General features: G+C 39.5%; 7 protein-coding genes across 10 annotated transcripts; 2 read left to right on the top strand and 5 right to left on the bottom strand.

Annotated features, from left to right (window-relative positions):
* Window positions 1-21,599: 21,599 nt before the first annotated feature.
* Window positions 21,600-24,560, bottom strand: LOC110932240. The gene has a single exon (XM_022175592.1). The coding sequence runs from the start codon at window positions 24,558-24,560 to the stop codon at window positions 21,600-21,602; it is 2,961 nt and encodes a 986-aa protein (XP_022031284.1).
* A 27-nt stretch (window positions 24,561-24,587) lies between these two features.
* LOC110932239 lies at window positions 24,588-26,123 on the bottom strand. The gene has a single exon (XM_022175591.1). The coding sequence runs from the start codon at window positions 26,121-26,123 to the stop codon at window positions 24,588-24,590; it is 1,536 nt and encodes a 511-aa protein (XP_022031283.1).
* Window positions 26,124-27,534: 1,411 nt separating this feature from the next.
* LOC110932238 (F-box protein At2g02240-like) lies at window positions 27,535-28,634 on the top strand. Its single transcript, XM_022175590.1, has 5 exons — window positions 27,535-27,546; window positions 27,601-27,789; window positions 27,898-27,998; window positions 28,151-28,454; window positions 28,530-28,634. The coding sequence occupies exons 1-5, from the start codon at window positions 27,535-27,537 to the stop codon at window positions 28,632-28,634; spliced, it is 711 nt and encodes a 236-aa protein (XP_022031282.1).
* Window positions 28,635-31,798: 3,164 nt separating this feature from the next.
* LOC110930071 (cyclase-like protein 2) lies at window positions 31,799-35,253 on the bottom strand. Of its 3 annotated transcripts, none has more exons than XM_022173299.2 (6): window positions 34,739-35,253; window positions 34,559-34,603; window positions 33,088-33,160; window positions 32,873-32,970; window positions 32,665-32,735; window positions 31,799-32,078 (listed from the first exon to the last, which is right to left on the bottom strand). In XM_022173299.2, the coding sequence occupies exons 1-6, from the start codon at window positions 35,085-35,087 to the stop codon at window positions 31,953-31,955; spliced, it is 762 nt and encodes a 253-aa protein (XP_022028991.1). In that variant the 5' UTR covers window positions 35,088-35,253; the 3' UTR covers window positions 31,799-31,952. The 3 variants fall into 3 exon arrangements, with proteins under 3 accessions (XP_022028991.1, XP_022028989.1, XP_022028992.1); XM_022173297.2 differs by lacking the exon at window positions 31,799-32,078 and adding an exon at window positions 32,109-32,467; XM_022173300.2 differs by lacking the exon at window positions 31,799-32,078 and adding an exon at window positions 32,109-32,441.
* Window positions 35,254-38,111: 2,858 nt separating this feature from the next.
* On the bottom strand, window positions 38,112-41,035 carry LOC110930070 (enhancer of rudimentary homolog). Its single transcript, XM_022173295.2, has 4 exons — window positions 40,897-41,035; window positions 40,113-40,209; window positions 39,057-39,177; window positions 38,112-38,405 (listed from the first exon to the last, which is right to left on the bottom strand). The coding sequence occupies exons 1-4, from the start codon at window positions 40,999-41,001 to the stop codon at window positions 38,315-38,317; spliced, it is 414 nt and encodes a 137-aa protein (XP_022028987.1). The 5' UTR covers window positions 41,002-41,035; the 3' UTR covers window positions 38,112-38,314.
* A 4,315-nt stretch (window positions 41,036-45,350) lies between these two features.
* Window positions 45,351-52,451, top strand: LOC110930067 (protein RRC1). 2 transcript variants are annotated; one of them, XM_022173293.2, is made up of 19 exons: window positions 45,351-45,500; window positions 46,343-46,479; window positions 46,552-46,681; window positions 46,849-46,891; window positions 47,832-47,889; window positions 48,008-48,160; window positions 48,261-48,377; window positions 48,470-48,635; window positions 48,860-48,972; window positions 49,055-49,126; window positions 49,213-49,434; window positions 49,796-49,854; window positions 49,996-50,077; window positions 50,187-50,324; window positions 50,404-50,628; window positions 50,740-51,470; window positions 51,559-51,722; window positions 51,792-52,036; window positions 52,210-52,451. In XM_022173293.2, exons 2-18 carry the CDS (start codon window positions 46,405-46,407, stop codon window positions 52,001-52,003), a joined length of 2,760 nt encoding a protein of 919 aa, XP_022028985.1. In that variant the 5' UTR covers window positions 45,351-45,500; window positions 46,343-46,404; the 3' UTR covers window positions 52,004-52,036; window positions 52,210-52,451. The 2 variants fall into 2 exon arrangements, with proteins under 2 accessions (XP_022028985.1, XP_035843490.1); XM_035987597.1 differs by lacking the exon at window positions 46,849-46,891 and having other exon boundaries at window positions 45,426-45,500.
* A 2,165-nt stretch (window positions 52,452-54,616) lies between these two features.
* Window positions 54,617-59,662, bottom strand: LOC110930069 (tyrosine-protein kinase receptor TYRO3). The gene is made up of 5 exons (XM_022173294.2): window positions 58,440-59,662; window positions 57,832-57,944; window positions 57,394-57,724; window positions 56,079-56,182; window positions 54,617-55,307 (listed from the first exon to the last, which is right to left on the bottom strand). The coding sequence occupies exons 1-5, from the start codon at window positions 59,490-59,492 to the stop codon at window positions 54,869-54,871; spliced, it is 2,040 nt and encodes a 679-aa protein (XP_022028986.1). The 5' UTR covers window positions 59,493-59,662; the 3' UTR covers window positions 54,617-54,868.
* Window positions 59,663-71,139: the final 11,477 nt, after the last annotated feature.

Below are 71,139 nucleotides of genomic sequence, written 5' to 3'. Positions count from 1 at the left end.
ACTTATCCGGATTAACTTTGAAATGATGAGAAAATAAAATACTAAAAACCTCTTTCAAATCAACCAAATGAGACTCCCAATCCGGGCTGTGAATCAAGATGTCGTCAAAGAAAATAACCACTTTGTGTCGTAAAAGAGGGCGGAAAATATCGTTCATCACGGATGGAAAGGTAGCTGGAGCATTCATAAGACCGAAAGGCATGACCAAGTACTCATAGTGTCCATCATGAGTGCGAAAAGCCGTCATTTCAATGCTATCGGGCCGCATTCGAATCTGGTTGTAACCCGCCTTAAGGTCTAGTTTAGCAAAAAAAAAGTAGGATACTTGTGTGGAATGGTGGCGTTGTTTAATGCCCGATAATCAACACACATACGCCATGAGTTATCTTTCTTTCAAACCAAAATAACGGGGCTGGAAAATGCACTCTTACTAGGTCGAATCATCCCCATCCGTAACAGGTCTCGGACCTGGCGTTCGATTTCTGTTTTTTGAATGTGAAGATAGCGATAGGGACGAACACATATTGGGTCCGATCTTGATAACTGAATACTATGATCATGAGACCGGCTCGGAGGAAGAGACGAGGGCGGTTGAAAAATTTCGTCAAACTGCTGCAATAAAGACCGTAAAGTGGTTTGTTCCTGGTTGGAAAGAGCTGGAGAAATTGGAGGAAACGAAGAACCCATCACAATCCCTTCCAATGACAACCACTGATGTAAGGCCGACAGAGAGGATTGACCCTGTTGAACCCTCTGTAATTGCACAGACACCCCCTGATGTTCAAACCTCATCCAAGAGTGTGGCCAATCATGTACAACCTCCCCCAAGGAACTTAGCCATTCCAACCCCAGAATAAAATCCAACGAACCCGTATCGAACACTAACGCATTCACCGAAAAAGAACAGGGGCCAATAATGATTGGAAGAGCAACACACTTTTCATGAACGAAAACAAAATGGCCATCACCGAGTTTAATACTGATGTCACACCCTGGCTTTGCGGAAGCGTGGTTAATTTGGTGTGACTTCTTAATACCATAGCTTAATCATAACAAGCTATATGAATTAAAAATATGCAAGATCATCCATTAAAAGTAAAATAGTAAAACATTGTCTTAACGGGTTAACACCCAACAACCATAACTTGTCTAAACATTACAAATGCAAACTTAACATAAACATGATTCAAGGACTGTGACTTGTCCAGGAAAGAGTCACAAGCCTCAAACCCTGGATGACCTCGGGCCTAATGCAGCGGAAAACAAGCCATACCGTGCCAGATCGTTAATTTCCTGAAATACATGTAAGTTGAAAAATCAACAATAATGTTGAGCGAGTTCATGCGAAAGTGCGTAAACAAACCTTTATCTTTATCAAAAAACCTGGTATGTAGCAAATAAGGAAAAAAAGAGATCACCAATGGTTTGCAAGGCCATTGATATGTGTGAAGTGCAAGTAGGGATGACTCAAACCTAGCGGATTTATGCGTCGGGCACTAAGTCACCCCGAGGTCCGTTATGCTGGACCTGGGGCTGGGCTCGCTACACCCAGATAGATCTACCGCTCCTGTCCCTCGGTCCTACTACGAGGATTAATGGCCTCAAGTTGTGCCTACCCACTCACATGATCTGAGTAACAAACCTCCTTACGCTAACCATACCATGTATAAACATATTCATAATCATAGTAACATGTATTTCACCCCCGCAGTTTATAAAACTGAAAACAGTTAAGAGAAAAGGGGGACATGAACTCACAGTGAGTGCGTCACAACACCAAGTAATCCAAATATCCAACTGCTGCGCAACGACCTACATGTGCTAATTCTATTAGACGGATGGCCGTGCCTTAGCTTTATAGTTTAATTTTTCGGGAAACGGTTAGACAACCGTTCCGTGTATATACTTGGTAGTTAATTTCCTTCCCAAGGATGGGGGATTTAATACATGCGCGTTTATAATATTAAGTCTCACTTAATATATTTTATTTCTCATTCCAAAATATAATTATTTTTCTCAAAAATAATATATTTTCTCTTTACATAATACTTTCCAAAATAATACGTTGACAATATCCGCATTTGTGAATATTTCCGTATAAAGCGTAAGTTACGTTTTGGCGATTTAGTGGTAATAGTAATTACCGTTGTAACTTATATGTTCGTCGTGTAGGCGTTGGTATTATTTTGGGTTCGACAAAGTTAGTAAATATTATTTTTACTCTAAAAATAATATTTATACATTTTCACAAAATAATCATAAACAGTGTTGTGAAAAATATATTTATCGAATAAATATTCATCACGTTTAGTTTTTGTGAAAATCCCACCTCCGATTAATTAATAAATAAAGTCATGGCGAAATATAGTTTGAAAACATCTCAAAATAGTTTAACACTTGTAAATAATTCTAAGTGTTAGATTTTTAGAAAAATTTCGCCAGAGTTTCCCCTGTAACTGGAGGTGGCCACGCTTTCAAGCGTATCATTTTCTTTTACAAAATCACTTCAACAATTTCTTTTAAATTAACCAATCAATTTCCAACACTTCAAACTAGTTTCAACACATTAACTCGTAGACTAGTATGTAAAATCACATTATTACATGAACTTGTAGTTTTTCTAAAACTATTGTGTAGATCTCGTTACATTTAGTGGATCTGTGTATAAAATAGTTTAGTCTTGTAAAAACCCCGTTTTTAGAACAAATCACTCTTTACAACTTCCCGACAATTTTTGTAAAAATTGTTATTTTGTCGGATCTTTCGTTTCACAAGTGTTCATACACTTGTAGTTTATAAAAATCACCTTTGTAAACATGTTATCCAACTTATATAAAAACATGATTTTCTCGACACTTGGTTCTACGAATGTACCACTTATACATACGTAGATCGGCTTGTTTTAAATACCATTTTTCATGTCAAAACACTTTTACACAAGTTCATGTTTCCCGTGTGGTGGAGTTTCACCTTTTAACCCTTGTACAAAAGAAACAAGTGTATGTCAAGATTCGGGATCTTAACAAAGTCGGGTTAAACGATGATAAGAGCCACCACATCGTAGATCGGGTCTCTACAATCAACATATTCAAATACTACGACATTTACACAAGACGTGACCTTTTATCCAACGATTTTCATGTTTTAGTAGACTTTTTAGATTCAAAAGGTGGGTTACCGACTTTTAACCGTTAAAAATCCTTTTAACCACTTTAGATATGTTCAAGAACAAGTTTTAAATGTTATACCTCTAGCTCGGGGCTAGGGAAGAATCTAGTCGGAAATGACGTGGATAAAAGCAAATGCACGTGGTCCTCCAACTTCCGTTTGCTTCCGGCTTCCTTATGCGTGATCCCCGACACTAGTATATGCTTGGAATGGCAAGACACGAACTCGAAAATGGATGGATGGTGGTGGGTATGTTCGACCGAGAGGGAGGGGGCAAGAGGGAGAGAGAGTGATGTTGGTTTGTGTGTGAGTCTTGTGTGTGTGTATGTGTGGTATTTATAGAGAAATTTAGCTCCATCGTCCAACGGTTTCAAGCTCTAGATATCCACGAACTCAAATAAAATAATAAAAAGTTGTACTCCCCTTGTCCTTTCTAGTTGGCCGATCCCATTAGGGGGGGGGGGTATCCGGTTGGGTCTTGATCGTTCAGTTAGAGTTTAGTTACTTTAAGTCGGTTACTTTTAGGGATTAACCCCGTTAGTTGTTTAATGCGTTATAAAGCGGGTGTTAGGGTAATCAGGGACCCTAACTGGCTCAGAAAAAGGCTAATAATATTTCTGGCAATATTTTTATGTTCCGGGTATAGTCCGGTTGTTCGGTTGGATAGTAATCCGTTAAAGTGCTTAAATAATCCTTTAAGCGTCGTAAATAATATTTTTAGCGACACAATTTATTCTGCAAAGTGTCAGGAATATTTCCTCATGTTTTGGCACTTTATTAATTAGCTAGAAGCTAGTATGTTGACAGAAGTGCTGTGTTTTGTGCTTAGAATACGTTTTAGGCACATCCAATCTCTATATCTTATTCCTAGAGACGCAATTATACAACCCTTGTATCCCTACACACACTACGGGTGTAGTAAAATATTTCTGGCTCATTCAGGCCTTTAGAGGCAGTGTCTGCCTGATGCTGGCTATATCAGCATGTTCAATAGGTTATCCGTTCAAATGCTACTGTGCTTTTGTGCATCATGTTTGTCACTAGAGTTCAGTAAGTAAATAATGTAGTGACGGAAAAATCCAAGTATGATGCAGATATGTACAAGTATCAACAGTCAAGTAGCAGTTTATCAGAAATCTCAGTTAAGCACAGTAATTAGGCAACAATTAATAGTTAATTAAGTCGTACGGATACCTGGTTTGGTGAGGGTTGTCACATTCTCCCCCCGTTAAATAAATTTCGTCCCGAAATTTTAAATTCTGCTTGTAGAAGCAGGGTTCTTAGGAAATAAGTGGGGGTATTTCTCTTTCATTCGGTCTTCACGCTCCCAGGTGAACTCAGGACCATGTCTAGCATTCCAGCGAACTTTGACGAGCTTGACACTGCTCCGGCGGGTCTTGTTAACTTTCCAATCCGTGACCTCAACAGGTTCTTCAACGAAGTGGAGCGTGTTGTCTATATGAATTTCGTCGGTAGGAATGGCAACGTTAACTTGAGTTGGACTTCTCTTCAGATTGGATACATGAAATGTATCGTGAACATTATTCAGTTCGGCAGGTAGATCCAACTTGTATGCTACGGTCCCAATTCTTTCCAAAACCTTGAAAGGACCAATGTAGCGCGGATTCAACTTCCCACGCTTCCCAAAGCGTGCCACACCCTTCCAGGGTGATACCTTCAACAAAACCATATCCCCAACCTCAAACTCCTGAGGTTTCCTTTTCAGATCTGCGTAGGTCTTCTGACGGTCACGAGCCGCGCTAATGCGATCTCGGATTTGCGCAATCTTATCTGTAGTTTCCTGAACTACATCGGGACCTACCAATTGTCTATCACCTGCGTCTGACCAACAGAGCGGCGACCTGCACTTGCGCCCATATAACGCTTCGAATGGCGCGGCACCAATACTGGTGTGGTAGCTGTTGTTGTATGAAAATTCAACCAGGGGTAAATGCTTATCCCAGCTACCGCCTAAATCCATCACACATGCTCTCAGCATGTCCTCCAACGTCTGAATTGTCCGCTCACTTTGCCCGTCGGTCTGCGGGTGAAAAGCAGTGCTCATATTCAGCTTTGAGCCAAAAGCTTCCTGGAAGGATTGCCATATCCTCGATACGAACCTCCCATCTCTATCAGAAATAATCGAGAGAGGTACTCCATGGCGTGTAACAATCTCTCTCATGTAGATTTCAGCCAATTTGCTTGTATGATCCTTCTCGCGGATAGGCAAGAAGTGTGCTGACTTCGTTAAGCGATCCACTATCACCCAGATAGTGTCATGGCCTTTTGGCGTTCTTGGCAACTTCGTAATAAAATCCATGGAGATTTCTTCCCACTTCCACTGGGGAATTTTTGGTTGCTGCAGAAGTCCCGAAGGCTTCTGGTATTCCGCCTTAACTTTGGCGCAAGTTAAACATTTGCTCACGTAAATAGCAATATCGCCTTTCATCCTAGGCCACCAGTAATAATCTTTAAGATCCTGATACATCTTATCCGCTCCAGGGTGGATAGAGTACCGTGACTTGTGAGCTTCATCAAAGATAACCTCTCTTAAACCACCAAACAGAGGAACCCAAATCCTTTTCCCAAAACACAATGTTCCTTCCCTGTTTGGCACCAACATCTTCTCCATCCCACGGAGATATTCTTCCTCAAGGTTTCCCTCCTTGAGAGCTTCCTTCTGTGCTGCACGAACGCGTGAGGAAAGGTCGGTTTGAATTATCATTTCCATAGCCCTAACCCTTATGGCCTTGATCCTTTCCTTACGACTTAGGGCATCGGCGACCACATTCGCCTTCCCTGGATGATACTTGATCTCGCAGTCGTAATCGTTCAACAACTCGACCCATCGTCTTTGCCTCATGTTCAACTCCTTCTGGTTGAATATATGCTGGAGGCTCTTGTGATCTGTGAAGATCGTGCACTTCGTACCGTAAAGGTAGTGTCTCCAGATCTTCAAAGCAAAAACCACTGCGCCTAGCTCCAGATCATGCGTGGTATAATTCTTTTCGTGCACCTTCAGTTGGCGTGATGCGTAGGCGATAACCTTTTGACGTTGCATCAATACACAACCCAATCCTTGACGAGATGCGTCGGAGTATACCACGAAATCGTCAGTACCTTCTGGTAGAGCTAAGATCGGCGCGTTACAAAGCTTATCCTTCAATATCTGAAACGCCTCATCCTGTTTGATTCCCCAATCAAACTTCTTATCTTTCTGCGTGAGGAGTGTCAACGGTTGAGCGATCTTTGAAAAGTTCTCGATGAACCTTCGATAATAGCCAGCCAAACCCAAGAATTGCCGAATCTCGGTTGGCGTCGTTGGCGTTTCCCAATCTTTGATCGCCTCGATTTTGGTGGGATCCACGTGGATTCCATCTCCATTCACCACGTGCCCAAGGAATTGCACCTCACGTAGCCAAAACTCACACTTAGAGAACTTGGCGTACAATTGTTCCTTCTTTAGTAGCTCCAGAATGGCTCTAAGATGCTGCTCGTGCTCAGCCTTCGTCTTCGAATAAATCAGGATGTCATCGATGAATACGATCACGAACTTATCCAGATATGGCTTACAAACTCGGTTCATCAAATCCATGAACACTGCAGGTGCGTTTGTCAAACCAAACGGCATAACGAGAAACTCGTAGTGTCCATATCGAGTTCTGAAGGCTGTCTTCGGGATACTCTCCTCCTGTATCCGTAGCTGATGGTATCCAGATCGAAGATCGATCTTTGAATAGAAGCTTGAACCTTGAAGTTGGTCGAACAGATCATCGATCCTTGGCAGGGGATACCTATTCTTGATTGTCAGCTTGTTCAACTCTCTGTAGTCGATACACATACGGAAACTACCGTCCTTCTTCTTCACAAACAAAACTGGAGCTCCCCAAGGCGAGAAGCTTGGTCGGATAAAACCCTTGTCTAACAACTCTTGAAGTTGTGTTGACAGTTCTTGCATCTCAGACGGAGCAAGTCTGTAGGGTGCCTTAGCCACAGGCGCAGCGCCTGGAACTAAGTCGATGCGAAACTCCACTTGCCTTTGAGGTGGCAAGCCAGGCAAGTCTTCTGGAAAGACTTCTGGGTATTCCCTCACGACAGGGATGTCTTCGATCTTCGGCTCAGCAGCCTTCTTATCCACAATGTGTGCTAGAAAAGCAACACATCCTTTCCTCAAACACTTCCTTGCTTTCAGGCAGCTAATCATTCTTAACGGCGTCTCACGCTTCTCCCCATGAACAACAATGGTCTCACCATCATTGGTCGGGATACGAATAATCTTCTCGTGACAAACTATCTCTGCCTTGTTACTCGATAACCAATCCATCCCTACTACCACGTCGAAGCTTCCCAACTGGACTGGTAGTAGATCGAGAGCAAACTCACGCTCTCCCAGCTCGATTACACAACCTCGAATCACCTCGTTAGCTTCTACTAACTTCCCATTCACTAATTCGATCGAGTATGGAATATCTAACTTACTAGCGGCTAAACCAAGCATGTTTCTAAATTCTAGCGATACGAAGCTATAATCGGCACCAGTATCAAACAAAACGGATGCATAACGTTGATTTACAGGGAACGTACCAGTGACAACGTTGGGATCCTGGCGCGCTTCCCTGGCTTCCATGTTAAAAACTCTTCCACGTGCCTAGGTTAATTCTGGGCAATTTCTCTGGTAATGCCCTTGATCTCCACAATTGAAACATCCGGGCCTCTGCCCGTTTCCACCATTGTTTCCAACTTGATGGTTTCCCTGGTTCCGATTCATGGCGCCTGCTTGGTTAGCATTGTTGGCACGGTTTCCATCACCTCCCAGGTTTCCTTGTGGGCGGTTCCCATTACCACCACGGTTATTCTTATTGCCATTTCCTCCTTGGCCTCCCCGGCCAGCATTAGCCCAACAGAAATCTTTTGTATGACCAGTCTTCCCACATGATTCACAAACTCTCAGGCTGCAACGACTAGAGTGATGTTTTTGGCATGAGTTGCACTTGGGGTGTGCACCCATGTATCCCTTCCCTTTCTTTCTACCACCAGCTGAATCCTGAGCTGGCGCACTCGATTCTCCCTTTTTAACCACCATCCCGGTGCTCTGCTTGAAACTCATAAACTTTCGCTTATTACCACCAGATGACTCCACATGAGTCTCTTTCTTCTTGGGCTCAACCCCATCAAACTTGTTCAACCGAATCGCCTCTTCGGTGAGAGCCACACTCAGATCAATGGCTTCTGTGATGGTTGCAGGTTTGGAAGAAGTCACCATGCTGATTAACTGAGGAGCCAATCCCCAGATGAAGCGTTCAATCCTCTTAAACTCGGGTGTAACCATGTAGGGTACCACGTGCGACAAATCGTGGAACCTCTGGACATACTCAGCTATCTTGGAACCTTCCATCTTTAGGTGCCAGAATTCGGTCTCTAACCTCTGAATTTCAGCACGAGAACAGTATTTCTTGCGCATGAGTTCTTTCAACTCTGTCCAGGTCAGTGCGTAAGCTGCGACTTCGCCAAGGGTCTGGACCTGTAGATTCCACCAGGATAGGGCTCCATCCACAAATAGCCCTGAGATGTAAGTGACTTGCTGATCCACAGCGCACTTGCTCATGCGAAGTACGGACTCGGTCTTCTCTGCCCAGCGGACGAAAGCAACAGCACCACCTGTGCCGTCGAAGTTTATGGGCTTACAGTCCAAAAATTGTTTGTAGGTGCACCCATGAGGAGGATTTTGGTTGTCGTTGATGTTCGAGCTACTGCCGCTTGGTCCTCCTTGCGAGGCAGCATATTGAGCAATGGCGGCAGCAATAACTTGCTGTAGTTCTTCAGGAGTAGTGGGCATCGGCTGAGGTTGTCGTCTTGGTGCCATCTTCTAAAGATGCGTACGTCGATTAGGCCATAATAAACATACGTATATAGTAATAATAATATATAACATCTCATGTTATCAATACATCACACACAACATCCCATGTCCCAACATCCCATGTCACAAATATCATACACACAACATCCCATGTCCCAACATCCCATGTTGCAAATATCATACATACAACATCCCATGTCCCAACATCCCATGTTACAAATATCATACACACAACATCCCATGTCCCAACATCCCATGTTGCAAATATCATACATACAACATCCCATGTCCCAAAACATAAATAAGCAATCAAGTGAATCAGATATGGTGAGAATACGGCGATTGTTATATATATCGAGACCATAATGTGGTAAGGGTATCAGTACGTCACTGTATCATACAATCACAAATCAAATAGGGGCTACATCACCCCTGTCAAAAACAATATCACATCAGTGTCACATACATCCAGTACATCAACAATATCAACAAAAATCAGTATCGTCAGATGGTCTCCAAAAGGCTGTGCAGTCACAATCGCGGTCGTCTCACCATCGCCTACCACTATGGCACCAATGAGCCCTATGCGGATGGGGGTGGAGGAGGGGGAAAGTGAGCGTAAAGTAAGCGGCGTAAATGAAGCCAATCCTCCTCCATCGCCTGCTGAGTGCGAATAACAGATGCAATCTGCTGCTCCAAGGTCGTAAGTCGGGCAGCATAGTCAGGAGGTAATGATCGAAAAGGCTGAAAAGATGAAGATGTCTGACCAAGATATGGACCAAAAGATAGCTGAGCTCTCTCGAGCTCCTGGAGTCGCTGTGTATGGGAATCATGCTGATGGACAAAGGACATCAAGACGTCCTCAATGGTATGTCCCATATGGAATGGATGATATGGATCAGTGGGTGGCATCGGTGAGGAAGATGACCAAAGCAGTGGCATGCTGGTGGGATCGAATGGTGCTACATGAACAGAAGATCGAACAGGTGTCATCTGAGGTACGAAAGGCATAGGCATCGGTATGTGCCCAAAGGGGTGGGCTGAAGAGCCCTCTCCAGGCCCTGCTGGAGGTACAAACGGTGGGATCTGAAATGAGAAATCAGTATGATGTGCCTCAGTGTGGTGTGGTGGAAGCGGTGGAACATCCTCGTCAGCCGGTATCCAACCGTGCTGAGCCTCCTCATCGGGTGGATCCATATGCTCTGCAAATAGAGCGTGCTCAGGCTCAATGGGTACAGGATCAAAAGGAGCAATGACAGGATTAACATGATCAATATGATGGTCAACAGGGACGTCAGCAATCAAAGGTGGGTCAACAAAAGGATCAACAGCATGATCAGCAACTAACAAAGGGACATCATCAACAGGAAGATCGCCAACTGGCGGGTCAGCCAAAACGGGCTCAATAGGAACGTCAGCATGTACCAAGTCATGCTCATGCACAGGATCGAAAGCAGCTGCCTGCTCTGGGGCTACGGCAGGCTCCGGGTCATCAAAAGCCATGTCAAAATCAAACTCTGGATCAATGGGGTCGATAGGATCAGCAGGATCAACAGGATCAACAGGGTCCTCCATATGCTGGTCCATAGGAATATACTCAATATCGCGGTCAGGATCAAATCCTGGAGGAAAAACGGGATCGGAATCCTCAATATCGTCGTGCTCGAATACAAAGCTCGGAATGGGGGCGGCAGAAGATGCCTGATCGGGATCCGAGTCATGAATAAAATGCTGAGTGCTCACCTCGTGAGACGGAGCAGATGCCACAGACTCAAAGGAGTCTGGGACTGGTGAGTGGACGGGCGAGTCTCCAGCTGGGGCATCAGCAATCATCAAGAGACCGCCAGCGGGTAAAGGGGCTGCATCAGGAACCTCGTCCTCAAAAGGCTCGTCCTCGTAGAGATCAATGTCGCCGTCAGCCTCGGCGTCTAGTAATAGCTCGTGTGCTGGATAAGAAGCAAGAGGAATCGGAGCTGGAATCACAACAAGGGGAAGATACTCAGCAGGATCGCCATCAATAGGCTCATAGGCACCCTCGAGTAACGCGAAGGGCAAGGAGTCATCAGTATGCTCGTCAATGCCGTCGGGTAGAGCGAACGGCTGGAAGTCATCATCATCCGTGCTCGTGTAGTCTGAGGTATGCACCTCATGCTCCGATGACACAATGTCATCCGACACTATGGGTAGAGGTCCAGTGGTATCTGAGTCTCCGGTGCCTGATGTATCCATGTGTCTTGTAACACAATCACAAGTATGCACAAATAATCAGTAAATCAGGTAATCACATAAGCTACCAAATAATAGTCACATAATTCTCCTAGTCCCACTAGCCTCCCAGCCTCCCAGACTGTCCTTCCTAGTCCCACTAGCCAACTTTTCCAGCCTCCCAGACTGACTCCCTAGTCCCACTAGCAAACTTTCCCAGCCTCCCAGACTGACTCCCTAGTCCCACTAGCAAATTCTCCCAGCCTCCCAGACTGACTCCCTAGTCCCACTAGCAAATTCTCCCAGCCTCCCAGACTGACTCCCTAGTCCCACTAGCCAACTACCTCGATCCATTAGATCGAGCCTCGGCCTCCCAGACTGAGCCTCAGTCTCCCAGACCGAGCCTCAGCCTCCCAGACTGAGCCTAAAAATAATAAATAAAATATGCTCAACATTTGTTTATAAAAAGGTTTTGGATCTGGACTTAAGTGGTATGCAGTAAAAATGTTTTCGTGAGAGCCCTAGTGATCATAGTCTAGACTCGAGAAGGAATCCTAGTTCGCTATGATCAGAGCTCTGATACCAAGCTGTCACACCCTGGCTTTGCGGAAGCGTGGTTAATTTGGTGTGACTTCTTAATACCATAGCTTAATCATAACAAGCTATATGAATTAAAAATATGAAAGATCATCCATTAAAAGTAAAATAGTAAAACATTGTCTTAACGGGTTAACACCCAACAACCATAACTTGTCTAAACATTACAAATGCAAACTTAACATAAACATGATTCAAGGACTGTGACTTGTCCAGGAAAGAGTCACAAGCCTCGAACCCTGGATGACCTCGGGCCTAATGCAGCGGAAAACAAGCCATACCGTGCCAGATCGTTAATTTCCTGAAATACATGTAAGTTGAAAAATCAACAATAATGTTGAGCGAGTTCATGCGAAAGTGCGTAAACAAACCTTTATCTTTATCAAAAAACCTGGTATGTAGCAAATAAGGAAAAAAAGAGATCACCAATGGTTTGCAAGGCCATTGATATGTGTGAAGTGCAAGTAGGGATGACTCAAACCTAGCGGATTTATGCGTCGGGCACTAAGTCACCCCGAGGTCCGTTATGCTGGACCTGGGGCTGGGCTCGCTACACCCAGATAGATCTACCGCTCCTGTCCCTCGGTCCTACTACGAGGATTAATGGCCTCAAGTTGTGCCTACCCACTCACATGATCTGAATAACAAACCTCCTTACGCTAACCATACCATGTATAAACATATTCATAATCATAGTAACATGTATTTCACCCCCGCAGTTTATAAAACTGAAAACAGTTAAGAGAAAAGGGGGACATGAACTCACAGTGAGTGCGTCACAACACCAAGTAATCCAAATATCCAACTGCTGCGCAACGACCTACATGTGCTAATTCTATTAGACGGATGGCCGTGCCTTAGCTTTATAGTTTAATTTTTCGGGAAACGGTTAGACAACCGTTCCGTGTATATACTTGGTAGTTAATTTCCTTCCCAAGGATGGGGGATTTAATACATGCGCGTTTATAATATTAAGTCTCACTTAATATATTTTATTTCTCATTCCAAAATATAATTATTTTTCTCAAAAATAATATATTTTCTCTTTACATAATACTTTCCAAAATAATACGTTGACAATATCCGCATTTGTGAATATTTCCGTATAAAGCGTAAGTTACGTTTTGGCGATTTAGTGGTAATAGTAATTACCGTTGTAACTTATATGTTCGTCGTGTAGGCGTTGGTATTATTTTGGGTTCGACAAAGTTAGTAAATATTATTTTTACTCTAAAAATAATATTTATACATTTTCACAAAATAATCATAAACAGTGTTGTGAAAAATATATTTATCGAATAAATATTCATCACGTTTAGTTTTTGTGAAAATCCCACCTCCGATTAATTAATAAATAAAGTCATGGCGAAATATAGTTTGAAAACATCTCAAAATAGTTTAACACTTGTAAATAATTCTAAGTGTTAGATTTTTAGAAAAATTTCGCCAGAGTTTCCCCTGTAACTGGAGGTGGCCACGCTTTCAAGCGTATCATTTTCTTTTACAAAATCACTTCAACAATTTCTTTTAAATTAACCAATCAATTTCCAACACTTCAAACTAGTTTCAACACATTAACTCGTAGACTAGTATGTAAAATCACATTATTACATGAACTTGTAGTTTTTCTAAAACTATTGTGTAGATCTCGTTACATTTAGTGACCCGAACTGGAGGTGGCAATATTTTTATGTTCCGGGTATAGTCCGGTTGTTCGGTTGGATAGTAATCCGTTAAAGTGCTTAAATAATCCTTTAAGCGTCGTAAATAATATTTTTAGCGACACAATTTATTCTGCAAAGTGTCAGGAATATTTCCTCATGTTTTGGCACTTTATTAATTAGCTAGAAGCTAGTATGTTGACAGAAGTGCTGTGTTTTGTGCTTAGAATACGTTTTAGGCACATCCAATCTCTATATCTTATTCCTAGAGACGCAATTATACAACCCTTGTATCCCTACACACACTACGGGTGTAGTAAAATATTTCTGGCTCATTCAGGCCTTTAGAGGCAGTGTCTGCCTGATGCTGGCTATATCAGCATGTTCAATAGGTTATCCGTTCAAATGCTACTGTGCTTTTGTGCATCATGTTTGTCACTAGAGTTCAGTAAGTAAATAATGTAGTGACGGAAAAATCCAAGTATGATGCAGATATGTACAAGTATCAATAGTCAAGTAGCAGTTTATCAGAAATCTCAGTTAAGCACAGTAATTAGGCAACAATTAATAGTTAATTAAGTCGTACGGATACCTGGTTTGGTGAGGGTTGTCACAACTGATACCTTTGAAATCTGAAGAGGACAACCCCATGGCTGAGACCAATCGACGAGAAATGAAATTATGAGATGCCCCACTATCGACCAACATTGAAATTGGAAAACCCAGTAACATGCCTTCTAATTTCATAGTAGCCGAAGAGGTTTGAGCCGCCACCGCGCCAGCAAATTCTAAGGCGTTGCAAGTACCAATCGAACAATCGGAATCGGTCTCTTGTGTAGGGGAAGGATCTGGCTGTAACAGACAGTGATCTCCCAAGGAACAATCGTCCTCATCCTCTCCCAACAGCAGGACACGTAACTTACCTTCCGGGCACTTATGAGTCGGTCTGTATTGCTGACCACAACGGAAACAGAGACCCTTCTTCCGTCGATCTTCATACTTTGTTCTCGAAAGAGAACGAACACCATGATCCCGAGGAGAAGATTGACCTAAGTCAGCCCCCGACAAAGTCGATCGCGTGTTTACAACAAAACGGGGAGAGTCCAATTTAGGGGAACCTGGTTTGTCACTTGGTCTTGAGGAAATATTCGATATGGGCTCAGACCGGCCCAACCCCGAAGATCCATCTCTCGGCCCAAACGAAGAAGGCCCAGTAGGGTATAGATAATGGAATCGGCCCAAAGCCGCCTGTGCTGAGTTCGGACGAAGCATCAGTTCAACATCTTTTGCTAGGTACATCGCATCTAAACGAGAACAAGGACGATGAAGACGAACCTATTTCTTCACGTCGTCCTTTAATCCGGCCATGAAATAACCAATCGTTTGAGATTCCGGTAAACGAGGCACCAGAGAAAGGAGATATTCATAATCATCAATGTAATCATAAGTGGAGTCTCCCTGCTTGATTGTAGCAACAGCTCATACGGATTCTGGATTTCTAATCCACTAAACCGTTGAAGAAATTCAGATTGAAAATCATGCCAAGAGATGGTTGGGTGCACTTGGGTGATAATGGTAAACCAGTGTTGTGCAACGCCAACCATGCTCAATCGAGCCAATTGTAAACGAGCATCATCCGAAGTCCGATTTAAATCGAAATACAAATTTGCTTTTTGGATCCAACCTTGTGGATCAAAACCAGAGAATTCAGGAAGTTTTACCTTCTTAACGGCCCAAGGAAGAGGAGAATCAGAGGTGTTGGAGGGTCCTGGTGGTGTTCCGAAACCGGTGAAGACGGCACTGTCGCCGGAATCCGAAGAATCCGCTTTGTTCTCCTGCTTAGCCATCCATGACAGAACAACTTTCCGAAACTCGCTAGACTCACTGCGTTCTGCCTTGAAGGATTTAAACGAATTTCGGATCTCAGCAACATCGGATTGGAGCTGATTTGTTACGGTTTGGAGTTGTTTGATCTGAGCATCTTGAGTATCGAGACGGGTATTCGTGCGAGTTTCCATGACGAAACCAATAAAAACAAGCGGCAGGTCAATGGTAGGTCGGACCAATGATGGGTATTCAACTCAACAGCAAGATGATGAAGAATTGTAAAGCAAATTAAATGAAATTGACAAAGTAATTGCTAAAAGTGTAAGAACAGTGATGTAATAGGAAGGGATCTTTGATTGAATTACGTAAAAGGAAATACAAAAAAGGTAGATGGGACCACTAACTTTCCAGGGAAATTCCCTCTCTCATTGCATAATGCAAGAGCCACTCATTACTAACAAATTTCATAACTGACTCACACGATTATTCCCTTCCTAATTTATACTACCATGTGCCCACTAGCCACTTTGCATCTTGCCCCTCCTTGAATAGACAATTAACTCTTTAGGCCCCTCACAATTCTTATCACTCACATACTTATTTTCTTATACTTATGGATGTTATAAGTTGTGACGGTAAATGTCAATATATATAACTTGAAGAACAAAGAAAATATTTGCACTTCATATATCTACTATGATATATTTACTCATCATCCTATATGTTTATTGAACAGTGGTTTTCCTTAAATAAGAATGGAGAACATTGTGAAATGATTTCTGCAACTGAGTGGCTCATAAGAACTGCAAACTCATCTATATGTTACGAACGTGTGTCCGAAAAGACTTCAAGGTACTTGTCTTCCTCTTTTCTTTCTAAGTTTTTGAAACTATGTCTTATGCATAATGCAATGTATCAATATTCCTGCTTCTTTTTGCAGATTTGCTGCAGGCAAGTGCTATGTAACAGTTAATGGGAAATTTAAAGCACATGTCCAAGCTCAATTCTTGTCACCAGAAATCACATAAACATTCTGTTGAAGTGTTGCATACCAGACCACGTTTTTTAGGCATCAGATACAAACTGGAAGGGGAGAAAAAATGTTCGATTTCATGCCTCGCAGATGTCAGAGAAGATGGATGGTTGGTGGCTGAATTGTTTCAGTTTGAAAGCCAAAGGAGTAATTTTGACCTTGAAATATCATTTGAGGGCTTTATGTATTGGGATTGTTTTGACTATTATTTATTACAAGGCATCGACTTTCAGCCTATTGAGAAAGTAAGCTGACTAATATGGGTGTAATCATCATATATGTCAACTTTGTTAGTCTTTCAGACTTTGTTAAGAAATAAGTCAGCGGCAAGAACATTATTGGTATAAGAGAACCCATATGACTTGAAGAAACACTGACCTACACAGCAATAACGGGTTAGGACTTCGATGATCAGTGACCCGAACAGTTAGCTGCAAAACAGAAACACCGTTAGGACTCGTTACAGGAATGGGGTTATTCCTGTAACCACCCTCTGGCGTGAGAATAAGTCTCGGTTTATGGGAGTAAAGATTGAGAGGAGAAAGTTATGTGAGAGCAAGATGATCATACCTTATACGTTTACCTTTATTTATAGTTTTTCCATTAGGGTTTCCCCTAACTTAGGATGTATTCCGATAAGTTAGGGATTTGCATGATCTTCCCGAAAAGTTGGAGATTTGGTTGTGTAACTTCCGTGCGGGGATGGAAAGTTCTAGAATAATCATTTATAATTATCTGTTTATATTAAAATAATAGGTAATGACCGGGTCGGGTTGGCCGATGCGGGTCATACCTCGTCATGTCCCTCCAGTCGGAGTTTATGAAAAGAATTTCATGAGCTCGGACTAGGAGAAAAAAAAGTTAGTATATTATGGTTAATACCAAGTTCGTTGGGTGTAGTGCCGTTGTGGGGAAGTGACGGCGACAAGATAGGACGTGACAGTTAGGTCATCATTGGGATGACAACTGTATTTACCCTGTTTGGACACGTATTGCCGTCCGTACGCCTTTTTGAATTTGAAAAGTTTCCTTTGTATATAAGTAACACTTCTATATATATGAGGATTCAAATTCCTTTCCTCACACCCTTTGTTTTTCATTTCCCCCATTTCAAAAATGGCTTCTAAACCTGGTGAGTCGTCTTCCTCTGCTTCCGCCACCACCGATGCTCTTTTCTGTAAGTGGGGTGTGACGTCTTACAACAACCTTGTGCAAGACTATGGCATCCGGGCCGAATGGAACCCTGTTTTGCCGTCCAAAACGGACACCGCGTTTCCACTGAAATCGGGCAAAATCACATTGTTTAGTGATTTTTTCAGGTTCTGCAACTTTCGATTGCCCATTACCAAGTTTCTTAAATTGGTGCTTGATTATTACCGTATTCACATTTCTCAATTACATCCACTTGGGTTGGTGAAACTTCGCCAATTCGAATTTGCTTGCATTGCCCTAGGTCATATTCCGGAACTAGTGGTATTTAGGGCCTTCTTCGTTCTTGTATGGAAATCCCCCTTCTTCACCTTTGACCGGAGAGATACCGATGTGTCCTGTCTTAGGGACATTCCTACCAGTTCTAGAGACAAGGATTGGAAGAAAAATTTTTTCTATATTGATGCCTCTGTTATTCCTGGTGAGATGTACTGGAGGGAAAAGGGGCCGAAGGATAAGGTCAAGGATGACGGTCCTTCGGAGGATGCGTATGTGTCCAATGTCCTATACACAAAATTGTGTGGTCGTCCTTTCGAGTGCACGGTGATCCCTGAAGGTGCCCTGGTGATGGCAGGCATGAGTTTGTTGTGGCGTGATATTAGGCAGTATCCTTCGTTTCAAAGGGATGATGCAGGTATGTTTAATTACCTTTGGTCACATTTTCCTTAGATTTTTAAAAATGATGTACGTATAATTCACAGGGGTTGCGTTGAGGCCCGCTGACCGCGTGCTGGATGAAGGGGAATTGGGTGTACTAGGGATGCATCTGGAGCAGTTTATTTTACCCGCTATACCAGCGGACCCTGCTGTATACATTTCCCCCCTGCCAGCTGCCCCAAACACCGGCGTTCCTGTTTTGGAAAAGAGGTCCACCCGGATAAAGCTTACTGGGAAGAAACATACGGCGACCAATGTAGCTGTTTCTTCCATTGAGGAGACCGCGTCTCCTGGAGGAGATATTTCTGCGACCGCTGTTATGACGAGCCTTGTTCGCGCCTCGAAAAAACGGAAAACATTTATTGCCCCTACTTTAAGTGCCTTCGAGGCTGTACAAGCTGCTTATGCTCTGCCGCTAGGTACGTATTGATCGACCTTGCATGTTGATATGGTTTAAGAGCTGCATGTTGCTGTATCTCTGGCGGTATTCAGACTGAGAGTGTTACAACAGCCCCTGCATCGTCTGTGGGGGTGTCGTTGCCTAGCTCCGGTACCGGCGGCCCCACAGAGCCCAAAACCCAGGCCAGCGTTACCACTGTTATAAGCTGTGCCATGCCGCTTCCGACGCCTACGGCCTCTGTGGTTGTTACAGTCGACCCTGTTTTCATACCCCGGACATGTAGCGTTGATCCGTCCTTGTTTGACTCACCCATAAGCATTTTTTCTGTTGCTGATAAGGAAGTTACTGCCGTATCCGCAGCACAGGAAGTTACCAGCATCGGCGGTGCTGCTGCTAGTGAAGCTGGGGGGTCAAGCAGCGGTATTGCTGATGACGGCGCCCGTCTGATTGATGACCTGTTCTTGCCGACTGTCCGATGGGATCCCAATGCTCAGGATAAACGTTATCAACCCCAATGGAAAATCGTCGAGTCTTCCAGGCTGATTCCCCCCCCCCCCCCCCCCCCCGTGATTCAACACTGGGTTGAGCGGGCGTACCCTCCAGCTGAGGCGGCATACGTGGAGGGTTTAAACAACGAAGATCTGATGAATTCCACTATAGCGGATTCCGTGAGCCAACCTCGAAGGCTGGCAGAAATCCGGCGTAGATGGATGCATGATAACACCCAGCTTCACCAAGCGCGATCTACTATTCAAGAGCTGAAAGATGACAAGTATCGCTTGGAGAGTCAGCTTCAGGCTGTTGGGTTAAGGGAAACTAGGTTTCTGTCAGAGAAAAACAAAGCTGAAGATGATTTGAAGAGAGTGACTGCCCACCTTGTTGAGGAGCGAATAATGTGGGCCCGCGATATGGCGGAGAAAGACCGGGTTCTGGCTCAGGCCAAGGATGTGCAGGAAGAATTGGAGCGTAAGGCCATAGCTGAGGCTCAAAAGGTGAGACTCGAATTATCTACACAATTGGAAAGGTTCCGTGTTGACACTGATTTTGTGTCTCAGGTTCAAGAGCGATACCAAGGATTGACAGCTGAAGTAGAAGCTTCTCATGCCAAAATACGACTACTACAGGCGGAGCTAGAGGAGCGAGAGGGAAAACTTAAAGAGCTTCAGGACCATTGTGATTCTCTTGTTACCCAGAATAACAGGCTTGCTACATCGTCGGCTTCCCGACTGAAGGAGGTTGAAAATGCGTTGGCACAGTCTAACGCCGAAGTGGATGACTTGACTAACCAGCTGGCGGCTGTTCGGGGTGACAGGAATTGGCTGATAACCAATGGCTTGGTGGGGGCGTTTGAGTATCACCGTGAATCGCCCCCCTTTACGACGCTGATTAATCGCCTGTCTGCCGCTGCCTATCAGTCCGGTAATCATGATGGCGTTTATAAAGGCTATATGGAGTGCCAACAATTAGACAAAATAACTCCTGACTTTCATGCTGCCAAGGGTAAGCTTCAAAGTGACATGTTGAACGCTCTCGAAGCAGCATATACCGAGCCCTTGTCCTGTTATGGGGATTTAATGGATAAAGTGAATGAAGATGGTATAGAATCGCTGCGCTTGATGCTGGACCCCACGGAGGAGTCTGAAGAGGAGTAAAAAAATTGTTTACTTTGCTTGTTATGTACTTTTATGGCTTTGCTAATAACACCGTTTTACTTGGGTTTGGTGCGAATATCTGTTTTGATTTGACAGACGTTTTAATGCTAATGTCATGATTTCTGACACCGCCGTATTTTAGAAATGTGGCAATGTGACGTGTAATGATTATTTTCCATTAATGCTTCTAACGTCATCACTGTCAAAACTTTTTGACCCCTCTATAAATTAGCCTTCCTTTTCCTTATTTGGTAGTTGGACAGGATGGAGCGAAAAAGGTATAGACAGCGACTTTCCGAAATCTTCCGGCTACTGGATGCTGTTGACGGCTTACTTCAGTTGCAGCATCATGTAACGAAGTCGATGCTTCGGAAAAGAAGGCCAGTCCCCAACGTTGCTGCAACCCGGGCGAATCGTGCCTGTAAAAGTGTTGTTCCTGAGGATCCTCAACCAGTGGATTCTGGTTTGCTATCCTTGTCATCTGATGTTTTGACAGAGCTTATCCCAGTTGATCACGTCCAACGTTACCGTTTTTCGTACCAACGTCGTTCTGGTGGTGGTTCCAAGAAGGTTCTGATGGATGATTCGGGAATGGTGGCTCCGGCAGTGGACGGTGAATCATCTGGCAGCTTGGCCGTTGATCCTTCCACGTTTGTTGATGGTGGTGTGGTGCTGCATACCCCTGCAGTGGTGATGGCACCCAACTTCCATCAGTAGGTGTTTTGAACATGTTCTTTTTTGGTTCCCATGTGTTGGCTTTTAGCAACAGGGACAAGTACTTGGTTTGCTTAAGATAGGTCCTGTGTATGTGTAAAAATGCCTATCTGTTTTGTGGCGGTTCGTATATCTATTACCAAGATACCCGTCGTCAGCGCTGTATGTATTAACCCTATGACTGATGTATTTGAAAGTATTTCGTGTTTAAGGGTATTGTTTGTAGTTTTACCGTTTTGTGCAGTCATAGTGCGATGGTAACTTATGGTAAAAAACAAAAGTAAATGACTTTTATTAAACTTGAACTGAAATAAAACGAAAAGACACCACTGTGGGTGGGTTACAATTGCGTTTCGAAGAGATGTTCACTCTTGCTGTTAGGAGCAAGGCCTTACAAGTAACATTTTCTTAATTGAGTGATGTTCCAACTGCGTGGTACAGGTGTGCCATCTAGTCGAGATAAGCGATAGGCCCCTTTACCCAAGTCTTCTTGGATGACATAGGGACCTTCCCAGTTTGGGCCTAGCTTGCCCAAGGGTTCCATCCTGCTTGCTTCGTTGTCACGCATAACATAATCGCCTATTTTGAAAGTCTGCTTGGCCACTCGCTTGTTGTACTATCTTTCTAATGACTTCTTATACTTTGCTTCGCTGATGGCGGCTGCTTCACGCCTTTCTTCCAGTAAGTCTAGGCCTTCCCTTAAAGATCTATCATTGTCTTCGCCCGTAGTGAGGCGGCATAGTGACGGCAGTCCCGCTTCCGCGGGTATCATTGCTTCCGCTCCATAGGTTAGGCTAAAAGGAGTTTCATTATTGCTCGTCTTAGGCATTGTTCTGTGTGCCCAAAGGACGTTTGGCAATTCTTCCACCCAGGAGCTTCCCTCATGACCTAGTCGTCTCTTTATGCCATCCAGCAGACTTCTATTCGTCCGCTCCACCTGGCCATTCCCCTGGGGGTACGCTACTGACGTGAAGATTTGTTGGATTTGGAGGTTGGCGCACCATTCTTGAAAAACTCTATCTGTAAACTGTGTTCCATTGTCGCTTACCAGGTATAGCGGCAATCCGAACCGGCATACTATGTGTTCCCAGAGGAATTTTTTAGCGTTATCTGCCGTTATTTTGGCCAAAGGCTTAGCTTCCACCCACTTGGTGAAGTAATCAACGGCCACAATTAAGTACTTTAGCTTTCCGGGAGCCGGCGGGAAAGGTCCAACGATATCAACGGCCCATTTTTGGAAAGGCCATGCTGTTGTTACCGGTACTAAGTTGTTCTTGGGCCTTATTGTTTGAGGAGCGAATTTCTGGCAACTATGGCATTTCCGAAGTTCTATCACGGCGTCTTCGTGCATCCCAGGCCAATAATATCCGTCATTATGGATTTTGGCCACCACCGCCCGGGGTCCGGCGTGAATGCCGCACAGACCTGCATGAATCTCGCTGATAAGATACTTTGCTTCTGTTGGGGAGACACATCGCAACAGCGGTCCTAGGTAAGACTTTCTATACAGGACGCCGTTATTGGCCTCATATTGCAACGCCTTCGTTTGTATTTTCTGTGCTTCGCCCTTGGCGGGAGGTAGCTTCCCTGTTTCCAGGAATTGGAACACTGGGGTGTACCAGCAAGGCTCTTCCGCTGCAACGGCGGAAACATTCCGTGGTTCGATTAAGGGTGTTTGCAACGTTTCGACTTTGACTTCTTTTTCCATACCGGAGGTGGCGAGATTGCTGAGAGCATCTGCTATCTGGTTCTTACTTCTATATACGTGATTGAGCGTGACGTTATCAAAGGAAGCCATAATTTCTTTTGTTTTTGCCAGGTATTTTGCCATCGATTCATCTTTGGCTTCGTACGTTTCGTTTACTTGATTGTTGACCAGTAGCGAATCAACATACGCGTCTACCCTTGCTGCTCCCATAGATTTCGCCATTCTTAAGCCTGCCAGTAGTGCCTCGTATTTTGCTTCATTGTTAGAACATTCGAAGTCGAAACGTAAGGCATACATCAGCCTGATCTCGTCTGGGCTTACCAGCATTAAACCGGCTCCAGATCCTTTTCCACTTGATGACCCGTCGGTGTATAGTTTCCAGGTCTGCCGGGCAGTGCTGGATTCCGGGATGTCCTGGACGACAGGGTCCACGATAGCTTCTCCTTCGGGAATTTCGGCTAGAAAGTCGGCGATTACTTGTCCCTTAACTGCTGTTCGTTTCTGATATTCAATATCCAAAGCCCCTAGTTCAATTGCCCACTTTGCCAGTCTACCAGAGATCTTTGGCTTGTGCAGGACTTGTTGCAGTGGGTAATTAGTTAGGACCTGTACGCGGTGTGCTTGGAAATATCTTCTCAATCGCCGCGTGGCGTGTACAGGTGCCAAAACCAGCTTTTCCAGCGTGGGATATCGCGTTTCGGGTCCCGCCAATACCCGGCTGATGTAATATATTGGCGTTTGTCTCCCGTCTCGCTCAACCATAAGCACAGCGCTTACTGCGGTGTGAGCTGCCGCTAAATACATCTTTAACACCTCATTGGGCCTTGGTGCTGTCAGCATGGGTAATCCTTCTATGAAACGCTTCATGTCTTGCAAGGCTTTTTCCGCTTCACTGGTCCATTTGAAATTCTTCTTGTTAAGGCAATCTTTCAACGTTTTAATGAAAGGAAAGGATTTCTCAGCATGCCTTGCCAGGAATCTGTTGATCGCCACTAGCCGTCCATTTAAAGCTTGGGCTTCCTTCAATGTTCGTGGGGAAGGCATCCGCGCTATGGCGGCCACCTTTTCTGGGTTAGCTTTAAAATCGTCTCGGGTGACAACTACCCCTAGGAACTTCCCTTCTTCCACCCCGAAAGAGCATTTCTTTGGGTTGAGTTTGATGTTATATTCTCTAAGCCTTTGGAAAGTTTCCTCGATGTCCTCTAACATTTGCTTTTCTTCCCTGCTTTTGATTACTAGGTCATCAACGTAGACCTCCAAATTTCGTCCGATTTGTGTTTCGAACACCTTGTCCATGAGTCTCTGATAGGTAGCTCCGGCATTTCGTAAACCGAAAGGCATCTTTGTGTAACAGAAAATGCCCACATCGGTGTGAAACGCCGTTTTTTCTTCATCTTCTTTGGACATCTTGATCTGATGGTACCCTTTATATGCGTCTAGGAAACACTTATATCTGTAAGGTACCAAGGAATCGACCTTCAAATCAATTTCAGGCAGTGGGTATGCGTCTTTGGGGCGTGCTTTGTTTAAATCTTTGAAATCAATGCACATTCGCCACGTTCCATCTGGCTTTTTTACCATTACCGGGTTGGATACCCATGTATGGTATTGTGTTTCTCTGAGGATTCCAACTTCCACCAATTTTCGTACTTCTTTGACAACCGTTGCCTTTCGATCTGAGGCCATACTGCGTTTACCTTGTGCGACCGGCTTGACGCCCGGGAGCGTTGCTAGCTTGTGCTCTGCTTTATCACGGGGGACTCCTGTCATGTCCGAATGTTCGAAAGCGAAGATATCAACATTTCTTCTTAGCAATTGCTTCAAGTCGTTTTTAATTTCTGGAGAAAGGGTGTCCCCGATTGTGACCATTTGGTCCGGATGGCGTGGGCTTAGTACCTACTGTTCTGGACCCGTAGCTCCGGTGGGCCCTTGGCGGTATCTTTTGGTACTTAATACCTCTCCAATCTTGTCACGGAACACTGTTGCAATACCCCGCGGGGTAGGAAACTTCATGAATCCACGTGTCGTAGAAACTATAGCATGCAACTTCCCCAGGGTGAACCTTCCGATAATCACATTGTGGTATGACTCAGCGCGGACCACAAGGAAGGTTAGGAGTATGGTTCTTTCTCTGGGTGCTTGTCCAAACGTTACCGGGAAGGTAATTTGACCAATAGGGTCAACCTTTTCCCCTGTGAACCCTTTGATGGGAGCATGCACTGATTCAAGCAGTTTCCTATCTTCTGGTTGCATTCTGTTGAAACAATGCTCATAGATAATGTCTTCTGAGCTCCCGGTGTCAACCAGGATTCGCCTCATGCGGTAATCTCCCACTGCAGCGGATATGATTAGGGCATCGGTTGTAAGGTGTAAGTCCTCCATACGAGGTTCTATAGTCATTGTTGCTAGCATCCAGGGTTCAAGCGTGGAGAAGCTCCGTTTTGCCCCTTTTCCCATATCCGCGTGTACCATATTCAATTCACGCGGCCTCTTGCCTGCCGCCTTATCGTTTTCTTCCTTGACGACAGGTGGACCCTGCTTGATATCTCTTACTAGGTGTGCCAATTTACCCGCCTTTACAAAATATTCGATCTGTTTTTTTAGCTGAAAACAGTCGTTGGTGTCATGACCGCTCCCTTTGTGGTACTCACAGTACTTACTCGTATCTTTGTTGGGGTTCTCTTTCAGCGGTTTTGGAGGGTTGAACTTGAGGTTCTCCGAGGCTAAAATTTCTGCCGGAGTCTTGCTCAGGTTGGGGTATTCGGATCGAGGTTTCGACGGCTCACTTATTGAATAGGAGTTTCGGTGTCTATCGTACCGTGTGTCCGCTTTATCATTCCTTTGGTATCGGTCTCCCCTGCTTTTACCTCTAGACCCCCGGTGCTCCCTCTCCTCCTGGTTTTTTAGAGCTTCTTTCTTCCTATTGGCCGCGTGGCTAGCTGCCACTGCCTTCTCTTGTATGACATACACTTTGGCTATTCGAAGTATTTCATCGATTGTTGGGGGCACACCGTCCCTTCCATGAAGCGTCCTCAGTAACTCATCATCGTTTACACCTTGAAGGAAAGCTCCACATGCTAAATCACTCGTCACGCCTGGGATTGCCAGACTTTCCTTATTGAACCTGATAATAAAGTTTTCCACTGTCTCATTGTCTCGCCGACGGATGTGGAGGAGCTCATTTCTATCTTTCGTGTGTCTGCGCTGCTGGCTGAATTGTAAGATAAATTTGGACTCTAAATCTTCAAAGCTGTCTATTTCGCCCGTAGGCAGACTATCCCACCAGACTCGTGCCGCGCCTACTAGCGTTTGCACGAACATTTTGCACCATAAAGGCATGGACCAACAGGCTACCTCGCCGGCACTTTTGAATAAATTGAGATGGTCATCCGGGTCGGCGAGGCCATCATATTTGCCAACCGTTTGGGGCATCTTGGGTTTCTCCTTGATAGGGGCCTCGGCGATTCTTCGGGTGAACTTAGACCGGAAAGTCGCGTCTATCGGCTTGTACGGTCTGGTGAGTTCGCCTTCTTCCACGTTTATGGGTTGCACCGGTGGAGCGCGGAGTAATGTCTGGCATGGGGTTGGAGTTTCCTATTGGAGAGACCCGGGGCCTGACCGTGTTTCCTCTGTCATAAATAGGTTCCGCCATCGGCAGCGTCTGAGTGTAAACTGGTTGTGACGTTGGGAAAGTCCACCAAGGCGGCATGTAAGTCGCGTATGGCGATTGAGTGCTACCCTGCGCGGTTCCTTGAGGCGGGTACATTGAGCCCCGTATGAGGGTAAATACCCATAAGGGGGTGCATAACAGTACCCGGGAAAGTATACTTGGTTTCCTGGTGTGACAGGAGCGTTCATAATTCCAGCCGGCATGATAACCGGCTGGTGAGGAGGTGTTGACAATGCCGCTGTAAGCGCCGCAGAGTACAGCGGCGGCATCGAGCTGGTAACTAGAGGTTGATAGTATTGAGGCATGCTGGTTTGTGGCATGATGGTGCTAGGGTTTGCCGATGTAATAACAGGAATGGAGCCGAGGCGTGAAGACTGTGCACCGGTGGTTGTCATTGGGGTGAACATGTTACCGCTAATTCCCCCTGACCCCCTCGATTGCAATTGTGAGGGCACGTAAAGAAATGGATCCGTCACCACAGTCTGAGAAGAGACAGTGGTGATGCTGCCGAAACCTGGCGGCGGTCCTTCCGCCTCGAACTCCGGGTCCAGTGACCTAGTAATGGCCGGGGGAGACTGCGTGGTGGTAACGAGGCTCGTCCCCGACGTCAGGTTGTTGCTTGTCATCGTTTGATCTGCTATGTTCTGATCACTTGCCATGGGGTTCTGACTGACTGTTACCGAATAGGTCCCACGGATGGCGCCAATGAAGAAACACTGACCTACATAGCAATAACGGGTTAGGACTTCGATGATCAGTGACCCGAACAGTTAGCTGCAAAACAGAAACACCGTTAGGACTCGTTACAGGAATGGGGTTATTCCTGTAACCACCCTCTGGCGTGAGAATAAGTCTCGGTTTATGGGAGTAAAGATTGAGAGGAGAAAGTTGTGTGAGAGCAAGATGATCATACCTTATACGTTTACCTTTATTTATAGTTTTTCCATTAGGGTTTCCCCTAACTTAGGATGTATTCCGATAAGTTAGGGATATGCATGATCTTCCCGAAAAGTTGGAGATTTGGTTGTGTAACTTCCGTGCGGGGATGGAAAGTTCTAGAATAATCATTTATAATTATCTGTTTATATTAAAATAATAGGTAATGACCGGGTCGGGTTGACCGATGCGGGTCATACCTCGTCATGACTCGTCTACATTTCGGTTGAAAACCATATGCAAAAGAAGGTATTTAATTTCTCCCAAAGTTGTTTAAAATCTGGTTTTTTTCATGTTTTATAGATGGAACATGAAGTGTTAATGGACGATATGCAAACCATATCAGAATCAGATGACACATACTGGGAAAACAAATTGCCAAATGATTATGATGACATAATCAAATGGTCAAAAGATGATGTGAAATGGACAACAAAGAAGGAACTCTACTCTATTCTTTGCAAAGGGTTCCTAATGAGTAATGGTCAAGGGGTATACTTGATATAAATGATTCATTTTTACTATTTTTTTATTTAGTTATACCTTACTAAACAAATTAAATACATATACCTATATCTCATATGTATCTGTTGTTGACAGTGGTTTTTTCTTGCTAAAAGTGGGAAGAGATGTGTTATGCTACCAGCAAGATCATCACTTCTAGAAAAACAGTGGAATTGGATGCATCAATCCGAATCAAGGTTGTTTCTTCATCTCGCATTGTATTTTATTTTATTTTTTTATTTTTTTTTTTGTGCATGACACTGTATATCAAATATAATCTTTCTTTACTTGTAAAATGCTCTTTCTGCAAATTTGGAGAAGTGGCTTTTAATCCTACTCAACGTTGCAGTATCGTCTGCAAGATAAAATCCCAAATATTGTCACCTGAAACAACATATGCATGTTACCTAGTCTACAAACTACCACCAGAAAAAACCTCCGGTAGTATAGAGTTTCCGTTAAAAGTGAAGGATGCAAATTTTCATGATGAAAGTGATCGGGAATATTTCAATAATTTCCGGTCTATCTATTTACTTAGTCCTCAAATCCCAGTTATTAGACCAAGGGTTGATCAGAAGTCACACAACCCTTTGAATAGACCCAAACTGAAAGGCATTCCACGACAAAAGGATGATGGTTGGATGGAAGTTCAAGTATGTGAATTCCAACCTGGTACTAGCATTGAACCGAAAATAATGCGTGTTGACTTGGACACTTACGTTGGATAGGGATTGGACGAAATTCCGTCTGCTGGCCAGGAGACTTATATGACTTACTTTTCAATGGCATTGAAAGGGATCAGTGTGCAAGGCATTGAGTTTAGGCCCGAATAAATTTGTGAGCCAATGATAATATGATGGATATCGTAAGTTTGTTATTGTTGTATATTTTTATGTCTTACATTATTTGTAGATATAAGGCTACACGGTATGGGGTGCGGCCCTGGTGCGTCGCGGGTCGGCGACGGTCCAAACACCGTGCCGCCCCCATCCCGTCCCGTCTTGATCGTCGGCTTCTAGCCGTTTGCGACAAAGCGATAATGGTGGCCCCCCCACCTTTTTGACCGTTGAAAATAAAAAAAAAAACAAAATTTTCAAACGGCTATATTTTAAAAAACACCTCATTTCACTTCCATTTTTATAAATACTCACATCTTTAACCCCTTTTTTCACAACTTTTCACCCACTACCACCCCATCTCTCTCACATTTTATAAACCACTCTTCCCTTTTTATAAAAAATCATCATATTTTGTACCATTTTTTACCCGCTACCACCCCATCTCTCGCTAAAAAATTATCATGGCTTCACCCGTTTCTTCCATTTCTTCAATTTCTTCTATGTCTTCATCGTCTTCGTCCGAGTGGTATTCATCATCTTCGGAAGAGGATGCTATTATGCACAACATGATTATGAACGCGGCTCAGGTGTTCATGGCGGCCGATGAAGGGTCGTCCCAACGGCTAACTAGACGAGCAAAATATAACCGAGACCAAGAAGGTATTTTACTTTTTTTTCCTTATGTTTTATATAGATTTTAAAATGTATTTTATAATTAATTTCATTTATGTTTTGTTCTAAATTTATAGCCGGCCACGATAAACTAGTAGCCGATTATTTTGCCGACGAACCCGTGTACCCAGCCGAGATTTTTCGACGTCGTTTCCGCATGAGTCGTCCACTGTTCTTACGTATTGCAGGCGACATGGCCCAGTCTGATCCATTTTTTACATTGCGAAACGATGCTAGGGGGCAAAGGGGTTTCAGTAATTTACAAAAATGTACGTCGGCCATTCGCCAACTTGCATACGGTTTCGCACCCGATGCATTAGACGAGTACATTACGGTTTCAGGGGTGGAGTACAGGCGAGGTTACTACCTAGCCGATGGGATATACCCAACATACTCGACAATCGTTAAAACTATCCCGCACCCAACCGACGACAAAAGAAAAAAGTTTGCAAAGTTTCAAGAGGGCGCAAGAAAAGATATTGAACGGGCTTTTGGTGTTCTACAAAAAAATGGCACATCATTTCTATTCCAGCACGTTCGCAAACACCAAGGAGGTTACGACACATTATGTACGCTTGTATCATCCTTCATAACATGATCATCGAAGACGAAGGGAGAGCGATATGCGACTACGACGAAAACGCGTCTACTGGAAATTCTGTTCCAGTTAGTGAGGAACAACAAGATTTGAACGCCTTCGCTCTACGTAACGAGTACACACATCACAACCTACAAGCGGACTTGGTGGAGTACATTTGGAACAACGCTCAAAACGAACCCGCCCACCACATGGAAGACGAAGACTAGTAGCTTATTTTAATATGTTAGGATATTTTTAAGTTTTTTTTTAACTTTCGGTTTTTAAGTTTATGTTTTTTTTTTAATTTATTTTTTTTAAGTTTAATTTTTTTTAAGTTTATGTAATGTTTTTTAATATTAATGAAAATATTTTGTTACTCTATTTGTTAAATGTTTAAAAAAAGTTGAAGATTAAAAAAAATAAAAAAAATATAAAAGTGGTGGAGGATGATGACTAGGACCATCCTCCCATGCCCCCTAGTTTTGGAGGATGATCCATCCTTGGGAGGACTATGACGTGTCGCCTACGTGGCGGATCATCCTCCAAGGATGGTCCATCACCATACCTTGTAGTCTAATAAATATGTTCAAGTGATGCAATGTTTAGTCGGAGTATTGGAATTGGTACCATCATCATACTTCAACATTGTTACTTGAGTTAAATGCATGGTTGGTCCCTGTGATTTGTAAATATTACAGACTTGGTCCTAGTGGTTTACTAATTACAGAGTTAGTCCCAGTGGTTGCAAATTTTGCACTCGGGTGATCCTTATCACTAACTCATATTAATTTTCTCAGTTAAATGTATGCAAAATGACTAGATTGTCCCTGAATAATAAAAAAAATAAAAAATAAAAAATAAAGATGACCACCCTCATCTTCTTCCTCCCCCCTCTCTCTAAAACCCACCACCATAGCCTACCCTCATCTTCTGCCACTACCATTTAGAACCAGCTACAAAATTTAGAATCGTCAAACGAAAACAGAGTATGGATCATAAAGAGAAAACAAATTTGATATGAACATTAACAGCAGAATTTGACAGCAAATTCACCAAAACCAAAACCTAAACTAAATCGATTCATATACGCGCAAATTTACTCAAAACGATCGAAAACTGAACAAAATTTGACAGTAAATTCACCAAAACACAAACTAAATCGATTCAACACACAGATTTATTCAAAAAGAACGAAAATCGAACAGTATTTGACAGCAGATTCAACAAATGTATCGATTCATACACACAGATTTACTCAAAACGAACTAAAATGTATCGAGGCAGTAAAGCTCCCAACATGAATTGCCGACTTAAATTCCGGCTTGACCGATATGTATGCTGATGATCTCCCTCATCTCTCTGTGATTGAATCAGTTGAGTTGATCTACTACGATGTGTCGGTAGAAATGGTGTGATCGATGGAGTGAAGAAGACGAAATATAATCAGTTGATAAGATTCGATTGCAAGTGGTGGCAGAGGTGGTTTTATGTGGTGGCGTGAGTGGTGGTTTGTCAAAAATTGGGGGCTGGGGTGGGGAGATGACGGTGATGATTGGTGATTGGAGAAGATAAGGGTGGCCCTATGGTGGTGGGTTTTAGAGAGAGAGAGAGAGTAGGAAGAAGATGATGGTGGCCATCTTTATTTTTATTTTTTTTATTGTTCAGGGGCAATCTAGTCATTTCGCATATATTTAACTGAGAAAATTAACCTGGGTTAGTGATAAGGATCACCCGAGTGCAAAATTTGCAACCACTGGGACCAACTCTGTAATTAGTAAACCACTAGGACCAAGTCTGCAATATTTGCAAACCACAGGGACCAACCATGCATTTAACTCTTGTTACTTATATAAATTACAACGTTGTTACTCAAATTAATTAGTAAGGGACAACTGTTTTGAAGTTGTGTCAATTATAAACTAAAAATGAAATAATACTCATATGACATTCAGAATCAAATGTGAAGTGATGCTTACAACAGATCTAAAATACAAAAATTAGTAAAAATAAAATGATCTTTATTTATGAGCATGTTTTGCATACCAATATGATTACTAATATCACTTGATGAGCACACATCTTATGGGACATCCTTCTGCTCCATATAACCTTAATGGTAAGCAATGGACATCATATATTCCTGCTTCTATATCTTTAAGTTTCAAACCTTCAACAAGAATGATTTCCTACAAGCAAGTATTAACAATTTCAACTAGACAAATAACAAGCAAATTTACACAGCATTGAAAACATAGCAGTATTAATAGTTTCAGCTAGACAAATACCAGCAAATTTACACAACATTGAGTTGTGTGAGTTTGTGCAAAAACATTTCTCAGTTGGAAGATACGTATCATGTCCCATGAGTTTGCAAGATTTTTCGTTACGGCAGCTTAGGAATATTTGCAGTATTTCCATTTCTAAGAAGTTTTGAAGTTACAAATACACATTTACTCATACTGGTCCTCACAAAAATATAGTTTTGATGCGGCGCGACATGGTTAAATGTAAGTTGTAACAAACCACACCGTCTTATAGTTGCAATCTCGCTGGAAAAGGAAAAAGCATGTTGAGCCTGGTCATGATTTCGGTAGTTGACTTAGATTGATACGTTCTTGTCATTATTGAAGGGTATTTTAGGTATACAATAATAACTAATCAAACATCGTTTGTAAGTATGTTCTGAGTCAAATGTTACATAAGGTGACTAGTTCTTTTGTCATTCGTATGTATGGTCTGAGTCAATGTTACATAAGTGAGTATTTGACTTACTCTGTTTTTTAAGAAGACACGATGAGCAGAAACCAGATGATCATATGCAGCAACTGATAAGTAATCAGTACCTACAAAATGAGAACAAACGACTGATCATGTTATGCACACAACCAAGATAGGGTTATGCCGTTATGGTAGATATTTCCTAAAACAAATGTTTTCAGACAGAACATTAAACTAAAACTAAACAAACATGTTCAATTACCAACAAGTTTGATGTCAGTGTTGTCCTTCAGCCACTGGGCTCCATCCTTCGTAAATCCCACATAGCTTGTGTCAAATCGCTTTTCCCACATTAGCCGCCTGAAATTAATGATCAAGTGTTTATTAAATGGATCCAAACAAAAGGCTGAACAAATAATAGCACCATATGATTATTAATCCTAGTTAAAATAAACAGTGACAGGAGGTTACCGTTACCTATCAGTGTTTAATGTTCTGAAAAGCACACGCCTTACTCCCTTTGGAATGTTCAACGACTTCATTACTTCAGCTGAAGAATAATTTAACAAGTAATCAACAGTAACCCAAGGAGAAATTAAGTAACACATGTTGTACAGACTACAGACAGAACTCGCACATCAGGGCCGTCACCGAAAATCACACCAAAAAAAAATAATAATTTGGCCCTGTGCGAGATAAAAAAATTTGGGCCCTATTCATTAATCCGTTATGTTTGTTTATTGATTTGGGCCAAGTCATTAATCCATTACACACTAAAATAGTTGGGCTTCAAAACAATTGGGCTTTAACATTTTTGGTTCATAAATCCAGACGCTTTAAGTTTTTTTCTTTAAAAACATACAGATTTTTTTTAAATATACATATAAAAATTATAATTTTTTTCAGGCCCTATTTCGATTTGGGGCCAGAGCAGTCGTCCACCCAGCACTTGCTCTGGGCCGGCCCTGTCGCACACGATGCAGTTAATGCGGTAAAATAGCGGATAGCGGTCAAGGTCCGCTATATGACATATAGTTTATAGTGGTGGTATAGCAGTAATTTTTATACCATGCATAATTTATTATTTTTATATATATATAAATATATCTCTGAAAAAATATATATAAATTCACAAGTATGAGGACTAAATATAAACTAATGAAGATGGAGGGCCGGGGGTTATATGTTAAAATACCCAAACTTAAATAACCATAAACATCCTCACTTTCATCATACGCCGTTTTCCCACTCCCCATCTCTTCTTCACTGCTGCAAGAGGAACGATCGCATCCACATTCACACTGTTCCCGGATACACATTCTTTAGACAATGATGATGATGGATGCTCTGTTCTGGTTACAGCAGGGAAGGTAAGGTTCGATCAGCATGTAAGGTTCGATTCAGCAACTTCGATTAGCCACCATTTCTTCTCTATTATTACCTAGCAACTAAGGACCAAGCAGTACACTCTTTGACTTGGGTTTTTAATGAGTTGAAGCTATAACCGCTATATAGGTTTCCAAATAGCAGCAAATAGCGGCCAAATAGCGGTATTTAGCGCCGCTAATAGCGGACCCGCTATAGGCCACCGCTATTTGGACCGCTACACACCCTGAGGTCCGCTAACCGCTATAGCACCGCTATTGACTGCTTAGGTCGCACATGCAAGCAGCACCCATTGCAGAGTTAAAAAATTATACTAATATCAGGTGATTATTCTTGAGTTAATGTCCCTGTGGTCCAACAGTGAACAGACTTCAGAGTGCTCTGTTGAACAGCATATAGCATGGTTGCTACATCAAGAACAATTCTTTTGCATAAATTTACCACCCCCCCCCCCCAAACACACACACCACCGCCATCCTCGAAGACAAGTACTTAAAACAAATGTACCCAACATAAATAATTCAAGGTTAAAGGTAAAATATGTAATTAAATAAGTAAATACCTGTTATGTTAGTGTCCCTTGGAACATCAACTAATAAAGCTGGACCTGTAAAGTAAACAATATCATGTGTTCAGACTCTTGATGAATAGTAACAACTAACTATTACAGTGAAAAGACTTTCAACACCATGTTTTAATCAAGTTCATAAACAGAAAACAACAAGTTAATAACAAATAATACCATTGAGCACCCGCAAATCAAGACTATCGACATCGAACCCGGCTTCATAGTAATTCTCATAAAAATGCCCAGGTGCATCAACATGAGTACCAGAATGAGCAGGCAACTTAATAATCGAGAAGTTGTAATCCGACCCGTTCCTCATACTGTCATGGAGTCTAAGGTAATCTTCCCCAATCCCAGTTTGAGAGATCCCAGTGGGTGTTGCTGCAGTAATCCTGTGAGTAATATCATAAATTTTCCCATTGTCATAAACATCCCATCTTGGAGGAATCAACTCACTATCTTGTGATGACAAAACAACACAAGGTAACAACAACAACATCAGAAACATCAACTGAGGATTCATATTTCCAAATCACTACGTTGGACAGTTGATAAGGATCTTTAAGAAAAGGGGTTAAAACATAAGATTGATCGAACTGCACATGTTATATAGGCGGCTGTGTTTGCCGTCATCTATGACCAAATAAAAGTCACAAAAATCCAATAACTGTGCAATTTTTTGTCAAACTTATCTGAAATACGTATTCATATTTTAGATATTTATGAGTCATTTGGTGGACTTTAAATAAGGGTCGTTTTCTTGATCTTGACATCCTAATCCTGACCAAATCAATTAGTTTGAATATCATAAAAGAGCAATAAGACCATCAAACTTGTACTCTTTCTTGATGTTAAATTGAAACAAACTTTATTTTGATACTAATCTTATAATTATAATTCTTTTTGTTGTCTTTATAAGAAGATAGTAGGTACTTCATTTCATATAAATATATAGAGTTAATAGCCAAAATAGTCCTTGAGGTTTGCTCACTTTTGCTACTTTCGTCCAAAATCCAAAATTTTTAAATATGGGTCCCTGAGGTTTGTATTTTGTTGCCATTTTAGTCCAAATTTCAAAAACCCCCATTTTTTACTGTTGCAACCAGCCTATTTTGTCGTTTTGCGCAGGGGTATTCTGGGTTCTTGATCTGAGTTTGTTATAATAACTCATAAAAATGACCAAAATACCCCTGCACAAAAGGACAAAATAGGCTGGTTGCAACAGTAAAAAAAATGGAGTTTTGAAATTTGGACTAAAATGGCAACAAAATGCAAACCTCAGGGACCCAGATTTAAAAATTTTGGATTTTGGACTAAAGTGGCAAAAGTAAGCAACCTCAGGGACCATTTTGGCTATTAACTCAAATATATATAAGTTGTGAAACCAACTAAGAAAAGAACAAAGTTTCATTGAGGCATTTAATCAAACAGGTTACATGCATCAACAATTTTCGGCCACTTGATCTGACCTTTAAAAACATGAAGGGCAAGTGTGTCAATATCCAAAACCCGCATCAAAATAGTGATCATACACGTGTCCTGAAGCATCCACGTGGGCCCCAGCGTGTGTCGGCAATTTCATTCGAATTGCTGGCGATTGAGCCGTTCTTCATGGTGGCCAGAAGCCAGAGAAACTGCACCCTTTTATCTTTGTCAGGTTGTAAAACAAACAAACAAGCAGCCGACTTACGAGTAGAGCTGAAAAAAAAATCGGTTTTTTTGAATAAACCGGTTAAAAACCGACCCTAACTGGTTGGACCGGTTATTGTTTTGAGTAAAAAAAAACAATTAGTAACCAAAACCGGTTATAAAAAAACGGTTTTTCTTTTTGATGAAAAAAAACCGGTTCAGTTAATAACCGGAACTAGGGGTGCTAAACGGGTCGTGTTCGCGGGTTAGTGGGTTCAACCCGACCCGAACCCGGAAATTTTACACAAACCCGAACCCGACCCGAACCCGAAAATCGTATCATACATAAGAACCCGAACACGACCCGAAGTTTCGTGGGTTGACCCGAACACGACCCGTTCAACCCGAATTTTTTTTATATTTTTTCTGAAATTAATATATTAAAATTAAAATTTACTTAAAAACACAAATGTATATAATAATATCATATTTAAATTATAAAATCTATGTTAATTTATCTTTTTAAGTTATAATCATTGCATAAAATACACAGTCCATTTAATTTATGACATAAAATATATTGTAAAAAAATATAATATAGTATAAATGTGTTAAACGGGTCAACCCGCCAACCCGACCAGGTTGACCCGAACCCGACCCGTTAACCTAAACGGGTTCGCGGGTTCAACCTGAAACTGACCCGAACCCGTTTAGACTAAACCTAAACCCACGAATTTCGTGTTAGGTTCGTGTCGGGTTTTCGGGTCGTGTCAGAAATTCACGCCCCGGAACCGGTTTTTAAAAAAAAAGACGATTTATACACCTCTATTTACGAGATATACTTATTCTTTATTATATTATACTTATAAATTATAAATAATAACTAGTGGGATTCCCCACATGATGCACCTGGAATTCGGTTTTGATCGGTATCGATTAGCTTCATTACAGTGCCGATACTCGGTATAGCAACTAAAACATCAAATGAAAAAACGTGTTTTACATCGATCGAAAACCATAAAAGTACGAATACATGAGGAACGGGTCGGATTATAACCTCTCGATTACCCTAGGATTACTGCAGTAACACCCGCTGGGATTATAACGTCTCGAATACATAAGAAACGGGTCGTAAGCTATGGCGAGTGTTTATAAGTAAAGATAGGTGGCCATATTTAAACTGAGAAAACCTCATTGCTCCTTAAGTAGCTTTTCAAAGCATACTTAATAATAGCCTTGTTTACTCTTCCACTCCTAAACACTTGTAGAACACAAAACTTGGACCCAAGTTGGTTATGTGATGTTTATGTGAAGCTCGAACTTGAGTCGAGCTCAACTTGTTTCGAGTTTTTACTTGTTCAACGTGACTTATTTATACTCCAAAATGTGCACATTTTACGAAATGTTTTTGCTCCTAAGACTATCCACTATCATAACCTAAACCAACCCAATTTTTTATTAAAAAACTATTTTCTCTCTCTTCCACTTACACAATCCAAACCAATACATTTTTTCACTCCCATTCACAACACAACACAACCCAACCAAAACCAATATTTTATTAAATAAATATGTTTTATAATTAATTTTTAAATAGAGAAGAGAAGAAAATAATTAATATTATATATTTTGGTTGCAACCCTTGATTGAGCACACAACAGGTTGTTCACCATTATTATATTTTTAATTAAAAAAATTGCTTTGTTTTTTGTCTTATTAGCCACGTGGCAAACAGTTGAAGAAAAAAATCACCATAGTGGATAGTCTAACAAAAAAATTAAGGGGATGTTTGTGATCGTTTATTAAACTGTTTATTATTGATTATTATCTTATGATACATAAATTAAATAATATTTTTTGTATTTTACACTCAAAAAGCTAGATCTTGATTGCATTTAGTTAATACAAGTAGATTTAGTGAGCAATCCCAGATTGTTGATAATTCAACATACAACTTCTCACTTGAGACACAAACCAGTTGATAATTCAACATACAACTTTCCCACTTGAGACACAAACCAAAGTTTTACAAATCTAAGAGAGTGCAGTTGAGGTTGAAGTTAGGTAAAATACAAGTGCAATAATAATCTGATATGATATACAGAAGACGATTGTCACCAATCAATGAGCCAACTTCCTAAGGTGGTTAAGCATCCTTTGTCTGATCCATTGCCTATCATTTGGAAGATATGCCTGCAGAGAGTGATCATAACTGCAAGGCAAGATGAGATTCATTTAGCGACAAAAATAACGTTGGTATTTTAAATATACACAAAAAGTAGAAGGTGCAATTTTGACATGTTTAGTTCTAAAGGGGGGCAACTTGGGTTATTTTAATCGAAAAAAGCTTAAATAACACATTTTAGGGACAAGTTAATTGGGTCCCCAAAGCACAATTTAATGCATAACAAGACCTATTATTGCTTTGCACTCATATTTAATGCATTAAAATACATTTCAGGAATGAGTTTATTCAAAATGGTAGACTATCGTTGTCATAGAATTATAAGTGCCCTGACAGTCCCTGTGGTTTGCTCCGATTTCACCTTTAGTCCCTACATTTTCAAAATTACAGCTATAGTCCCCAACTATGGCAAATTCGTTCTCGGATAGTCCCTGGAGCGGATGGAGGTTAGTTTTTGGTGTTAAGTGGGTGTGAAATGACTAGAATACCCTTGTTATTAAAATAATATTTATAACATTAACAAATATCTAACCCATCCACCCCCACCCCCACCCCCACCCCACCCCATTCCTCTTCAACTCTGTGTTTTCCCTCAACCCCCACCCAACTCCGACTACCTCAACCCCCATCGAGTGCACATATACCTGCACTAATAAGAATGAGAAATAAAAAACTTACACTAAAGCACTCAAGTCAGCAAGGCCATCAATGAAATTATACAGATCTTCAATGTCATAAGTTATATTTCTCATAACTGGATTCAGTTCCTTGAGTTTCCTTTCATAGAGTGCACATATACCTGCACATAAGATATGCATGATTTAGACATTATTGCACTACAGTAGAAGATTATACAATATAATTATACTACTTGTATTGTATGTATGCACATTTTTTTCAATCAGAACTGAAAATCTAACTGATCATACTGACTGATATTTACATTCTTGCTATCCATGATATGCTCATAAAATTATTTCTGATGTATAAACTATTTTTTTTATTATTGATACCATTGACCATCTATATGGTAAATCACTTAAAACAGCACATAAGCTGCCTGCTCAATTCATGAATGTATGGGTGAACAATGTATATACTTTAAAATGAATAACTTTACAGTTAATACAACTCTACCTCTTATGTTTAAGTGTTTCTGAATAAAAGATAAAAGTAAACATGCTTCGCATTAATCCCCTCGTAATATTTTTCCATTACTTTCCTTCATTACTCATTAGTAATATAACATATAGTCCCTAAATTTTAAAGAAATAAATAATATAATCTTAATTACGTCGGAGCACTCAGGGAGTCTATTCTCCAAATTGCTTTATAGAAAAAGAGGGATGCCTCTAATAAGTTTTCCAAACATATACAGCGGAAAGATCAGTGAAAACCAATCACATCCCCTGTCCTACTATAAACAGGAGCAATTCTGATAATGGATGTTACTAATGTTCCGCAGTACACGTGTACAACAGTTCTAGAGACTTCAATATGTTTCAACCATTTTGACCTCTGATTGGCTCAGTTGTCTTCTTCTTTGTAAAAAAATAAAAAATAAAAAATAATAATAAAAAAAAACTTTATATCTTTTAGCAACGATTCTAAGGTAGGAACCAGTCCTCCTGACTGCTTTATGGATCATAATTTAGAAAAGAAGTATTATAAAAAATATGTAACAGCAAATTATCAACTTTTATTCTCGAAACCGAGTGTATAACCTACACATACCATCCATTGCTTGACTTATTGATTCATAATCCATAAACGTCCTAGTCGCACGGTTATGAGAAGTCTGCATGAGTATAATAGTGTGCTTATTACTAGCCTGCATCCAGACAAACAACAGTAAACAATCAGCAGAAGTAAAAAAAAACTATCACAAATATAAAAACACATATAAATTTACCAAAACTTCACATCATTCCACTTATTCACCACACCAAAATCCTACAAAAATAAAATCCTCATCTTAACCGCCCACAATCATTTCCAACAGCATAACTTATCCAGATCATCTTACAAATACCGCCCGGTCAACCATCCTATCACCACCGAAAGCCGAAAGCATCTACACTTGAGCTATAATTCTATAAACCAGTACAGAACACACACACAAAAAAAAAAAAAAAAAAAAAAAAAAAAAAAAAAACCTAACTAACCGGCAGCACCGATACACACAAAAGCACAATAATTTAACTATTTACATTACCAGATACATCTCAAGCATAAAAATTGAAATTAACAACAACGTGTTTGTTACTTTGTTAGGGTTTGCAAAACTTCACTAATTAACCGATACAAACATCATGAAATCGCTTCTAAAATCAGGCATATGATCAAATTACACATGAGAAACCTAACTATGAACGAAACCGATTCAACATTCGTTTGTAAAATTATTTGAGATTATACGCAAGTAATGAAGGAGATTCTAAAACAGGTATAGATATAGAAGATGTATGTGCATATAGATACATGATATGGATTAAGAGTGAGAGTGTGTGTTTCTCACCATTAGAGATTCGCAGAGGGTTGACCGGAGGTATGTAAGTCGTCTTCTTCGTCTTTTTCTATGAATGAAAAAGAAGAATTGCTTCGCACTATGGTTTTGTAACATTCGGGTGCTGGGTTTTTTTTTAGGGTTTTTTACATATTTCCCCCTCCTAAGCTGTTTTATTACATATTTACCCAAACCATAAAATCAATTACATATTTCCCCTCCCTAACTGATATATATTACATATTTCCCCTTTTCATTAAAATGACTCTTATTTATGACTATTTTACCCTTAATGAACTAGTAAATGAATATTTACATATTTCCCCACTCTAATATGTAAAATCAATTACATATTTACCCAATTTATGTATTATCACCCCAATTCTTCTAATAATAAAAACATAAATTTTGTTCATAATAATTTCCGTTCAAAAAACATAAATACGATACCAAAAAGCACCTGATTCATATACAATAAGACTTTAAATTTCACATGCTAATGGCAACCATATCATCTTCCATAAACACCACCATAGCATCGATTGTAACTGAATAAACACAAGCTATACGTTAAGGTCTTACGAAAACAGGCATATATTATAGTTTTCCTTTTAAGTCAAGAAAGTACAGTATTGACATTAAACTTTAAATATATGAAACAAGTGGATTCAATCAGTGTACATTAATGAAACTTTAAATATATGTGAGACAAGTTAATATATGAAACAAGTTAATATATGAAATTAGCTCATATTGCCATTGTAATACATATCAACGGATAATGTAGAATCTACGATAGAAGACAACCCAATGGACAGTGGAAATTAGCTAAGCACAAAACCTATGAAAAATTAAGATTTATTGCCACGGTGAAATGCAGATTGGAAACTATTCAAACAGCAAAATATTAATATCTGAAGACGTCGACGTAGCTTTGGTGGGGGAGATAATCGATGAACCATATGAAATTTGGTCCATTAAATAAGTCACAATAAAGATACAACACCGATAGATAATCGATGAACCTGTAAGAATCGAAGAACAGATAGATACCTGAAGATGTCGACGTCGCTTTGGTTGGGGAGGAGAAGAAAGGTCGCGTGTAGGGGTTTGGAAGACGAACTGATTATACGAATTGATTATATGCTTTGGTGGGGGAGGAGTAATTGAGGGTAGTTAGGTAATTTATCAAAAAAAGGGGAAATATGTAATTGATTTTATGGTTTGGGGAAATATGTAATAAGGAGGCTTAGGAGGGGGAAATATGTAAAAATCCCTTTTTTTAAGGGTAAATTACACTTTTAATCCTTATGTTTGTATCGTCTTGCAATGGATACCCTTTACCTTCAATAATTACAGTCACAGTCCTTTAATTGGAAAACCCATTACACCCTAGGTCCTTTAGGAGTAACTAAGTTAAAACTTTTAGTTAAATATGACATGTGTATTACATATGAGGGCAATTTAGTCATTTGATCCTAGATTCTATTTGTTGACCCTGTTTCCAAAAACAAGAAGCATCTTATGATCCTAGTTGTTCCGATTAGAATTAAAAGCATGATTTTCCAAGTAAAATCAAAATTTATCAACGCTAGCTACTGAATTAATGCACCATCTTGTTCAGGAAGGAAGAAGAAGAATAAACATATATGTTTCGAAACCGAGCAAAATTAGCCATTCTAGCCACAACCATCTGCATCTCCATCACCACCACCGCCCCAACCATGAGCACCACCACCAGCTTCCTAACAACCACCTTCACCCTCTATCTATCTCTCTCTAAAATCGCCATCTCCCTCACCACCACATCACCACCACCGTCCTCCACCCACCACCTCCCTAATCGGCTAATCCCACCCACAGTCAACCCATCCAAACCCACCACCACCACCAAACCCGGTTCACCCTCTCATTCAGCAGCCAAAGCCCACCACCAAACCCGGTTCACCTACGAGTAACAGATCTCGATTGAACATTAGATTTACCTTCAAACTAAAGAACAATGACTCAATCTCGATTTAACATCAGGTTTCTTTATAGTTTACCTTCAAAATCCGTAGTCGCCCCTTTATAAGATTTATCCGTCGACGTCCCTTTATCAGATTTCTCGATTGAACATCAGATTTCGCGATTGAACGCGCAGTGGTTTGGGTTTGGTTGTGAGTGAGAGAGAGACAGATAGAAAGAGGGGAGGGGGTAGAGAGGGAGTGGTGGTGGGTGGTTAATGGTGGTGGTGGTGGGTGTTAGAGTGAGAGAGGGAGAGAACTGAAGAATAAGTAGTTTTAATCTTTTTTTTATTGTATTAGAACGTAAAAAGACAATAATACCCTCATGAGTAGGGCACATGCCATATTTAACTGAAAATTTTAACCAAGTTAGAATCAAAGGACGTAGAGTGTAATGCTTTTAACAAAAAATTATTGAAGTTAAAGGGTATCCATTGCAATTTGATACAAACATAAAGGACGGAAAATGTAATTTACCCTTTTTTAATATTTCTTTTAGGTTTTGGGAAAATGCAGTAACAACCCAATGGTTTAGAATACGTTTAGATTGGTCCCCTTAGGTTTTGGAAATGCTAAGTTGAATCTAAAGATAAATAGGAAAATCAATAAGGCTATAGGTTGACCACCATGACCCTCTACGTCAGCGTCATGTCACTCCCCTCTAGTTCACCAACCAAAACCACTACTCTAAGGGTGTGGTCATGACCCAAACTAGTATCCATTTATTTATTTTAGAGTGAATTGCAAATTTTGTTCTTTATGTATATACATAATTTCAAGTGGTGTCATTTGTTTTTAAAATTGATGAGTTTGCACTTATTGTTTTAAAATCTTGCACGTTATGTCCTTTGACCATAAACCAATTAATTTTTCCAGTTAAATCAAATCACATGGACCCAACATAAAGGCAAATTAGTATTTTTATCTTTTAAATACAATTAACTATATATATATAATTATATATATATAGGTAGAGGATCCTGTAAAAAGTGCTCAAAGTGTGAGAAGTGTAAGAAGTGTACTATAACACTATATATAATACTATATAACACCATGTAAACACCGTATAACAATATGTAACACCATATAATACCATATAACACTATGTAACACTATATATCATTATATAACAAATATAACACTATAGGTTGTCTGATAGCATGTCTATGATAGATGTATAGTGTTATATTTGTTATATAATGATATATAGTGTTACATAGTGTTATATGGTATTATATGGTGTTACATATTGTTATACGATGTTTACATGGTGTTATATAGTATTATATATAGTGTTATAATACACTTCTTACACTTCTCACACTTTGAGCACTTTTTACAGTATCCTTACCCTATATATATATATATATATATATATATATATATATATATATATATATATATACAAAACTCACTTTTTGATCTATCCCTCACCTTTCTCTCTACATCTGATTTCTAGCGCCACCTACAAGCACCACCTGCCTCCATCGCCCACAAGCACCACCTGCCACCACCACTTCTTTTTCTCATTTATTCCAAACACTAGAGAGAGATAAAGTTATGTGTAAAAGAGATGGCACTGGATGAGAATTCTAACTGGTTTCCGGTTGTTCCGACCAGAACCAACCATCTCCGACGACGACAAAACGCCAGAACTATGGCACAAGTTTAAAGGATTCGGCGAAGCTCTGGTGAATGTGGTGCAAAATGGGGTTGTAAGTTGGTTGCTGATTGCCAGTCGTTTTTTTTCTAGGAAGCTTTGACCAGAGTTTTCTTTGTGACTACCATCTATCCTAAGAATGAATATCGAAATATCATAAAAAAAAATAATTGAGAGAGTGAATGACCTGATTTGTATGAGGTTGCATTTATCTATACATCGTAACGTTAGTTGTTGGTATCAAATTTATAACAATATTAATGTTGACATCTCAAAAATGATTGGTGATTACATAAACATGCACTTCACACAGCTTGCCATGTAGGCAAAGTGTCGTAAGTGAACCCGACAAATCCAGATTCCGTTGGTTGGAATACAATGGGTTAATTTGACCCGATTGACCTGGTTTAGTACCATATTAATCACAAAGTATAAGGGGCTGTTTGTTTACCTATTAATGAGACTCTTAATGGTTCAGACCTCTTACTGGTTCAACGCTTAATGGTTAAGACTGTTTGTTTTACGAGCAAATGTCTGAATGGTTCAGACATTTGCATCTGAATGGTTAAGATCTCTAATCTGAATTAGTCAGACATTTGCCTCTTAACGGTTCAGCATTATACAAGCTCTTAATGGTTCAGACCTATTAGTGGTTCAGCACTTAATGGTTCAGACCTCTTACTAGTTCAGGACTTAACCATTCAGATGTTGCCAAACATCCCTAAGAGTTTAATAATATTATGAAAATTCTTATCCTTTTACCTAAAACTAAAATCATTTTTCACCGAACCGTAATCACACAGGCCCAATAAAAACTTCTGGAATCGCCTGTATGGGCTCTTTTCTACAAGTCCACCCATCAGCTGTCTGATTTCTACCCCAAAACATCCACCACCGGCGACCGGATTATTACTCCCTGAATCATTTTTCTTCTCCGATCGAACATCACGGTAACTTCTCTTTCTATTTCCAACCACAACTCTTCCATATATAGGTTAACGGTGCTTAAAATTATAACATTACCTGTTCAAAAATTGAAATTAGGGTTCCGTTTTATTGCTCCTGTTGCTGTTTATTTGGCGGTTCATCCCGATTAATATAGAAGCTTTGGATCGATTCCGTTTATAATAACAAGATTACAGATGCAATATGTTGATTTAACTTCACAGATTTGGATTTTGTTTGTAGGATATGTGGTTGATGAATTTGTTATTTTGAAATGTTTGATTTTATGACAGAGGATGTGAAATTGTTGTGTATAAGGCTTATTGTTTTGTGTGAGTGTAGCTTTTGTTTTGCATTCATGGAAATGTTTTTTTTTTAACTGGTTGAAATAAAAGATAAATTTACATTGTTATAAATCCTCTGTTGTCAAAGCTCACCGCTCACCCAGGCGCGCGCCTAGGTGCACTTTTCAGGCCCAGCGCAGCCTTCTCGCTTCGCTTTAAAAGCCCCATTTTCAGTCCCTAATTCGTCTGAACAGGTTTGAATGGGTCTGAAAACATTTTACCAGCCCTAAACAAACCTGAAATCAACGTAGAACAGCCTAAACTAGTCTTAAACAAGCCTAAAACATGTCTAAAACCTCTAAAGATTGTATTTCATACAATGCGCCTCGGTTAGGAAAGCCCTTGTTTTTTAAGCGCCTTGCGCTGAGAAGGCTCACCCTGTGTGTCTTCGACAACTATGATTATGAAACTCATGTCATATCAAAGGAGGTTATGAAGCTGTCATGAACTATGTTACACTGCTCTTTTATAACTGCTGTCTACATATTATATGTTTGTTTCAGGTTGACGGTGTGTTATAAATCTTGATTGTTTGGGCAACACGTAAAAGCGTTCTGACAGAAAGATGAGTTCATTTTCAATTACACGGAAGAAGACACCTTTTCAAAAGCACCGCGAGGAAGAAGAGGCAAAGAAAAAGGTAAGATTTTTGTAAGAACCTGTTAATCTTTAGTAATAATATTAACAGATCATTAAATACGTATCTATGTAGAGGGCTGAGGATGAAACAGCTCGTCTGTATGCTGAATTTTTGGAGTCCTTTCAAGGGGATGACTCGGGGTTAAAGGCTTTTGTTCGAGGTGGAACAGTTAATCCCAATGACAAAGTGAAGTCCGATACAGGTCAGTTCCTGTTAACAGATCCTTGCATGCATTTTCCAGTTATGTTCTTTAGTATAGAGTTATTGAGTGTGATATTGTTTTGCACACATGTATGGATAAATGAAAGATTTATTTTCCATGAACACATTAATAAGCAAATGGGCCTTTTATTCATGCACGAATCGCAGGTGGAAATTCCAAAGATGTATCTGGTTCAAAGAAGGGGAGTAGGTAAACAAATACTTTTGATTAACTATGTTACACTGCTCTTATTATAAGGCATTCTGAATGTAGAACTTATAAGGTGATGATGTCATTAAGACTTTTACTCATTTTGTTTAGGATGAATATTTTAAGAAGCTAGGAGGCTCGTTATATGTAGTTCCTGAATTGATTCCATTTAAAGCTCGTTGTATAATAATATCTTGAATATAAATCAAGCTACTAAGTTCACATTTTTATATCCTGCACCTTTTTCTGTACCGTTAGTTGTACTTCCCTCATAGGATCTTCGTGGGCTGAAATGTTTATACAAGAATAAGAATATAAGGCTAGATCCTTCAAATGACTTTGCAATGTAAGTTGTTATAGGCGGATCTACTGACGCTTAGCCACTCCAGGCCTGTGCTAGACTTTACCGTGTAGTTTTCTTTTCTTCACATTCTTCAATTAACGATCTTAAATCAAGATTTAGTAACCGCTACAAGAATATGCAGGCTGCATGTTTTTATAGCTAGAGAAGTAACTAAAGTTGAGCTTCTTGGTTGGCCAAAAAACAACCCCGTTGCAAATATATTCTACTCTTCTTGTTTTAGGAGGACAAGCCTAATGTGTGTTTGGGTTGACATGTCTTAATTCTGGTCTTCGTATGAAGCATTCCGAAGCTCAGTTGGTCGCTCCTTTTAACAGTTTTGTTGGTTCATTTTGTTCAATTGACCAAGTATGGACGTGGTAACGTTATCATAATGGATTTACTTTTTTTTTAGTAATCACTAATCACCATGCTAGATGGGATGTGGGATTTTATTAGGTATTTTGGTGAGAAGAATAGGCAGGAGTATCATATTGTGTGTTTTGAAGCATAGAGAAATAGGCATATGTAAATGTGGTCTCGACTCTAGACCATGCGATCATGTATTGTGCATTACGCGATATTATATTTCATCTGCAGATATGTTCCTTCTTTCATACCCCCTCCTATGGCAACCAAGGGTAAAGAAGAAAAACAGGTTAGTGAACAGATGAAACATTTTTTTTGCTGTTAGTTACTTAGTTACCTTGTTGACTCTTGCATTTGTAATTTTGATTTTTTTGTACCCGTCTTTAACAATTTTGTACTACTAACAGAAAGAAGAAGAGAGACCAAAGGACAAAGGAAAAGGGAAGGCTAGGAATATAGATTTCTTCATGGAGGAACTAAAACATGAACAAGAAATGCGAGAAAGGCGAAACCAAGAGCGAGAACAATGGTCAGATGGGCGTCCCAGTGCTACTTCAACTGTACGATATTTTACTTGATAAATTAGACGTTTTCATATATCAGTTTATAGTTCGTGTTACACCTCATATATTTGCATCTTAATTCTTAATGCTGTTTCAGTTATCTAGTCGGTTTGATGAGTTGCCTGATGAATTTGATCCAAGTGGAAAGTTTGGGTCTTTTGATGATGGAGATCCTCAGACCACCAATCTTTACGTCGGGAATCTGGCACCACAGGTGAGATTGTGATGCCAACACGGTGCTTCATTTGGTAAAGTATTGCAACTATGCAATTTGATCTTTTTGTTTCCTTCGTCAACCCATTCTAGGTAGATGAAAATTTTCTGTTGAGGACATTTGGAAGATTCGGGCCCATTGCTAGTGTGAAGATAATGTGGCCAAGAACAGAAGAGGAGCGCAAGCGCCAAAAAAACTGTGGCTTTGTGGCTTTTATGAACCGTGCAGATGGACAAGCTGCAAAAGATGAAATGCAAGGTTAACTTCTAAACATTATTAGCATCTGAACTTCCAAATAAGGTAAAACTGAGAAAACTTGTACAGTAATGCTTATCGGGGTATTTGTTGATCTAACGACAATTTCAAAGACTCATTTAAAATCCAATTGTAGAAAGTAGAAACTTAGTTGAATCTTTTATGCCGTATTTTAACTACATACTTTTGTTAGCATCATTGGTAATTAAAAGTTAATAACGTTGCAGGTGTGGTGGTTTATGATTATGAACTGAATATTGGGTGGGGTAAATCTGTTTCTCTCCCCTCTCAATCACTCCCTGCACCTCCTCCAGGACAAATGGCCATCAGGAGTAAAGAGGTGTGTTATATATTTATATTTGTATAATGTATAATGTTTTGTTAGCACACGTATGTGAAACACTAGATGTTTGTGAATGCAGGGTGCCACTGTGATATTGTCGGGTCCATCTGGTCCTCCAGTTACTTCTGTTCCAAGCCAGAACTCTGAGCTGGTAGGTTAATCTTGTATGCTACCTTATCTTTGCAGAAACTGCAATTACTACAATATATGTAATAATGTATCAACCTTGGTGATTAGGTTCTTACTCCCAACGTGCCTGATATAACTGTTACTCTGCTTGAAGATGTTCGCCTTCGTAAAGTAATTGATACAATGGCTCTTTATGTTCTTGATGGAGGTTGTGCTTTTGAGCAAGCTATAATGGAAAGGGTTCGTGGAAATCCTCTTTTCAGTTTCTTGTTTGAACTTGGCTCTAAGGAGCATACTTACTATGTTTGGAGGCTGTATTCTTTTGCTCAGGTATACACCCTTGCACACGTGATTCAAGTACTCTTTGCTGTTAATGACTAAGGGTTGCACAGCAAACTTACTTCTTATACCGAAAACTATGCATTAGTTAGTGTAGTTATCTGATCTAGGACTCACCTTGATTCAGAACTCAGTTTCTAAATTTGGAACTCACCTTGTACCTTCGAATATAATACCCTTGATAAAAAAATGTATATATACTTAATGCTTAATGTATGTAATTATGTATATGACAGCCAGAACTTATATTATCGTAAGTATTATAACGGGTAATGACACTTGTCGGAGGTGATGGTTTCTGGAATTTGAAGTAGGTTGAATAAAAGAATAATCGTTGGTCTCATGGATACAGGGTGATACTTTGCATAGGTGGCGAACCGAACCTTTCATCATGATAACTGGTAGTGGGAGGTAATCATTTATATGTTGTTAATCTACATGTTTTGTTTTTATTTCTTTTTTTGCTTAGAAATCACGATTAATGATATGCGATACTTTATCCTTTGACATAGACTAATGATATCTGATACTTTATACTGTTTGATTGTGTAGATGGGTCCCACCTGCTTTGCCAACCGCCAAAAGCCCAGAAAACGAGGAGACTGGAGCCACATTTGCTGCTGGGAGAAGCAGGGTACCGTTTTGTAATTTTGTTGATGCATATCTTTCAGTTACGCCTAGTTCAGCTATTTGCATTGAATTATCTATGGCATTGTTTTTAATCTGATTCATCTACTGGGCAGCGTGTGGAGCCTGAACGTACACTAACCGATGCACAAAGAGATGAATTTGAAGACATGCTTCGTGCCTTGACTTTAGAAAGAACTCAAATCAAGGAAGCAATGGGTTTTGCATTAGATAATGCTGATGCTGCTGGAGAGGTATTATGACATTAAAAGTTACGAAAATATGATATGTTTTAGTGTTCACTTGTTGCTGAAGCAGTTCTATTTGCTACAGATAGTTGAAGTGTTGACCGAGTCTTTGACTCTTAAGGAAACACCAATACCCACTAAAGTCGCAAGACTCATGCTTGTTTCCGACATTCTTCACAATAGCAGTGCTCCTGTAAAGAATGCATCTGCTTACCGTACCAAATTCGAAGCCAATCTGCCTGATATACTTGAAAGCTTTAATGATTTGTATAGGACTGTCACAGGAAGAATTACTGCTGAGGCCTTAAAGGTAATTTTGACCCATTTACATATGAATGGGTCGATTGGATTGTGTTTATTGTCGCATGGGTCGAACCAGTTTTGACCCGTTTTAATGTCTAAACTATCTCTTGTATATCAGGAACGAGTTCTGAAAGTTCTACAAGTGTGGGCTGATTGGTTCTTGTTTTCGGATGCATATGTAAACGGGCTACGTTCAACTTTTCTTAGATCGGGTAACTCCGGTGTTGTCGCATTCCATTCAATTTCGACTGAAACCGAAGACAAAACTAATTATGACGAGACTGGAGATGTTGGAAAGGCCAATCCAGATGCAGCATTGGCAATAGGTAAAAGTGCAGCCACGAAAGAGCTGATGAGTCTCCCTCTTGCTGAGCTGGAACGGCGGTGCCGCCATAACGGGTTATCTCTGGTTGGTGGTAGAGAAATGATGGTTGCACGGTTGCTTTATCTCGAAGAATCTGAAAAGCAAAGGGGTTATGAACTCACCGACAATTTGAAATATTCCCAGAGTTATCCACGAGAAAGTGGCGTTGATACGGGACCTGTGGGGTTTTCAGGACGGAATCACCAAGTGGAGGATGATATGAATATTCTGTCAAAGATTCCGATTCCAGAACCTGAGTTAAAACCCTTCCCGAATAAAACAAAACCTGATTCTGTGTTGCCCGCCTCTAAGTGGGCCCGGGAAGACGATGAAAGTGACGATGAACCAAAAAGTACTAAAAATCTTGCATTAGGGTATTCGTCTTCTGGAAGTGAGAATGATGGTGGTGGTTTTAGTAACGCAGAGGCAGTGGAGCCAACACGCATTCTCACAAGTTCTGATAGTGGGCTAAGTGAAGAAAAGAGGTACGCTTATATCTTATTTTTAACTGAAAGTATTAGTTATATACTTATAACATGGTTGTTTGGCTAATTGACTGTTCCACGTGTGCAGACAAAAGTTGAGGCAGGTTGAAGCGGCTTTGATAGAGTATCGTGAATCTCTGGAAGAGCGGGGAATAAAGAAAGAGGAAATCGAAAAGAAAGTTGCGGCACACCAGAAACAGTTGCAGTATAAATATGGCTTAACGAATGCCAGTGAAGATACATCAAACAAGAGTAAGTTACCAATTTTTTTTGTGAGTTGTTGACTATATTCATGATATGCGTCTATATATAATTACGCAGAAGGGACGTCATCTTCAGAGAGAAGGGAGAAAAGAGAGGATTCACGTGAATCTTCTAGAAAGCGTCACAGAAGTCATCATGACAGTGAAAGCCCACCGAGGAAATCATCAAGTAGAGACCGGGAGAAGGGTAGAAGTTATGATCAACAAACTGAAAGAGACCATGATAGAGATAGACGTAGAGACAGGGACAGGGACACCAGGAGAAGATGAAGGCAGCTGGAACTCTTATGTCTGATCAACTGAGTAAGCTAATATTTTCTTTCGTAATGACTCATTAGTCATTAGATTTAGATTATAAACATTACCAATATCAACCCATTCCGAAGTATGTTGGTTGAAATTACCACCTCTAGTTTTATCCATAATTTAATCTCTTTCTTTGTTCTTATGTTGTATAATGTTGGATAAAATTGCAGGTTTTTAATGGTTTACCTTCTGCAAACAGCAGCATCATGTGGATGATGATGATGATAGCCGAAACGGCAATTTCGCATAGGTGGTGGACATTCTGGCATCTTATATGTGGGAGATAGTATGGAATTTTGGTATGGTTTATGGATCATATATGCTGTAAACGACATGGAAACATTATCTTTTGCATCCTGTAATGAATCTGATTGGTTTGTTGTGCGTACGAGAAAATATTTTGCATCACATCTATGTTTCGATTTATAAATGCCCTAGTCAAAGTAGTTGATAGCTAACCAAGATTTCTGAATGATTGAATAATGAAGGTTGGCAGGTGTTTTAAATAGAGTTGATAATTAATCGGCCTGTGTAGATAATTATTGAAGATTTAAATATGGTATCCCTGATAGTAGAAATAGAATTATTCTAATCAATCGGCTTCAAAATGTAATCTAGTCATAAACGATAAAAACAACAAATTTTTTGGTTCTACAATTAGATCTAGACGAAGACTTCTCATGACGAATCACTATAGCCTCCTGTCATTTACCTGTATTATGATGCTATATGTAACATCTTAGGCAGATTTCTCATGACGCATCACTATAGCCTCCTGTCATTTACCCTAGTATTGTGATGCTATTTGTAACATCTTAGGCAAATCTCAAATCGTTTTGTTCTGTTCACTAGAGAGATACTGAATATTGGTTGGGGAGCATATAAAGACTCCACCGTTAAGCATGCTTAGGTGGGATAATATAGTACTAGGATATGTGACCTCCTGAAAGTTTTCACCCAGGCAACCAAAAACAATTTTGTGAGCGCTTTGTGGGCAAAGCAGACAATATTAGCAGTATGAGAGGCCATATGTTACAAATGGCATCAAAGTCACTCATATTCTTGTTCTGTTTTGTTTACGATAGTAGGGCTAATCTCACTGGAGTCCTGGGGGGGGGGGGGGGTGTTTCTGTTCTATCCAAAGGCGAGATACTGAGCAATAAGGAATGTAATAAGGAATGTCTCGCCTCAAATATCACCAACGCGTTTTAGACGTATTGGTTGCGGATCATATGAAAGCTCCACGGTTAAACGTGCTTAGATGGGAGTAATATAGAATGAATGACCTCTTGGAAAGTCTTTACCTGGGTAACCCAAAACAACCTTGTGAGTTTCTCGCCGGCAAAACTGATAGTATTGGTGGTACAAGAGGTCGGATGTTACATTACCATGTAAAGATAGAATGAAGTGCACCTCTCGTATCATGAATTGGTCACCATTTTTGCATTCAAATAAGATTGTGCCTTACCCTTTGGTTTGGACGCTTGACCCGTCATCAAAACACACTCGACTCCCCACGTTTTCGTCCAATTCAGCTAATAACTCTGAGACCAGTCATATGATTTTTGACCCCATTGTCCAGTTACCAAGTATCCCGCTTTCCTTCGTTTTTTATTAATGTCGACGTGTAAATAGCTTATCTTTATTCGACTACACCGTTGTGTCTCCTCTTTACAAACAGTCAAAAGTAGAGATGGCTGCTCTTCTTGTGTTAAATTAGCTTCTTCACCTGGCTTCTCACTCCAAAGCATAGCACCCAAGTTGATCACATTTGAAGCACTATATCTATTTTTTTGTCTCTAAGCTTTTGGTTGGTGTGTTTTGGACTCTTAATGTGAACCACCACCCAGTGTCCACCTCTTCCTTGGTTTGAGCTTCTACCTCTTGACCCATTGACTCATTGAGCCCTCCTTTTCACCAAACGACCCTCGTCCACGACCCCTTGTTGAATGATTCCTTCCTGGTGTTCTTTGATCAGATCAACCATCGGACCTGGTGAATAACATACCCTCTCGTCACCTAGTTTTCCTGTTGCAGTTTTAGTCGATCCTCATACGCCTTATCTGCCAAATGTCTCATCAAACGACATACCATCTATGTCAGAATATTGCTCTATGGAGGCCATTAATTGAAGGTCGTTGTTTGGAACCGTGTCGAGCAGTTTACGAACCAACACACTGCCTTCTAGCTTGCTTCAAAGCCGTCGACCATTCCTGATAACTTTCCTGCATACTATGGACTCCCCGAGTTCCCGTCCATCCGGAGTGCCTCGAACTCACTCTTGAGTGTGAGACTTTTGCACCTTGCCACCCCCCAAGTATATTGTCTTCAGTAATCGTAGATGTTCTTAGCCATTTTATTCTTTGCAAACCTGCAATAAAACGTCTTCTGGAATTGCCTATTAGGTGTAATTGGTGGCTGTTAGCAACTGATAATGAAATGGAACTGAGACAACCTATGTTGTAGCCATAGACATGGTATTGAACCAGGTGTATTTGGGCACATAACGAACCGTGAACGCTCTGATACCAAGTGTTGGATAATCAGAGAAGAAACAAGAACAAATGAACACTCAGGTTGGGGCGATTTTCTGGTTATATATTGCTCAAACTTTCACACGTACCAAATACAAGAAAGAAACTGAAAATTAAGAAACATGCTACTGCGAAATGCTTATTATAAGACAAAACATAATAATACCAACGTAATAAAACTGTTTGGGCCTCCACAATTTCCACATTGGTGAGCGAACACTTCCACACCTTCTGCATGTTACTCGGTCAGCTCTTAACCAAGTCATACGTTAACCAACACTTCCCAGAAGAGAAGCTATATGGGTCTGAACTCAAGGCCTTGCACAGTAATCCCTGCAAGCGACATGTCGTAACTGGAGAGTTGAAGACGCGTGGTAATCATGCGTATGCTAGCAGGTGTTATAAATTCATGTACTTGTACTTCCATCCAACCATCACTCCTGTTCTTCGGTAGGCCTTTTATCATGGGTCTAATCGATGGGTTGTAGGCTCCTTTGATCTTATCATTCCCTCTGATAACTGGGGTTTGTGGAGTACGTAAAAAGATATTGTATTCTTCGCCTGAACCTGAGTTTTTATCAACCACTTGCACAGGAGGGTTGATATCTTTATAATTATGAGGTAATCTGTAGACAAGGTAAGCTGCGTATGTTGTCTGAGGTGACAGCTTTTCGGAACTGAATTCGCAGTTAATACCAATTTTTTTTGCAATACAATCAGCCACTTGTCCAAATCTGTAAAACAACATATTGCATGTAATAAAATGTTAGAATTTGACATCATATATATACCCAATAGGATTTTAAATGCAAAGTGTACGTTCCACGTGCTGGAATCCATATCATGTATGTGCTACATTTTGATTTTTAACATGAAGGCATGCTCACTTTTTTAATATATATAAAAAGTGAAGGTTCTGTTTGACCTTTTCTCTTTGACAGGGAGATATAGAACAGTTGGATGATTCATATATATGGACAATGAAAGCATTCAAACTCGAGTGGATTAGGGTGTTAGGAGTGGTTAAACACTTGAGAGTGGCAAACTAAAAAATCAACCAATTAGAGTGCGCCATGTCAATCAGTGAAAAGTGTTTAAACTTTGGTGAAAAGTGTTGGCAATGGTTTAAACACTTGGTGAAGTAGTAAACTATTTTTTTTAAAAAAAGGAAAAAGGTGTGATTGGTTGAGATAGGAATGGACCCCACCCCACAATACCCCCTCTCTCTCTCAATCATCTTCCCCGCGTCGGCTTCCCCTCCCCGCACCACACCCTTCACCGCCTCGGCAAAGGGTTGGCGGCGGTGTTTGCCGCGCGGCAAAACCGTTTGCCACACCCTTTGCCGCTACCACTCCTAACACCCTTATGGAGTCTGTCACTGGTCAAGAAAACCTTAGTTTAAAAACTTGACCATAGGTGTCTGGTACTCAAAAATATTCGCACATGGTTTTCTTGTAACACATACACATCTACAAAGAAAAGAGGCTGGGAAATAATAAAAGAACCTTGGATCAAAGACCCAGTTCCATTCGTTTTCATCCAAAACCACTTTTGCTGGCAGCATAAGACATTGCCTCCCATCTTCAGCTGGACGTGTCTCTGTGTCTACCTATAAAACACATAACCGGGTTAAGACTTTGACCAAGGATAGAATAAGGTATTCTCTAAAATGATGTTCTCGATCTACCGAGAAGTAAGCCGTGTTAGAAATAACCCGTTAATGTGGCCTTACGGATCATTTGGTAACATTACCAATATGACATAACTAGTCCCCGACAATTACTTGATAGTAGTAATTGTAATTATTGATTAGTTTAAGGGGCAATTATGATTTCCCTTTAGCTACCTTTAATAGAGAATGTAAAGAGTTTTCATAACCGATCACTATTCATGATCATCATTCATTGATGTTAAATATATATTGATCATAAGAGATGAACAACTTGATGTAGAACACCAACACAAAATTCTCTCTAGTGTGATCCATCAACACAAGGTACCATAACGGGAATCATGGCTTTATCTTTATTCTCAAAGATAATCATCCCTACAAGTAAGTATCTCTATCTTGGTATCTATATTTAGATTATGATTGAATAAACATGATTAGGGTTCTATGTTTTTAACCCATGTTTAAAGATATAGTCAACAAGCCGTGTATGAGTTCTCTTACATCGATAATATACTTGTTTTTTTATATATGAATGTTAGAAAAGCTATAAACATCGCAGAGAAAATAACGTAAATGAATAAACCATAGTTGTTAAAAGTCATCGCCTCTTGCGCCTAGACTCATTTTTCAGGCGAGGCAAGTCAGTTGCGCTTTAAGTGGAAGAAATTGCGCTTTAATTTTCCAGGTGATGGTTTAGGCGCCCATTCCGGCGAGATTCCTAGATTCCGGAGAGTTTCCAGCCAAATTCTCTAAATTCCGACAAAATTCTAGCCAGATTTCTTCTTTTATCTAAGGAAAACTACTTTTATACACTAATATTTTAAAACTTTTGTACTAAATAGACAGATTTCTTCTTTTATCTAAGGAAAACTACTTTTATACACTAATACACTAATATTTTAAAACTTTTGTACTAAATAGATGATATAAAGTGTTATATAATAGATTTTGGTTATTTTATTTAAAGAATAGTATTCTTTTTCTAGTACATAATATATTTTAAATTTTTTTCATTATGCGTTTTATTTTTTTGCGGCCCTCGCTTTTTTTGCGCTTTGCGCCTAGGCCGCATGAAAGACCTATGCGCCTTGAGTGCGCCTAGCGCCTTTAATAACTATGGAATAAACTGGTGTTGGTAATTAGCTTACTTTCTCCAGGGGCTGAAACTCGATGCCTTCTATTAGTAAATTATCACAGTGCTTAGTGTAAAACACAATTTTTAGATCAACGGCTCCCTGGTCGGTACTAAGCTGATACAGTTCGACCGTCAACCATCCACCTTCTCTCTTATCTGATACGAACGAATAAGACTTTTCTTTCTCCCCTTCTAACTTGTATTCGAGCCCTATATACTGTTCTTCACTATTCATCCTTTTGAACACAAGGTTTACAGTGTATGTGATTTTTGGTGACAAGAATTGAGTTTTGACATGTGTTTTGAATTCTGCTCCACGTGGTTCATAGCAGCCCGCTGTAAATCTGCAAAAAGAAGTGGCAAAGATAGATATATTACGGTATACTTTCAGAATTAATATAGTTTATTTCCATCAGAGAAAGAGAACAAAAGGAGTAGGAGGAAATATCACCTTTCGGTATATATAGGCAAGTTTATATAATGAGATTCTCTTGAAGTTGAAGTTAAACATGCTGCTATAGATAGCGTTTCACAGTGATCTCCGTTCTTATTACACGATAACCACTGTCATTAAACTAGTTCAACTTAGTTTGCTGATCATTTAAAATGCATTCACTAAAGAGAGCAGATATTTGAGGGATCAAGATTTTTTTTTGTTTTTCAAGTTATAATGTCAAGATATTAAAAGTAGAGGAAGTTAAGTGTTTTATTTTTATTTATTTATTTATTTTTTTTTTGAACGGCAAATTTGGATCACTGACGGACTACTGTAGTATCATCGTGCCACCAACAGAACCACCCGATCATATCCATCTCCACTAGGCATAACCACCAATTCAGGAGGAAACCCAATAAATATGGGAAAAACCCCCTTGTGGGAATCGAACCCAGGACCTATTGGTCCCAAAGTCTTATCCCACCACCAAGATGCCACTAGGCTATAAAGCCATGGGCGTTAAGTGTTTTATTTTAAAGACATCTCTGATGGATGGATTTTAGTGTTGCTGGTAGTGATGGGGATTGGGAAAACGAGAAACTGTGATAGTAGTTCAGGTTTACCGTATTGCCATTGTTAGTGAGGATCCCTTTAAGGAGAAGCATCTTCAGTTCACTTTCGGATCCGTAGTTCAGATTATCTGCAGCAGTCGGAAGCATCCTTTTGAAGTCCTCTGTCAGTTTCACTCCTTCATAAAGCTCCTGATATTCGAGAGCAGTCTCAAGTTCTTTCACGACATCTGGCATCGTTGGCCGTTTTTTCGGAGATTTCTGCAGACATTTAAATGCGATGTCCGCATATGTTTTCAATGATGTTGGATCTATCTGTTGCTTCAGATAATCGAATATAATCTGTTGTAGGTTATTCTGTTCGTAACTTTTTTTCCACGTAGGCACGAAAACCTGAGTTTGACCGTTGCTGTATTTAAAGCATAATCTTCCGCATAACACTTCGAATAATACCACGCCAAAAGAGTAAACGTCCGACTCTTTCGTTAGGCAGTAAGTCTCCATATACGATGGATCACAATACCCAATGGTCCCAGCACGGTCGGTGACAAGCCCCGTGCGCTGCTGATTAGCAGGTGCTATCTTTGACAGTCCCATGTCAGAAACTTTCGCATTCCAATTTGCATCGAGTAGGATGTTGGCACTCTTTATATCTCGGTGGATAATTCTTTCGTTAGTGCCCGCCGGTGCATCATGTAGGAAACTTAATCCCCTTGCAGCACCAATGCATGTCTTGAGTCGTTGTCTCCACGTGAAATTAGTGGAACTTAAATGACGGTCAAGGCTTTCTTTAGATGCGTGCTCGTATACAAGGATCATTTGATCACCCTCGTTACAGAATCCAAGGAGAGTGATGAGATTTTCATGCTTGAAACGGTTTAGTATCGTGATCTCCTTCCAGAACTCTACGTCACCTTGGCCATATATTCGATCAAGACGCTTGATAGCAACCATGCTACGCCCCTTAAAATGAGACAGTTGTCCACTGTACACCTTGCCAAAACCACCACGCCCGATGATTTGAAGGTCATCAAAGGTGTTGGTGGCACGAATTATATCTTCAAACTGGATTTTAAGATGTTTGAACTCATTAACGAAAGACTCCATTATTTGTTGGTCAAATAATAACACCTAATATGGCGTTGGAAAAGACTTAACCAACAATAAAGGTGTTCTCTTTATCTGTCTAATGAAAGACGGTTTAGAGAAATAGAGCAGAGAAGGACAATTTCAGTACACAAAAGATGGGTGTATGATTTGATGAAAATTCAAAGAAAAGAAATGCCATTATATAGGCATACAAAGGACTGCAACTGGTAATATCTTACACAATAACATATAGAATAAAATACCAAAATGGTCCCTAAGTTTAAGTTTAGGTCACTTTTGCCACTTCAGTCTAAAAATGAAATCTTTTGTATCTGGGCCCCTGAGGTTTCAATTTTGTTGTCATTTTTATCCAATTGGCAAACTGGGTAAGAATTTTCTATTAACTTCTCCTCTTTTTATCGGTTTCCTCATTTAAATTAAGGGTATAATCATCATTTTATACCATTATATATTTTTAATTAAATGAGGAAAACGACAAAAAAAGAGAAGTTAACAGAAAACTCTAACCCAGTTTGTCGATTTGATGAAAATGACAACAAAAACAAAACCTTAATGACCCAAATACAAAAAATTTTATTTTTAGTCTGAAGTGACAAAAATAACCTAAACTTACGGATCATTATGGCATATACCAACCATTAATTTATATTATCAATGGAAAGTTACTAGAAGGTCATACTCATGGAGTTTTCTTCTAAACGTAAAGAGATGTATAATTCCCCAATTGTTATTGTTTAAACAGTTACATACGTGGGGTGTTTTTAGTGACCTCAGGCTTTAAAAGTTCGTACCCCCCGTGAAATTCGAGACTCTTGGTTAGTTAGAAAGGACATCCACTTTAACAAGCAATCCTATCCTTGATAATTAATTTAATCCACCTGATAGTTGGCCTAAAGTCACAAAAACATGACTTTTTGCCTGAGAAAAAGGACTTTTGTCCTAAAAATAGAAAGCCAAACACTCAAAATAAGGACTTTTGAGGCAAAATAAGGACTTTGAGGCAAAATAAGAAAAGCCAAACATGCACAAAGTCAGCCTTCTGAACGTACATTTTTAACTTGAAAAAAACATCTGAGGGTGGTTTTCAGGTCACTTTAGTTGACTTTATGCATTAACTGCTTTGGGACGCTAACTAGAAAGGATAGATACAAACGAAAACAAATGGAAAAAAGCAGAAAGTTTCATACTTTATGCATCAACCAAAGAGGCATTATATACCCGGTGGTGTTTGGATCTAGTAGGCGATAAGGTCAACCATTGAGGGAGATCAATGGCTCAAAACTATGGGTGTTTAAAAAGCTCGTAGCTTATTCGAAAATGGCTCGTTTTGTTTTTAAGCCGAGCTAAGCCAGCTCGTTTTGTAATTAATGTGACAACCGAGAATTTTCAGGTTAACTCCATTAGCACAACTCCGTTATCTTTAACATTAACATGAACATTCATTATTGCATTACACTTGATTAGGGTTGATTAAGTGTGTCAGTTAGTAGTACACAAACACTCACATAGGCGAATTAACCGAATTACCGAACCGTATACGAGCCTGACCTGAATGTTGGTGAAACATGAAAATAATATCCCGAACATATAAATATTAATATGATTGTGTGAAATTATGTGTTATTTGACTACATGAATTAATTTTTAATTGTTTCTCCTAATTGCGAAAGAATGTGCGTTTTTATGTGTTTTGGCTTTTATAAAAATGGTTTTTATAAACTAGCTAGTGGGTTTTTATTTTTATAAACTTGGGCTATTAATCTTGGTAGGGCTGTAAACGAACCGAACGGACACGAACAAGGCATTGTTCATGTTCGTTCGTTAAGGAAATAAATGTGTTCACGAACGGTTCATGAACACTTACCGAACGAAATTTTATGTCCGTGTTCGTTCATTAAGGAAATGAGCGTGTTCACGAACGGTTCACGAACACAAATAAACACAAATAAATTTGGCGAACGCGACAAAGGATTAAGATAGATGGCCCAGAGAGTAGCACTCGAACTTGAATCCCTTATTGTGGAACGGATGTCGATTGTATTCGCCGATGTAAATAATGAAAAATGAAAGGGAAATGATACATAAACAAGGTGAAAGTGGGTTTCCTAGTTTAATTGTTAGGGTAATAAAATAAATAAAATTTTAATAATATAGAAAGTACAAAGTTCTTTAATTAAAACACAAACATACAAACATAAACGTAGGCAAATTAACGAATGTTCATGAACATGTTCATGTTCACGAACACCTTACCAAACGTTCACGAACACAATCGAACGAACAAGACCTCTGTTCATGTGCGTTCATTTAACTAATCGAACGAAATTTCTTGAACTTCCCGCCAAACGGTTCACAAACTGTTCGCTGAACGTTCGGTTCGTTTACAGCCCTAAATCTTGGTAGAAAAGAGTTCTAGTAGGCTTGTTATAATTAAAAGCCCATTAAAAATTCTCCAAAACCCATTGGAAAAGCTCATCCTTTGGTTTTAATTCGTTAAGAACATAAAATTACTATTATTACTATTACTATATAATACAATTTGCAACTTAACGTACCAGCCATCCATCACGTCGTTTCATCAAAACCACATACCGTATTAAACTACCAAATGGTTGAATTGATAAATTAGTCCAACATACGCACCTTTTGGACGTAGTCACTTTACATTTGACAATGGAACTGACAAAATATTTAAACCAACGCGTCTTCGAACGTCCCAAGGGGAACACCGCTGCCACCATTTTATGTTGCGCGGCAAGCTTCTAAATTGGGAACTGTACGCCGCATGCGGGGAAGGGAGGGGAAATGACATGACATATTATGACATGACAAAGGTGGAGCCCACTAGCATTGAACCAATCATGCCTTTTTTAATGGTTTTGAGGAAACCACCCCTTATGACTTTTGGGCAAGAGGGAAGAATGAGAGGGAAAATGACATGACATATTATGATTGAATGGGTGAAATTTTCCTCCCAACTCTTGAGGGGTGCACCCCTTACATCCTAAAGATCCAAAATCAATTGATCAGGGGTTTATGTTGCACTTGCCAACATGATATAACTCTTTGTAAACGTTAGATTATCAACAAAATCGAGCACCGTTCATGATTCCTTGTAAACACCACGGATCGTTCGAGCACACAGCCATATGATATATAATTTATACCTGGCAATATGACCCAAACGGTTAAATTTAGGTTCGTTTAAGTCTCTAATACAACTTTTTGTCTAAACAAAAAACAAATATATCAGGTGAACTGTTGTGGCCAGGCCCGTTTTGACCCAAACCCTTTGACCTATTTTATATTAAGTCATGTTTTGATATGAACTAATTTTAACCATTCATGACTCACCCTCTTTGCCGAACTAATTTTAACCATTCATGACTCACCCTCTTTGCCACTCATAATCTATACAACAATTATGTGAGCGTATAAAATTCATACTAAAATACGGAAGAACTAATGGCAACTAATATAAAGTCATTGAGGTGGCTACTAATTAGGGTCGTGCTAACTGGGTCACACATATTTAGCTCGTTAGGCTTAACCTCACACGTCCCTTAGGGATGGCAACCTAATGAATTAGTGGTCTATTTCTCTTTTCCCTAATCATATTACTTTCCTTGCCCCTTGGTGTGACTTTACAGAAAAATTTAAGTGACTTTACTGAAATAAATGATATACTTGGTTCTTATTTTGGGGGTGTTTGGGTTAGCTTATTTTGGAGCAACTTATGACTTATTGACTTATAAAAATTAATAAGTTGTTTTTTGAGTGTTTAGGTTAGCTTATTTTGGAGGATTTTGTGAGTTGAGAAGTTCTTTTTGAGAAGGAATCCCAAATACCCACTTATAAAGTTTCCCTACTTTCTTATAGGTCCAAGCCCAAAATAGCAAGAACCGACTCAATTCAGTCGGATTTTTCACCACTTTTAGCTTAAGTTTACGAAGACGGATGTTTAACATCAAGGTGTAACTCACCTTGTGGTTGACCTTCTTCAACTAGATTTCACTACATCAACTATAGATTGTCGAACTTGTGTTATTATTATAACTAGTTATTTTCCGGCCCGCGCGTTGCGGCGGGACCCAATGACTACAAAAGGCGTGTCAGCAACGGCAAACAGATACCAAATATCAAAACATAAATAAAATGACGTGGTAAGGATAGTCACTCCGTCATAAAAAAACGATTTTAAATAACCTAATATATAATAATAGGACCCACACGTCCTACACGTTGGAAATTCGGTTGTTTTCAGTTCAGTTATTACAGTACTAACACTTTAAAATATGGATGAGCTCGATACCGGTAACGGCAGCAAAAGTACCGATCCGGAAAATCATCGAAATTAGGTACCGGCACCGAAAATGCTCGGTACAATACGGTATGGTATTTGAAGGTAAAAATCAATAAATACAGGTATGGTGCTAGACCGGTGTCGAACCGAAAGTAACGATTCTGAAAATGGCAAAAGGTGGGTACCAAATTGGTACCGAAAATGATTTGGTATAGTAAATTTGGTACCGATACGATACCGGTTCGTTTACAGGATTTGATACGATTTGCTCATCAATATTCTAAATATCCAAGTTAATTTTACATACTACAATTCATTCATTACAGAAAAAGACAAAAAAGAAAGCAAAATAAGTTGTTGTGTATATAAACCTCATTCAAACGAAATACAGTTTACTTACTGTGTGTATGAAAAGTAAATCTAAACGGTGCAATTACTTGCATTACTGCGTTGCTACAGGATTTGATGAGCTCGGTACTAACCGGTACCGAAAATACCGTTACCGAAATCCCCAAAAGTGGGTACCGGTACCGAATATACCTAGTATACTGGTACGACACTGGTATTTGAAGGTAAAAACCGGTGAATACCTGTGTAGAACTGGTACCGAAAATACACCGGTTTAATAAATTTGAGATCAGTACCTATACCAATACCATTTGCTCATCTCTTAATGATGTTACTATTCATTCCATTCTAATTTTAAATAATTCTAATCTAATTCTAATTCTAATTTAATAATAATAGATCACTATTTCACTTTGTTTTTTATTATATATAGATATATATAGATTATATTATATTATACTAGGTTATAACCCCGTGTATTACACATGATTGAATAAATAAATTTTATATACTAAATAATAAAAAAATATATCTTTAAAAACCTCATTTATTATACAGGTTGGATAAATATAATTTTATATATTAAATAATAGAAATTTATATCTATAAGAACCATATTGTACGGGTTGAATAAATGTAACTGTATATACCAAATAAAAAAGTTATATCTTTAAAACCACGTGTATTGCATAGGTTGAATAAATGTACAATTGTTTACCAAATAATAAAATAATACATCTTTAAAAAACCTCATTTATAACACGGGTTGAATAAATGTAATTTTATATACCAAATAATAAAAAATTACATCTTTAAAATATGCGCATTACACGGTTTGAATAAATGTAATTTTCTGTACTAAATAATAAAAAATATATATCCCTAAAAAACCGGCGTGTTGTACGAATTGAATAAATCTAATTTTATATATCTAATAATAAAAAGTTATATCTATAATAAATCTAATTTTATATCTGTACTAAATAATAAAAAGTTTTGTAAAATCTATTTGATACCAAACTAAACAAAACGTTCTAATATAATTAATTCAAATAAATAATATTATAAATGAGAAGAAGATTAAACTAAATAATTGTAGAATTATATAGGCCTATTATGGTATCTTTAACTTCCGTTTTGACGAATTATACTTATATACTCTGGAGTATTACAGTCATATGCCTATTTTTAACATATTTATCCTTTTTGCTTATTGATAAGAAACATGTGAACATCACCTTCCAAGTGTTCTTAGTTTCATGTTTACTTCCTCTGTTTCTTCTTATCCCTCTCCATTATATTTTGTAAACAAAATATCACCATGTGCTAATTTTACAAATTTATGAAACCGAATATAATCATGTCCTAGGTAGTCTTAGTATTATTGGAATTTCCATTTGATTCTTGGTTTCTGTTAGTTACTTCGAATTTCCTTGTTTATTTTCTGTCTGAGGTATGCGTGTATCCCAAAAACGTGAAAGACTGAAACCGGTAACCACTTCATTTAGCTGCAGTGTGATGACAGTTTAAACCCATTTAGCTTTTTTTGTTTATGATCTACCCAACTGTAATATGAGTTCAGCTAATATGTTCGTTTTAACTTATTTCATTACGTACAGGTCGATACATAAAAGGTTTCGTTGAAGGGCATATAGTGATGGGTACTGGTCGATACATCTTAGCTTTATATCTATTTATGAGCATTACACGGTGGAGGTGAGTAACGGTGTGAGTGGTAGTTGATGGTTTGTTTTGAAGGTTGCAGACAGAGAAAGCAGAAGGTGATGGTTTTAGGTTTAAAAAGAAATTACATTTCAGGCCTTGTACTTGTGAAATTTCAAAAAAAAAAAAAAAAAAAACCCTCATCAAACGATTGTTTCTAACCCAGTTAGGCATTTGGATGAAAATGGCAAAAAGTTACAAACGTGGGGGGCTATTTGGTACAAAAAAGTCATTTTGGACTAAAATGGCAAACATGCCCAAACCTCATGGACTATTTTGGCAATTAATTCTAATAATTATCTATAAGATATTAAACTAATAATATTTAGTAGGAGGATTATCGATGATATAAGATATTAAACTAAATAATATTTAGTAGCAGAGTTATCTATAATTAATTAGAAGAAATTAAACTAAAATTATAATTATCTATAAGAGATGGTCTAATGTGATGACAAGTGTCTCAAAAGTGGTTTCTTTTATTATATAGTACTAGCGGTAAGACCCGTGTGCAAACACGAGTCGTTTCTTAGAAAACCATGCATAGCCCATATTGATAGAGAGTAAAAAAATAATTTGTGAAGACCTATAAAACAAATATACACTAATGGTCAGTAGGTTTATTCAACAGCAATTCCATTATGTTGATAGCAAACTACTGTTGTCTATTAACTGTTAAAAACTTCAGTTTCTTTCCAACAGACTTTCCTAAAAAATGTTATCCATTATCTCCAACAGAGCTTACCAGATGGATAGCTTAAAGTGAAACCACTGTTTTCAAAACCATCTGAGATACTATATTTTATTAACTTAGATCGAAGACAATTCTTGCAATAAGAATGAGAAATATACGATACTTGTAATTTAAATTCAAATAAAGTAAAAACCAATTTTTGCAAATTGCCACACCCCGATTTCCACACATTTCACCGGTGGGCTCGGTGGGGGATTACCGTGACGTAGTTGGCAACAATATAGTCAAACCACACAATATTTAAATGCACAACGGAAGCATAAAGATAGATATATTTCAACCATCAAATGTGAATATCCAAGTATCACAAGTAGTCGAAACAATCCACAGGGGATCAAAATAAAATAGGAAATAATGTTCAACAGATAGTGGCATCCCAAGCTTGCGAGAGTCTAACGATGCTAAGGAGTGGCCAGCCTATTTCGTGTAGAACCTGCATTTAATCTTTTTGGGGAAAATACGTCAGTTTACACTGGTAAATACATTCAACCGACACTTTTGTAAAATGTTTAATAAAATTGATTTGAATGCACAAGGCACAAACTCTTTATAACTTGGGATAATTAATTAATCAAATCTTGTAAAAGAATTACATGTTCACTATGCGTTCAGTCACCCGGGTCGTGCCGGGTTTAAGGTTAATTGACACACCACATAGCAAAAAACCGTAGCGGGAAAACCAACGGTTATACCTTTATATGTATGGACACATTGTCGGGTGTACGCCTACACCCGCGTGTCAAGGTCGTGGCCATTTCGTAAAATGATGCCAAGGATATCCGGGACATGGTCATTAAACTCCCAAAGGCGTAAAGCCAACAAAACCAATTTTTAAACGGGTCACATTGATAATACCCAACTACTAATGAGTTAGGGTCAATTGCCCGACCAAGCGGTATTTTATATACCGTACCCCAAGCCCGTATAAGGGAAAATAAGTTAAAAGTATTTACCTGAGCAAGTATTAACCACAACAAGCAATTGCAAGTATCTTTTACTGGTCTCCTATTCTGGAACGAAGGTTTATAATAACCTATTAGAATCCTAACGGGTCTTTAATTTAGCCTTAGCTTAGACCGGTCAGTTTCAAAGGATAAATACGGTTTAATCGCATGAATGGCGAAAACCGAGAATGGAATGTGGTTTGGACCCAACAAGTTTGAAGACTTGTTTTATATGGGTAATATAAACACATTCTGGATTTTGAGGTAAAAACGATAAGGTTTAACCCGTTTCGGCTAGTTTATGTAAACTAGTTACATAAACCGAACCGGACGCGTAAAAGACGTAACGGGTAACCGTAAGTGTCCTACACAGGTTTCCTAATTTGATATGCTCTAAATAAGTTGTGGTATCAGTAGGATACCTTCCATTATGCCCATAACGAGTTTAATCCCAATATACGCCCCGTAGGGGTATTTTGGTCATTTTAAAGATTATAAAAGAGATTTCCGAGTTCTACAGAAAATCTGAGTTTTCTGAACAGGTTATAATGTTCAAAATACTTTATTTATTATTTAAAATCAGTAGCAACTGGATTCGGGTCAAAATACCTTGTAGAACTCATTTTATATTCGAAAAGAGTATATTCGGTATTTACCGAATCAATGCCATAACCGTAGGTTATGAGCAAGTTAAAAATAATTAAAAATCTTTAAAAATCTCCAAATATTATTTTACATCAGTGTTTAAAAGGTTTGGTGTCGAAATTTGGGTTTAGATAGGCTTTATGCTAATTGCGCCGTTTAATTATTATAGTTTCCTTAATTGCGCTATTTAGCATAACTCCCAATCTAGACCTCGGATTGACATGAAATTTTTGGGAGATGCTTAAAAATCAGTAACTAAGGTTATTATCCTTTCACATATATTCTCATTTTAAAGTCAAAAGGGCGTTATGGTCAACATTTAAGCATATAACGGACTTGTGCAAACGACTCGGACAAACAACGAACCGGTCACAGAGGGTCATACCATCATGTAACCTGGTCCTAAGAGAGTCCTAAGGCATATCTAAATCATACCATAACGGGTCAGAACTGAAGTCAAAGCAAAAGTCAAAGTTTTGCGACTTTCGGTTCCGAACCGGGTCAAAACAGTAAATGGTCGGATCAAACAAGCTTAGACCAGTTATAATACTTATTATCATGTTATATGAGTGATAAAACAGGTTACACGCCATCTACATTGTTAATTAGGCATTAAATCGAAAATTAGCATTCTGTTGACTTTTTCTAAGCAACTTTGACCCGACATTTGGACTAGTTAGAATGGGAATCAGAGGGTGCCCTTTTTGGGGTTTAATGCCCACATAATTACCAACATATAACTACCTTTGATTCGGCTAATCACTGGACCATTAGTGATTAATCGTTAAGTCAATCGTTAATTACGACGGATTGACTTTTAAGCTATAACTAAGTAAAAACTTAACTAAGAAGGGTGAAGCACACTTACAAGAGTTCTATGCACGACCAGGGATGAGTAGAGAAGGCACTTGAGCTCCAGAAATGATCAGAAGTGTTGAAGAAGGTGTGAAGAACAATGTTGCAACTAAGTGGCCTTTTATAACAATCATAAGCCCTTAGATCATTGACAACAAGTGCTACAAGTGTTCTTAGATCATCAGCATTTGTCCCTGAGTGCTAGGGGTCGTTTAGGGGGCGCCCATGCTCTTAATAATGGCTCATATGTCGGTTAAAACACTCAACAGTGCTTCTGTCCGAATTTTCTGTATCTGGGAGTCTGACGCGGCCCGCGTAAATGGTCCTTCAACTCTTACGCGGCCCGCCTGAATCTTCCTGTCAGAGCCCATATCTTTTACTGTCCACGCGGCCCGCGTAAGCCTTACGGCAACTCTTACGCGGCCCGCCTGAGGCCTGCTGTAAGATTTTCAAATCTTTTTCAATTATTACAGTCGGCTCTTGGCGTTTCGAAGGGGTAACTTTGCACTTTGGGCCTCTCTTATTTACGTATAAGGGCCTCGTGACTTTTACCCGCGTCGTTAAGTCCTCGGTTAGTTTATTACTACCCGAAAAGTCCTAACTTTCAATGTTGACGCTTTTAACCCCTCACATACGAATTTGATCATAACTTTCCCATTTTAAAACGGAACCTTGGGAAATTTATATCGTATATTCTAGTGAGCGTAATTTACTGTTACAAAGTCTTGGGTTTGTTAAAGGGTCACTCAGAGGTATGACTTAAACATGTTGACACGTTTAACCCCTGTAGTTTGTAATCTCTCACTTTCTTCCACATTTCGTTCCGTATGATCCATGATTCATTCATTTAAAGGTACGAGCATCATTTAGGGTTACTGTAAAGTATATTTATCCCTTGTTGACATTTTGAACCCTCGAATTCACATACTTTCTATGTTTGTCAACTTTAGTCCTTATTTAGTATTTATTACCACGTGTAAATTTATGACACGTGTCAATACATTATAGGACGCAAATTTTCGAGGTGTTACACAAATAAAGTTGACTAATTCCATTGATGATTGCTTAAAGTGAAACCACTATTTTCAAAAACTCTGTTTGACCAAAGTCAAACCACTGTTGGCAAAACTATGATTCTTAGTGGTTCAAAATCTGTTTCACTTTTGGTCAACATCTGTTTATCTATTGGTCAACATCTGTTTGATTTTTGGTCAACAACTGTTTGACTTTTGGTACACATCTGTTAGACTTTTGGTCAACATCTCATTTAGAATTCAACAGAGAGTAAAAAAATAATTAGTGCAGACTTATAAAATTGATACACACTAATGGTCAATAGATTTATTCAACAGCAATTCCATTAAGTTGATAACAAACTACTGTTATCTACTAACTTTTAAAAACTTCTGTTGCTTTCCAACAGACTTTAATAAGAACTGTTATCCATTATCTCCAACAGAGCTTGTCAGATGGATAGATAGTAACTTTCAGATGTTAGTCAAGCCATGTTAAAAAGGCCAGTCAACAGAAACTACAAAAGTTAGTAAACAGATATTGATAGAACATATATATATATATATATATATATATATATGTGTGTGTGTGTGTGTGTGTGTAGATATTGTACCAAAACATGTTATCTATTATAGCTAAAAGACATCTATTATAGGTAAAAGACAACTATAGACATGCATCATCAGTTAATATATAACTTACATATGAGTATTTCCATTGTACTATCCACAAAAAAAAAAAGTAGCACCTACCCATTGACAATGAAACTTGTTTATAGACATAACTACATATAAAACATGTCTAAGAAGCAAAATTAGTACCAGCAACGAACCAAATGTACAACCACAAACAATCATGACATGAAACTAATAGGACTTTATCTTTGTCACGATATGCACAACTTTTTTTAACTTCAACAATTGAGTAGACTTGTGAAACTCTAACGAAAGTTCATCACCAAAAGCAATATTGCAAGATCTCAGATAAGAAGACCATCCAACAACAACATACTTGGATCCAGTATTGGTTTTTTGAGATGTTGTAAACAGTTCCTGGACT

This window comes from Helianthus annuus, chromosome 3 (genome assembly GCF_002127325.2).
Source record: "Helianthus annuus cultivar XRQ/B chromosome 3, HanXRQr2.0-SUNRISE, whole genome shotgun sequence".
Lineage (NCBI taxonomy): Eukaryota > Viridiplantae > Streptophyta > Magnoliopsida > Asterales > Asteraceae > Helianthus > Helianthus annuus.
Note: the sequence above shows the minus strand (reverse complement) of the source record. Positions and strands in the feature narration are given on the sequence as shown.

Bases quoted from the DNA above. Each gene is read 5' to 3' on its own strand.
- LOC110932240 (XM_022175592.1), bottom strand. From the start codon at position 24,560: ATGGTCACAATCGGGGACACCCTTTCTCCAGAAATTAAAAACGACTTG.
- LOC110932239 (XM_022175591.1), bottom strand. From the start codon at position 26,123: ATGCCCCAAACGGTTGGCAAATATGATGGCCTCGCCGACCCGGATGAC.
- LOC110930067 (XM_022173293.2), top strand. From the start codon at position 46,405: ATGAGTTCATTTTCAATTACACGGAAGAAGACACCTTTTCAAAAGCAC. The intron at 48,636-48,859 runs GTTAACTTCTAA...ATAACGTTGCAG, and splicing joins TGCAAAAGATGAAATGCAAG to GTGTGGTGGTTTATGATTAT. The intron at 48,973-49,054 runs GTGTGTTATATA...TTGTGAATGCAG, and splicing joins TGGCCATCAGGAGTAAAGAG to GGTGCCACTGTGATATTGTC.
- LOC110930071 (XM_022173297.2), bottom strand. From the start codon at position 35,087: ATGAATCCTCAGTTGATGTTTCTGATGTTGTTGTTGTTACCTTGTGTT. The intron at 32,971-33,087 runs GTAACGGTAACC...CATTAATTTCAG, and splicing joins AGAACATTAAACACTGATAG to GCGGCTAATGTGGGAAAAGC. The intron at 32,736-32,872 runs GTAATTGAACAT...CTCATTTTGTAG, and splicing joins CACTGACATCAAACTTGTTG to GTACTGATTACTTATCAGTT.
- LOC110930070 (XM_022173295.2), bottom strand. From the start codon at position 41,001: ATGTTACAAAACCATAGTGCGAAGCAATTCTTCTTTTTCATTCATAGA. The intron at 40,210-40,896 runs GTGAGAAACACA...GTCTGGATGCAG, and splicing joins CCCTCTGCGAATCTCTAATG to GCTAGTAATAAGCACACTAT. The intron at 38,406-39,056 runs GTAAGTTTTTTA...CTTGCCTTGCAG, and splicing joins GCTGACTTGAGTGCTTTAGT to TTATGATCACTCTCTGCAGG.
- LOC110930069 (XM_022173294.2), bottom strand. From the start codon at position 59,492: ATGGAGTCTTTCGTTAATGAGTTCAAACATCTTAAAATCCAGTTTGAA. The intron at 57,725-57,831 runs GTGATATTTCCT...TTCTTTTTGCAG, and splicing joins TTGCCTATATATACCGAAAG to ATTTACAGCGGGCTGCTATG. The intron at 56,183-57,393 runs GTAAGCTAATTA...TGTGTTTTATAG, and splicing joins AGTTTCAGCCCCTGGAGAAA to GTAGACACAGAGACACGTCC.
- LOC110932238 (XM_022175590.1), top strand. The intron at 27,790-27,897 runs GTATACTTGATA...TGTTGTTGACAG, and splicing joins TAATGAGTAATGGTCAAGGG to TGGTTTTTTCTTGCTAAAAG. The intron at 28,455-28,529 runs GTATGTGAATTC...TACGTTGGATAG, and splicing joins ATGGTTGGATGGAAGTTCAA to GGATTGGACGAAATTCCGTC.